This window comes from Nicotiana tomentosiformis, chromosome 3 (assembly GCF_000390325.3).
Source record: "Nicotiana tomentosiformis chromosome 3, ASM39032v3, whole genome shotgun sequence".
Taxonomy (NCBI): Eukaryota; Viridiplantae; Streptophyta; class Magnoliopsida; order Solanales; family Solanaceae; genus Nicotiana; species Nicotiana tomentosiformis.
In genome coordinates, this window is record NC_090814.1 from 16,125,390 (window position 1) to 16,197,478 (window position 72,089).

The 72,089-nt window shown below is 40.6% G+C and overlaps 3 protein-coding genes across 3 annotated transcripts; 1 reads left to right on the top strand and 2 right to left on the bottom strand.

The window, feature by feature from the left end:
* Positions 1–5,083: 5,083 nt before the first annotated feature.
* LOC138907410 (DEK domain-containing chromatin-associated protein 3-like) lies at positions 5,084–5,830 on the bottom strand. The gene is made up of 2 exons (XM_070198007.1): positions 5,701–5,830; positions 5,084–5,649 (listed from the first exon to the last, which is right to left on the bottom strand). Exons 1-2 carry the CDS (start codon positions 5,828–5,830, stop codon positions 5,084–5,086), a joined length of 696 nt encoding a protein of 231 aa, XP_070054108.1.
* Positions 5,831–18,200: 12,370 nt separating this feature from the next.
* Positions 18,201–19,193, top strand: LOC138907411 (uncharacterized). Its single transcript, XM_070198008.1, has one exon. It carries the CDS (start codon positions 18,201–18,203, stop codon positions 19,191–19,193), a length of 993 nt encoding a protein of 330 aa, XP_070054109.1.
* Positions 19,194–51,270: 32,077 nt separating this feature from the next.
* On the bottom strand, positions 51,271–54,262 carry LOC117280321 (uncharacterized). The gene is made up of 7 exons (XM_070198009.1): positions 53,813–54,262; positions 53,450–53,677; positions 53,113–53,400; positions 52,738–52,923; positions 52,442–52,561; positions 51,955–52,037; positions 51,271–51,589 (listed from the first exon to the last, which is right to left on the bottom strand). Exons 1-7 carry the CDS (start codon positions 54,260–54,262, stop codon positions 51,271–51,273), a joined length of 1,674 nt encoding a protein of 557 aa, XP_070054110.1.
* Between the last annotated feature and the right edge of the window lie 17,827 nt (positions 54,263–72,089).

Sequence of the window (72,089 nt, forward strand, 5' to 3'; positions counted from 1 at the left end):
GAATCGATAGAGTTAGGCGGTAAATTATGATACCATATCATTGCTACCTTTGACAGGGTTTCACCAGAACTTCTTTAATAATACAGATTCGATCTCATCATCTTCTAGATCGTTCTCTTTGATGGCACATGTGTAAGAGGTAACGTGATCGTTGGGGTCGGTCGTTCCATTGTATTTAGGAATTTTGGGCATGCGAAACTTCTTGGGGATCGGTTTTGGAGCCGCGCTTGGGGGGGAAGGTTTTTGCACGAATTGTTTGGAATCCAAGCCCTTTAGTATCGGTGGTTCCCCCGGGATCTGATCAAACCCTGGAGTTATAAGTTTCCACCTTTTGGTCGTTTGCTTCAATTTTCCTTTCTCCTGACTCTATTCGTTTTGTCAGTTCCTCGAGCATCTTAATAATTTTGAGATTAGTCTCCGATTCTTGTTCATTCGACCTCATTATAGCTGGCCCCGTTTTGTGGGTAACTTCTTGGGGCGGACCGGATTCGAGCCTGCTTGGTGCTTGGGTTTGGCTCTGCAACTGGGGTTTGGCTTTACAATTGGGGTTTGGCTCTGCAACTGGGCTATTGCTACTTGTTGAGCTTGCAACATTTCGAAAATCATACGTATGCTGATCCCGTCTTCTCCAACATTTTGTGTCTTTCGAACTGTAGATCGAGTTCCACTATGAATGATGTTTTCTGGGTCGGAACATTGGTTCACCTCAATGGCCACATGTGAATTCACATCGATTGGATCTACGACTCGAGTTCCAACGGGCTCGACGAGTGGCCTTTCATCCCCGAGAGTCAGGTTGTTATTCTCATCTTGAAGCCCGACTTCGTTGTTGATAGGTAGGGCCATTAATACAGAGTTCATCATTTTTAAAATTGTGTGTTTTGCAAAAATTCGTACCAAACAACCACTATTATCCTTATTCCTACAGTGGGTGCCAAACTGTTTACCCGAAAAATGGATAGAGTTGAATTTATACGAAGTTCTAAGGATACGTGATATAAATTGGTACAAATTGGTAAAATAAGTAAAAATATATCGAATATTGACTGTAAAAAGAAGTGAATACAAACCCAAATTGAATAGAAAATGATTGCTAAACAAACAGATGAAATAATATCAAGAGCCCAAAGAATGACAAAATTTGCTATAAGTTGTGTAAATCTCAATAATCTCTGAATGTGAGAGTGTATGAATGAGTATTCCAATATGCTTTTTACAAATGACAACCACTCTAATATAATGGAGGAGCCCTACTTTGGATATAATTAAAAATACATAGTGGGGATCCCATGATAGATTAATTAATTAGCTTTTTCTTAATTTCCGCCGAGATTCTCTCCCCAAATATGGCTATAACGACTCTTTTGTCCCTTGGCTCGAGCCCGAACTCGGCCATTCTTGATTGTGATCGGCCTATGTTCGCTCGACCTCTATCTAGGCTCGTTCTTGATCTCGGCCGATTGTGGTCTCGATCGGTCTCTATTCGCTCGACCTCTATTTGGGCTCGATGTCGATTTTGGCTGATCCCGACCTTGGTCGGTTTCTAGGGCTCGAACTCAGTAGCCCGACTTTACATCATAGCTCAATATTACCATGACGAACCTAGGTCCATCATGCCTCAATCTCGATTAGTCTTACGAAGGAAAAACTCGGTTTTGACCATATACAATCTGCTTGATATTTTACTTGATATTTCTGAAGACGAGAGCTCAGAGATGAGATTGACAAGAGAGAATATTAAGGCTTTCATCTAGGTAAAATAACTCCTAAAACTAAAAATTTTAAAAATTAGGCATCTTGGAAAATAAGGCAGGTTACCAGCTACAACAGATTAAAATACATTAATAGTGTAAAACTCTTGACGACGGTACAATTGTCTCCGTGTGAGGTTACGGGTTTGAGCCGTAAAAACAACTACTAATGTTTGCATTAGGATAGGCTGTCTACATCACACTCCTAAAGGTGTGAGCCTTCCCTGGACCCTGCGTGAATGCGGGATGCTTTGTCCACCGATCTGCACTCTTTATAGGATAACTGGTGTTCTTTTAAATTTTGATACGACTTATTTGTTGCTGGAACTGATACATCAGTTGTTTCGATAGAGTGGATAATGGTAGCGCTAATCAATCATCCAAACATTATGCAGAAAGCAACACAAGAAATTGATTCTGTCAATAGAAAGAGCCGACTCGTGGAAGAATCAGATATTGAAAACCTACCTTACCTTCAATCCATCTTGAAAGAAACTCTCAGACTCTATCCCATCATGCCACTGATTGTTAGAGTGTCAAATGAAGATTGTAACATTGGAGGATACCATATACCTAAAAAGCAACATTAATAGTTAACGTTTGGACAATTTATAGGGATTTAAGGTATTGGGAAAATCCACTTGAATTGTAAACTAGAAAGGTTTCTGAATGAAGACAGAAGCAGTAAAACACTATCAGTTTTTTCCATTTGGGAGCGGGAGAAGAGGTTGCCATGGAATTTCTTTAGCACTACAAGTAATTGTAATAAAGCTTGCTACCATGATTTAGTGCTTTGAATGGAAAGGTAGTGGCAAAGAATCTGGCAAAATTGACATGGTAGAGAGACCTGGAGCCATCAGTCGCATAGCTAATACTTTAATTTGTGTTCCAGTTGCTAGACATTGTCCGTTTCCAACAATGTATACTTAGTAGGGCAGACAAACATGCACCTATGTAACCAATCATCAAAGTGGAACGCCACAACCCACATTAAGGGGTCGTGGCGTTGGCACTTAAGTAGTCTAACCTACTAAGTGGACCTGTTCTACATGCTCAACTCGCATGATATACATCACAATCCAACATCAATGTTACTATATGTTATGGATTACTAAAGAACTTGGTTCTTTACCTTACTCCTTAAGCGTAAAGTAAAAATAAGCAGCAAAGTAAACACAATAATTTTTACGTGAAAAATCACCCGGCTCAAAAGGTGCAAAAACCACGACCTACTACGTAGGATTTTCAACTTCAAATTCACTAGAACAATGAGCCAAATGTATCCATTATAAATCTGTAACTCAATAATCTCCGGTACTTCTACTGCAACTATTTGATTTACAAGTTACTCTAACTTGTAAAACAAATACTCACTCCAACTCACTAATTATTTATGACACTTTGATTACAACTCGATTTTCTAAAACACATTTACTAGACTGATTCAAGAAGAACATAACACTGGTACTTGACATGAATGTAGAAAAATATAGTTCTTCAGTTGATGTGTAAAAAGATGATCCCAACAGTCCAGAAGGATAGTATTTAAATTCCCTAGACTCCCAGATCTTCCATGAGTCCTATGCATAGTCAGCTTCTCATTTGATAGGACTCCTACTGCTCCAAAGACTCCATAGGTCTTGGGACTTTTGTCTCTCACCTATGCATGCATATCTTCTTGCGCAACAACCCTTATCATGTTTAGCAGTCTTCTTCCAACAAACTCGGGCTTGGGTAACGTTGAGATAAAGTTACTATCTTGTAAAGACGTACAATCATCAATATTGAGGACCTGGTCCTTAACCCAAGGAGCTAGGTCTTAGAGCAGTTAAGCAACTACGTTGATGACCTGGTTCTTAGAACATTTCATCTGAACAAACTTTGTTAATCATCAAAATCTCATTACTCAATAAATTCTCCCTTTTTGATGATGACAACTTTGTGCATATTAGAACCAGGTAATCACCTCATATCACCATATCAAGATCAACATTTGTACAATAAGCACATCACATAGACAGACATATCAATACCAATACAACACTCCTAACTCTATCTTCCCCCTTTTTGGCATCATCAAAAAATAACAAAAAGATGTTAGACATATTAAGAAGCACAGTTAGTGAAAGATTCATGGCCATTTAGGCTACAACAGAAGCTCAAGAATTATCAAAGCAAACTGACTAAGTTGATGATCTAACTATGTGCGAAGCTTTAAAACATTATAAGAGAAGTCATTTAGTAGTGTCAAAATAAGCCCAGGGCCTTGTCTTAAACCATTAGAGCAAAATAAACTAAATATCCTGCAACTTACTCAGACTAGAACAAAATAAACAAGAACTAAAGAATCATTGGAATAACAAAATAAGCTAAAGGAATCGGGGGAAGGACCAAGTTCATGGGTAAGAGGCAGAGGGGGTCAATGCTTTCAGAAGTGTGGCAATCTGTTGGGCATGAGCTTCTCTGTCTCTTCTGAGCTCTTCCCTAAACTGTCTGGTTTCTTTTCTCAACTCATAATTATCTTCTCGAAGCTTGGCATTCTCCTCAACAACCAACTCCAATCTCTTAGTGAGCTCTGCTGCCCTGCTACTACCAGGTAGAATAGCAGAACCTATTGGTCCCTTAGCCTTGATCTCCTCATATCCACACTGCTTTAGGGTAACAATATCCAAAACATCAATTTGATTTCCAAACTTAAGCTCAGGAGAGGCAATATTGAGCTTTTCAAACAACTCAGTTAACATGAATCCATAGGGCATAGCATGCTTAGGCTTGGAAGTGTCTGCAGATCTTTCCATGTGCAGAATCATCAGGCTAGGGAGATTGATAGGTCTACCAGTGTAAAGTAGTTCCATCACAGCCATATCCAACAAGGTAGCCTCGTGTCGTCTCTCAGACCTATGCAAAATGCAGGAATTGACAAAGTGAAACAATAGCTTGTGAAAGGGTGTCATATCACTCTTATACACCTTCTGGGGAGTATCCAATTCAACCTTTTAAGAGAACTTCCTTATGACTACATATACCGTGTCCACATCATTGTCTATGGCTGGCTACTTTTTCTTCAAGTAGTTTTCAAAACCTAAAGATGGAATATTCAGAAGGATCCCAAGCTCCTCAACATCAAACTCCATCTCAAACCCCTTTACATTACTCTTGACCACTTTGCCATCAAACTGGAAGTTCACATATAACTCAACCACACCAGGAACACACACAGGAGGGAAAGCCTTGACAAACATGTATTTCCATCCATGTAGCTTAAGCTTTTAGACTAGCTGAGCCATCCCTTTCTCATTAATGTTTGCAAGAATCTTTCCATTCAGTACTTTTTAGTTCCTGAACTCAGTGAGCTTATCAACTACAACAGGCACACTCTTTCTTTCCTTTCCTCTATTGGCCCTTTTAGATGGGGTAGCAATCTTTGTAGATTTGAAAGCCTTCCTCTTTTGTGCTGATGACTTTTCTGGCAGAGCAGAATTAGATTCATCTTCTGCATCCAACTCAACAACAAGTTCCACAATTGAAACTTTCTTCCTTGGCTTCTTGGAACCTCTGGACTCCTTAATGATTTGTTCATCAACAACCTTTATTTTACTCCTTGTTAGAGGAGTCCTAGCAGGAAGAACCATTTCTTTTCTTCCATGGATAACAAACTTTGTTGCTTTCATAAGGGTCTTCTTGTTTTTCTTCCCTACTGCAGACATGGATAAATTGTCCTCATCATTGCTGACCTCCTCATCTCTAGTGAAAGGAGTTGACAAAGGCCCAATCCCTTCAGTCCTTTTCTCTCTACTTGCGTCCTCTGAAGGGGCTATGACAGTGTTCCCAATAGCCATAGAGCCTTCAGATTCCCCACCTATATTCTCATTATCTTCCTCACTCTCTTCATCATCTCCTTCACTCTCACTTCTCTTTTCTTCATCCTCACCTTAACTCTCAGAATCACCTTCTTCCTCACTATTCTTTTCTTCCTCTCCAGAATCATCCACTTGTTCATCTATCTTATCTTCTGCCTCACTCTTCTTATCCTCGCCAGAATCTCTCTCATTCTCACTCTTTTGATCATCATTATCCATACCCTAGGTCTGATGCTCCTTATGACTGGCCACTACTCCCCTTTCTTCCTCACCTTCATTATCATCCTCATCCTCAATCCAACTGAAAGATAGACCATCAGAAGCCTCCTTTTGTACTGGTTCTTTACTACCTTCCCCCCAACCATATGCATAACATAAGTGGTATCTACCCCTTTCTCCAGAGTTTCTATGTTTATTTTAATAGTAGGTTCCTCCACTCGTGGTTTATCACTTGTGGGTGGGATAGTATCTAAGGGTGCAGCATCTATAGAAGATACCAGAACATCTAACTTTGATGGAGGGAGCTTTACCTGACTTGTAGCAATTGACACTGATTCCCCCAGAACCATATCTTCCTTTATTGTGTCTACTGTAGCAGCAGCATCAAGCACCACATTATCACTTTTGACAGATTTTCTTGGAGTAGCCTTGATCTTGGTTGAGGTGTTTTTTGAAGCGGACACAAGTGCATGAGTGGTTGGTTTTGGAAGTGAAGGCCCAGTAGAAGTGGGAATGGTGGGTGTAGCAGGAACATGGGATGATGGTGTAGGTACAATGGAGGATATAGATGGAGAAGAAGCAGGTGAGGGTGCAGGTTCACTTGATGGTTTTACACTTCAGGAACATGGGATGATGGTGTAGGTACAATGGAGGATATAGATGGAGAAGAAGCAGGTGAGGGTGCAGGTTCACTTGATGGTTTTACACTTTTCTTTGATTTGGTTGGATTTGGCTTCAGTCTTGGATGATGATTTTGCTTTAGAAGAAGTTTGGCTGGATTTGGGCATGGTGATGAGAGAATGAAATCGATGAATGGAAATGGAGAATTGTTTCTTGATTCTTGCTTAGGGTTTGAGAGAAACAGTGAGGTCTGAGAAACTGATCATAAGGGGCTTTTAAAGATGTAACTCCTGATTTGATTGGAAGAGAGAGAGAGTAATCGAATTTGAGTTCTAACAGGACTCTAGTAACGATTACTTTGACTGTTAGGATTTTAGGAGTAATTAAACTCTAATTGCTCTAGGATTCCCCCTTAATCTTTCACTGGATGAAAACTAGAAGTGATGTTAATACTCATTTCTGCAATAAAGCTTCAACACTATAAGTTAGAATCGCAAAACATAGTTATCAGCTAGACTTTTCTAGGCAAGTGTGTGTGCTTAAAACAAGCACGAGACTGAATCAAATACGTTGTACTTGACTATCTACATCTAATTATATTTTTTCAAGCCAATCATTCGGGTTCAATCTAATTGGAAGTATTAATTAGACCTAGTTCCAGTATATTCCTTTCAAATGATCCCTACTTAGAGCATTAGTAAAAAAATCAGCAATTTGGTCTTCAGTTTTACAGAAACTAATTGAGATATTACCTTTTTCAACATTGTCTCTGAGAAAGTGATGTCTAATGTCAATGTTTATGGCACTAGTGTTGTCACAAAAAATAGGAACATAATCAACAAAAATATCATAGTCCCTTAGCTATTGTCTTATCCACAACAACTGAGCACAGCAAGATGCTGTTGCCACATATTCAGCTTCAGCTGTAGATAAAGCCAAGAAGTTCTGCTTTTTTGTTCCCCAACACTAGACAATAACCAAGAAACTGTGTTGTTCCTGAAGTGCTTTTCCTGTCAACATAAAAACCTACATAGTGAGCATCAACATAACTAACTAGATCAAAGCCATACCCTCTAGGATACCATAGACACAGATAAGATATCTGAGTATCCTCTTGACAACCTTCAGATGAAACTCTTTGGGATTTGCCTGAAATCTTGCATGCAATCCTGCATGCAATCCCACACTGAATACAATATCAGACCTTCTTGCTATGAGATACAATAGTGACACAATCATTCCTCAATATAGCGTATGTTCAACACTTTTCCCTTCTTCATCAAGGTCCAACTTTGTAGCAATGGCAATGGGAGTGTCTATGGACTTAGAAGATTCCATGTTGAATTTCTTCAGCAGTTCCTTGATGTATTTTTGTTGATGTATCATGGTTCCAGTAGGTGTTTGCTTGATTTGTAACCCCAAGAAGAAGTTCAATTCACCCCGTTGCACCCTATTTCACACTAATCAAAACAAGATTCAACTTGTGATTTCTCTGTTGTTGATGAAAAAGAATCGCCACCTAATATTTAAAGGTATACTAGGGTACCTACTTAATTATTAAAGGTTATATTTCTTTATTGGTCTACTAACCAGTGATATCGTGGGTAAGGGTTCTTGTTCTTCTAAGGGAAAGGTGTTAGGCACCCCCTAAAATCTACCTAAGGTAGCTCCATAGGACTTAGACTAGATTTGGAATTAATTATTTGTACTATGCCTTAACCAGTGTTCTAAGGGTAAAGCTTAACATATATTAGGACATAATTTCTACAAAGAGAAGTATGGTTTAAAGGAGATGGATTTAAAGGAAACAACAACAACAAGAACAACAACAACCCAGTATAATCCCACTAGTGGGGTCTGAGGAGGGTAGTGTGTACGCAGACCTTACCCCTACCATGAGGTAGAGAGGCTGTTTCCAATAGACCCTCGGCATCCTTCCCTCCAAGAACTCCCCACCATACTCTTGGGGTGACTCGAACTCACAGTGGATTTAAAGGAAAGTCTTTTGGAAATTAGTGTTAGTATATATAAGCTTAAAAAGAAAAGTTTGAAAGATGGAAACGTTTATGTAAGTATGAAAAGAAAATCAAGTTAAAGCCTTTTCTGTCCTAAATTATGGAAGTTCGGGTCATTCTAACGTGGTAAAAGAGTGTTATGCAAATGATTCTAAGATGTACTTTGGTTTTGAAGTAGAAAATCGATTGAAAACCATTTGTGTTAGTGCAGGAGCACCTTAGTATTTTCGAAATAGCTGATTCCTTTTGGAAAATTAAACTACGGCAATTCTGATTTTTGAAAAAAAGGATGACTGCCTTTGTTAAGCCTTTGGGCTTCAAAAATATTTAAGAAAAGAGTTAGTAAAGCATGACAAATTAATAACAACTTATGATTGGCAGATATGAAATTAATTGCTAACTAAGGCTTATTTTTAAATCCTAAGTTCTTTAGGCTTGCCTAAGTGATTCTATGAATCAAAAGATAAGGATAAAAATTCAATCCAATATATATACTTGTCACATTCATAATGAGAGATAACAAACATGAAACAACAACGAGCAATCACATAGTGTAAACTAAGGAACGACGAAATAGTAAATAAAGAGTTAAAAGGAAAGGAGTGACTCTGGGAGGTTTGGGCCTCAAAGGACAGGCCCAGCAATAGCGAATGGTGAGCGAAGGCAGGCCCCTGGACTACAGTAGAGCTGGACTTCGGCCTGAGTTCTTGAAGAACTCAGCAGGCCCAAATCATCTGTACATGCCCAAAAAATAAAAGAGAAGGTCATTAGAATAACAATATTGTATCCATATACATAAATGTCTCAATCAAAGACTAAAACAATTATTGATAGTGTTCGAATTCTTAAAGAAATCATACTAAGCAAAGATTAAAAGAAAGAAATTACTAACAGTATCGCCAAGGAAATCATGCTAATGTGGAGGTCGTGTATAGTGAATGATCCACATTGAACACCTTTCGTTTCCATTAAACCAAACCCAAAGAGAGTAATTAGTGTCAATGAATTAAAGGCTAAGGAGAGAGTTCTACTCAAGGGTGATGCCCCTTTGAATCCCCCGACACTTCAATTTCTCAAGGGTCTCAAGGCCCAGGTCAATGCTTGTGCCTGGGAGAGAAACACAACCTAGAATTAAACTCTACTCCCAAATATCTTTAACTACTAACGACTAACTCTTCCCTATAGGTTTGAATGCCAATAATGCCTTCTCAATGCAAACCAACCACTAGGACATTTCCTACCATATGAGCATACTTTCCTTAGCAGAATAACACAGAAATGGACAAATAGAACAATCCCTATACTTCGGCATTAAATAAGTGAAGCACACATATGAATAGGTTTTGAAAATCAGTCTTCTAGGAACTTATGACAGCAAGAATACCTATGCTGTTATTGCTGAAAATTGGACAACAGAAATCACATATCTCATAGAAAAATAATGGCACATAGTTTGGAATTATAACAGCTTTAGGATACATAGACTAATGCCTTAACATTTATCACAGATGAGCATGCACTTAGTCTAATGACATTACTTGAATCACTTGAGACCATTAATACAGATTCAGATAGTGACACAAGCAGGCTATTGTTTTCAACTAAATAACAGTAAAAGGTTTCCCTTGCACCATGTTCAATCCAGAATAACAAAAGAAAGACAAAGACTGAGCATATGTTTAAAACAATGTTCAAAATGGGGAGTCATGGAGGATAAACAAAGTTCATACTAAACTCCCCCACACACATAGATTTAAGTCAAGATTATGACTTCAGAAGGCATGATGAATCCCAAATATGGAAGAATCTGGTTGTAAATATCATTAGGGGTTAGGGATAGGGGAGACATCACACTTAACAAACTCAAATTAGCTACATAGGCTCGATTGAATAGCTAAACATGATGGAGTTATATTCAGATTACAGAAATAATCAATAGGGCACAACTATATCCTGACTCACAAAAGACAGACTGATCATGACAAATTTTAATGACATTCAAAGGAGAATCCATCCAGTTGGGCTGTTTACTAGCTAACAGCTAGTCATGAAGGAAAATCATTCATAATGAAGGTTCAAATGATGCTTAAGGTCTAATGAACATTCATGAAAGCATTTTTTTAGCTCTCAGGTCTCATAAGTCTTAACCTAGTGAGGCAGGGCTATCCTATGCATTCCATATACACCCTAGCTAAAACCATCTGATAACATCCCAAGTTTATAATGACAAAACCTAAAGGACATGGCATGTTAAACATGGAGACTACAGTAACAATCCTATGTATACCATGATAGAACTCAAGGATATGGAATGATGAACAAAATAACCTAAGTAGGATAGTAGAACTTAGAACGGTGCTGCATGTTAAGCATGATGACCATAACCGAATCTAAGTATAGAACTTAGAAGAACATAACATAATGAGTCATGAGAACTTATAATAAAACGTCAAGTGGAATAGAATTCAGAATACAACATGATGAGCATGAAGGTCATAACAAAGCATTAGGTGGAACAAAACTCAAAATGCAACATGAAGATTATGAAAGTTGCAACAAGACATTAACAAAACTCAGAATGTAACATGGTGATCATAACAGAACACTAGAGCAATGTATGAGGTTTTAATCAAAAAATGTGAGAAATCATCAGGTTAAACAAATTAAACACATAGGCTGTTTAATACAGAAACTGATGTCAGTAAAGTCATACAAGTGCCTGGTTAACATTAAATAAATACAACAACCTATCATAGATCATTAACAGGTCATAGTGAACAAAAATAAGGGATTAAAGGCTGAATAAACATTATAAACAAAGTAGTTAACGGGAACATAGTAGCATGTTCATGATTTTCAAATGAAGCAATTAAAAGAGAAAGGATGGAGGTGTACTGACCTCCTCTAGAACAACAAACCAAACAAGATTTTAACTTAGCCGTATGAAATTCAAACTTTCAAACTCTTGAACAGTGAAGGAACTCGGAAATAGAAGAGAATAGAAATTAATCAGAAAAGAAATCTAGGCTTCTAAATCGTTAATTCGAATAATATATTGATTCTTGTTAGGTTAGGTAGGTATGGTTGGTGATATCATTTAATTCCCCTATTTATAGTGGCCATTGAACCTTAGGGTTTCAGCAGGTTCAAGTGATGGTAGTAGAGAATGACGACTACTGGATGATGCAAGCAAATTGAGTGAAATTAGGGGAAACATAGATGGATTTTACCTGAGTGATGAGAGATTGGTTGCAGAAGATGAAGACCCATCAGATAAACTCTATAACCCAAAGATTACTGCGTTTGACCACTGGTAAATGAGTTATCATGATGAAACCTCTACAGAAGCTCCATGCATGCCCCGATTTGATGGATCATGAGAGAAATCAGATGATTTCAAGTTTCATATTTTGGTCTGTGATTTCATAATTAGGGCTTTTGAAATTTCATTAGTGAAATGGAAAGAAAACAACATTCTTCATAGCTCACAGACAAGATGAGTGGTTATGTATGTTTTATTTGGAAGAACAAGGAGGAAATCAGATTAATGGTATTTTGAGCGTAGGGTTTCAGAATTGGGCATTTCAATTTCGGTGATTGAAAGAGGAAAATAGCAGCGGGATTCACGGGTAGGGAGGCAGATTAAGCGTTTGGGGTTTGATTTGAGGATTTGGGATTAATGGGCTAGATACGGATGGGAGAAAAGAGAGAGTTTAGGGAAAGAGGGCGACATGGTCAAGGGAGAAATGATTTTAGGGTTAGGGGTTTTGGAGGCCCTCTCTAGGGATAAGGTTAGGGGAAAAGATTTGGGACGTTGATCTTTTAGATCGACGGTCCTGATAATTCTAGGTTTAAATATTTTATTGAGGAATTTTGGTGGCCATTAGATTCTTGTGATACAATGGATATGATTAAATCTGATGAGTGATTTAATTTAAAGAGAAAAATGGAGACAAATCGTGAGCCGTTGATCCAAGGAACGGACAACTTAGATCAGTTGTGCTTCTTCTGTGTGTGTCGGAGATGAGTGACGCGGCACACTGCTATTGGTTTAAAGGGAGTGGCATGGATTGCCATGGTGAATTGACGAGGTTGTTTGGATTGGATCAATTCCGTATTATGCTTGATTTTTGGGCTAAAATTAATTAAAATGGTAGCCAATTTGTATTTAATTGAGAAATTACAGTTGTAGCCTTTATTCTTTAACCTTTTTAAAAATTAATTTGATTAAACTTAAATAATTTCTAATAAAATGTAGTAAAATTATAAATATCAAATATACTGCTAATTATTGTAATTAATTATTTATAAAATACTTCTGAATTGCAACACTAATTTCGAACCTAGTAATCTAATTAATCAAAATATTTAAGAAGTAATTCGTTTAATTAATCATAAAAACCTCTATGGCATATTTAAAAATTATTTTAATAATATTAAAATAGTAAGTACAGTTGTAATTGCATATTACTAATGCTGAATGATTAATTTTAAAACTAATACTTAATTAATTTGTAAAAATAGAAATTTATTGATAAGAAATATTTTTAAAATATTTATTTTATATTATTAAGTACAAGTAAATTAATTTTAAAAGGGAAGGTCAAAATTGGTCGTCAACAGCTGGCCCTCTTTGACCAGAGACGATGAAAGAGTTTTCAGGTAAAGAAATTGAACCAAAGCAATTTTGTCCCGGCTTTAGGCATGCATTGTAGGGGCGACATATGGATTTAAGGAAGATTATGGATTGCATGACTTTTAGGGAGAAGTGAGGAAGCTTTGGGGAAGTTGGGGCCAAATTCTAGCTTTGAATTGCTTACATACATCGGGCTTAACAAGGATAAGGCCTTATCCGCTTGTCGTTCTGTGCCTAAACTTGGATCCTTGGCCCTCTTATGAGCTTGCTGTCCCTCATAGCATTGTAGTTTGGCTTTCTTCTTAGGAAAAGTTCCACGTTGCGATATTTGTTCCTGCAAAATGAGATACACACATACCCATATATTGCAATGAAGAATATATTATGATGTGACGTAAATGATGCAGGAATGATGATGCCTTGCTGCCGGTGAGCCATTATTTGGGATCGTGATGATGGGATAATTGAACTTGACTCGATTTATTAGCCGGGCTGTGTATCGTTCCACAGTTGTCGGAGCATTGAAAATTTTCTCCGCTTGTTGGGAGAAATTGAATTGTAGATTGCGTCTCCACTTGTTGGGAGAGATTTGCACAGAGAAATGTCTTCGCTTGTTGGTAGAGCTTTGCACTGAAACATAAAGTAATCTCCGCTTGGGAGTGATTGACTTAAATCGTAATCATGCCTGAAGCTGCATCAGCAAAACAGCAAAACATTCAAGGTAATAGCAATTGAGAAGAAAAGCATGCCTAAGAGATACTCTTGACTGTGAAGCTAAGTTGCGGCCATCGATTGGCAGAATGTCGGTGATGAGGTTTGCGACTAACTATTCTAGCATCCGTTGTGATAGAGCGGTGATGTAGATTGTTCCATTGGCGGAATGCACAGTTTGATATATACAAGGCTTCGATTGGCGAAGCCGACATCTGATTTGTACAGGGCACTCCAATCGATTGAGCTGATGATTTACTATATACATGACTTCAATTGGCAAAGTCGATGGCTCATTTTGTACAAGGTGCTCCGATTGGTTGAGTAGGTGGTTTGCTATGTACATGGCTTCAATTGGTGAAGCCGACGACTCGTTTTGTACAAGATGCTCTGATTGTTTGAGCAGGCGGTTTGCTATGTACAATGTGCCTTTTCTATATCAGCGGTCTGACTTCGAGGTACATGCAAAGAATTCAAAGATTAGCCTTAGCTATACCAGAAAGAGTCAAGTAAAGGAGAAAGAGAGATAATCATGGGAAGTTGCCTCAGTGTGGTCTCAACGCTTCCTTGCTTCCTATTGACCCTGCAATCAAAGAAAAATTCTTAGTGGGAGCGGGAAAGTTGGTTTGTGTCGACCACAGTGTTGGTTTGCCCCGATAACTGATATGGTTGCGCCGCAAAATTTGGTAGGTGGAACAAATTATTGTATTTTAGAAAACATTTTGAAAATACTTTGTTTTAAGACAAATGTCATCGTTACGGTTATGATATGTTACGAACAGTTCTCCTCATGCTAGCGTCTTGATAAGTAGGGATTTTGACCGCTTATTTGCTCTCTTTTACTTACGTTTTAGCTCAAAAATGCTTAAAGCTATTCCCGAGAACTAATGAAATGTGCTTTCTTGCAGGAATATTAGAAAACGAGCCAAAGAAGTAAAAATCAACTCAAAAAGGAGTACAATTGGACAAGAACCAAAACAACGCAAAGGGGCTACAGTGCGGACCATACAATACTGTGTACGGCCACAAACTCTAAAGATGCACTGATAGAATTTCTTCACAGAGTGCAGACCACACAATTATTGTGCGGCCGCAGAAGACTAGATTCAGAAACTTGTAATTTGGGAGCTTGAAGATGTGCGGACCGCACCATTATTGTGCGGCTGCAGGATGCCAAAATGCGTCTGGACTCATAGATGTGCGGTCCGCAGAGTGAAGCCCAGATCCAGTCCAAGAGCAAGAGTTTGGCCGCATTCAGAAGTGTGCGGTTCACACAATTAGAAGAAGTGCGGCCGCATATCACTTTTATACGACCGCAAAAAGTCAACCTGACCAGTGGTTCTCAAAGTGTGGACCGCACAACCTTCGTTGGGGCAATTTTGTCAGGTATTTTCAGCTGGGTATAAATAGATTTTTTTTTTATCATTTTTAGGTTAAGTTGGGTGCACCTGAACACTTAGAGTAGTTTTTATTTACTGTATTGGGTAACTTTGTACTAGTTTAGCATTTAAATATTATATTTTCTTTCCTTAATCAATTATTATGCATTTTATCTTAGTTTCTTCTTTAATTTCTTCATAATCCATGAATATCTAAACCCTTAACTAGGGTTGTGACCCAACCCTAGTATTGGTACTTAATGGGTGATTGAATTAGGGCTTATTTGTGATTGGGTATACGAATTTTAGCCTAGTTCTTGCTTGAATTTGAGAATTGATGGTTGCAAACATTGATTCATGCCTAATTGACTTAGTCTATACTTGAGTAAGTGAGACTAAGTCTAGGAAAATTTGGCTAACAAGAAGTTGGGGTGAACTTAAGAAATTGATAGCCCCAATTAAAAGGTCGAATCTAGAGATAGATACGACTTGAGTATTTATCACTTTGTTTCGTGAGATACCCATTTGGACTTGAGAAAGCTGAATTAGGCAAAATCACTCAAACTACCGAGAGGTATAGAGTAAGTAATTACGTGTGATTGCTATATTGTATCCCAATCAACCAAACATTCCCTAAAGCTATAAATCCGTTAGGTAACCAACTAGGTGGAAGTCGCAACCCTAGATCTTTTATAACTTGAAAAACAACCAAAACCAAAACATTGTCTCTTAGCTTTACAACTACAAGCATTAGCGTAAAAGTAGAAGTAGAAACAACAATTGATAATGTGGAAGTGTAATCTTAGGCACGTCATACATTCACACTAGGTATATACCTAATCCCACATCAAGCTCCCTGTGGAATCGACCCCGACTCGTGTTGGGTTTTTATTATTGCATCGACCGCCTCACAACCTAAATTAGTGGTGTGAGTTTGGGCGATATCAATTTTTGGCGCCGTTTCCAGGGAGCTAAAAATGGATTTAGCTATATATTTGGTTTTGTGTGTGACTTGTCTTCTTTTCCTTCTGGGTTACTAACCTTTTTGTGAATCGATTGTAGGTACAAAAAAATGGCTCTCAACAATGTTCCTCTCAAAAACATGCCTTTGGGGGATGTGGACATGGAAGATGACCCAATTGAAGATGTTCCTCTTGAACCTCAAGCAAATAGACGAGGCCGACCGCCTCAAGACAACATTCCCATTCCTCTCCCAAATCTACCAAGAGCGGCTCCACACCGGGTGTTGCCGAATGAAGGGTACGCAAGTGCCATAGTCCCGACCCGCATTAGGGCAGGCAACTTTCAAATCACAAATGTTATGCTTACATTGCTTGAGCAACGGGGATCTTCACAGGGGCTCCGAATCAAAATGCGTTCAAGCACTTGAAGGGATATATGGACACCTACTGGGGTAGTAAACACACCAACGTTTCCGAGGATGCTTTAAGGTTGAGACTATTTCCCTTTTCTCTATGGGGGAAAGCCTTGGACTGGTTAGAAAGATTGCCAAACCGTTCTATCCATACATGGGATGAATTGGCGGAACAATTCATTGCCAAGTTTTTTCCCCCCGGGCATATGGCTACTCTTAGAGACGAGATTCTAGCATTTAAACAAGAATCCAATGAGCCTTTGCACGAGATATGGGAGAGGTACCACACTATTGTGAAAGAGTGCCCGAATAATGACATGACCGAGGCTATGATTCAACAAACCTTCTACAGGGGAATCAATACTACCAATCAATGCGTGGTCAACCAACTTGCCGGTGGAAATTTCATGACAACACCATATGCCGAAGCTTGCGAAATCTTTAGATGAAATGGCAGATACTTCATCAGCATGGAAAAGTAGAGCAAATGTTCCTCAAGGTGATCCAAATGTGATTCACCTACACAAAGAATTTCACGATCATGGGCAAGCAATTGCCGAGTTGACCACTAAAATAAATCAATTGGATGAAGCTCTACTTCAACAAGTCCTAAGCAAGTAAATGCAATGGAAGGTGTCAATATTATTGTGAACAAGCGAAGGCAAAAGGGTCAACAAGTGCAAAATTGTGTAGAACAATTTATGCAAGATGATAGTGGGTTCGACCAAGATGAATCATATAATGAGCAAGAGGAAGAAGTGCAATATGTGAATACCTACCAAGGGCAAAGGAACAACTCTCAAGACCCGAATCAACAACAATGGCGATCTCAAGGAAATTGGAACAATCAAAACCACCAAGGCAATTGGAGTGGTGGTACCAACAATCAAGGTAATTGGAACAATAACAATAATCAAGGCAATTGGAACAATCAAGGCAACCAAGGCAATTGGGGTGGCAACAATCAAGGATATTGGTGAGGCAACAACCAAGGGGGTTGGAACGGTAACCAAGGGAATTGGGGGCCGGGCTATCAAAGGCCCCCGATGTATCAACAATCAAACAACCCGCCTCCTTATCCCTATCAAGGTTCTAGTTCTTCCAACAATGATATGAGATGGATTGAAAATATGTTCAAACAAATGATGGAGAAAAATGCCGACTCCGATGCTCAATTAGCCTCTCACAACACTTCAATCCGCAATTTTGAAGTTCAATTGGGCAAATCTCGCAAGCTTTAAACACTCGTCCTAAGGGGGCACTACCTAGTGATACAGTGGTGAACCCGAAGGGTGGGAACAAAACGGGACATGCCATGGCTGTAACAACAAGGAGTGGAAGAGGTGTAGATGCAACCACCTCAAATCAAAGAAGAATTATGGATGATGATGTAATGGTTCAAGAAGATGAGATTCCAAGAAATGTGGTTCAAGCTAACGAAGAAGTGAGAATTGATATTGATGAGAATGTGGAGGAGACCCAAGAAGAAGTGAACCCGTCTAGGTAACACGTGATTGACATATCAGAACCGGTAGTGCCAAAGTCTAAGGCACCAATGCCAAGGCCTCCTCCTCCATACCCTCAAAGGCTCGCCAAGAAAAATAGTGAGAACCAATTCAAGAAGGTTATTGACATGATGAAGAGCTTATCCATTGATATGCCATTGGTTGAGGCATTGGGACAAATGCCTGGTTATGAAAAGTTCATGAAAGATTTGGTGACAAAGAAAAGATCTATGAATTGTGAAACTATCAAGATGACACATAAAGTGAGTGCTATTGTGCACTCAATGGCTCCGACGCTTTCACAATCCCTTGCACTATTGGATGCGCCCAACTTTGCCAAAGCTCTATGTGATCTAGGGGCGAGTATCAAATTGATGCCCTACTCGGTGTTCAAAACTTTGAGAATTGGGCAACCAAGACCCATATCTATTGAGGTTACGAATGACAGATCGTACTATGAAGAATCATTAGATATTATTGATGATGTGCTGGTTCATGTTGATAAGTTCATTCTCCCGAAGGACTTTATGATTCTTGATTGCAAAGTGGACTATGAGGTGCCTATTATCTTGGGTAGACCTTTCCTTGCTATGGGGAAGACTTTTGTTGATGTGGAAGCCGGTGTGCTCACCTTTTGGGTGGGCGATGAAAAGGTAGTTTTCCATGTGTGCAAATCTATGAGGCAACCGAATAGCAACAGAGTTTGTTCGTTTGTGGATTTAGTGACCGATGTGATTGTTGATGATGTTAGTGCCATCATGAATGTTGATGACACTTTGGAGGACGTATTGCTTAATCATGATGATGATGAGAAGGATGACTATGTGGAATGTGTAAATGCATTACAAGGAATGGGGTCGTATACCTATGGACCGCGAAAATTGTCCTTAGATCTTGAGAACCGGAAGACTCCTCCAACAAAGCCCTCAATCAAGGAGCCTCCCACTTTGGAGTTAAAGCCATTGCCTTCACATCTCAAGTATGTGTTTCTTGGCCCATGTTCTTCTTTACCTATTATTATTTCCTCTTGCTTGACTAACGTGCAGGTAGATTCTACTTTGGCGGTGCTTCAAAATAGGAAGAAAGCTATAGATGGACACTGGCGGATATTCAGGGTATAAGCCCTGCCTTTTGCATGCACAAGATTATTTTGGAGGAGGATGCCAAACCCTCCATTGAACATCAAAAAAGATTAAATGAAGAAATGCAAGAGGTGGTAAATAAGGAGATCATAAAGTGGTTGGATGCCGGGGTAGTTTACCCTATTTCCGATAGCGCATGGACCTCTCCGGTGCAATATGTCCCAAAGAAAGGGGGCATGACTGTGGTCACCAATGATAAGAATGAATTTATTCCTACAAGAACGGTGACCGGATGGAGAGTGTGCATGGACTATCGGAAGTTCAACAAAGTCACTCGGAAAGATCATTTTCCGCTTCCATTTCTTGATCAAATGCTTGATAGGTTGGCCGTACGAGCTTTTTATTATTTCCTTGATGGATATTCCGGATACAATCAAATTCTCATTGCTCCTGAGGACCAAAAGAAGACTACTTTAACTTGTCCCTATGGTACTTTCGCATTCTCGCGGATGTCATTTGGGTTATGCAATGCACCAGCGACTTTTCAACGGTGTATGATGGCCATCTTCACCGACATGGTAGAGGATTTTCTTGAGGTTTTTATGGATGATTTCTCTGTGGTTAGGAATTCCTTCAATGATTTCTTGAACAACTTGGATAAGGTATTGACAAGATGTGAGGAGACAAACTTGGTTTTAAATTGGGAGAAATGTCACTTCATGGTCGAAGAAGGCATAGTCCTCGGCCACAAAATTTCAAAGCATGGTATTGAGGTTGACAAGGCCAAAATTGAGGTGATCTCCAAACTCTCTCCCCTTACATCCGTGAAGGGAGTGAAGAGCTTCTTGGGTCATGTCGGGTTCTATCGCCGATTCATCAAGGACTTTTCTAAGGTGGTGAATCTCTTGTGTAAACTTTTGGAGAAGGACGCCAAGTTCCATTTCAACGAGGATTGTATGAAGGCATTCGAATTGCTCAATTTCAAGTGATGTGGTGGTTGGAGCAGTTTTGGGGCAGCGTGTTAACAAAATCTTCCATCCGGTCTATTGTGCTAGTAAGACCATGAATGATGCCCAAGTCAACTACACAGTGACCGAAAAAGAGCTCCTTGCTATTGTTTTTGCTATGGAAAAGTTCCACCTGTACTTGATGGGTACAAAGGTGATTGTTCACACCGACCATGCGGCGCTTCGATATTTGATGAGCAAGAAAGATTCTAAAGTAAGACTAATGCGGTGGGTGCTTCTTTTGCAAGAGTTTGATCTAGAGATTCAAGACCGCAAAGGTAGTGAAAACCAAGTGACGGACCACTTGTCTCATTTGGAAGAGGATGGGAGGCCACATGATGGCCTTGAGATAAATGATTCATTTCACGACGAGCAACTCCTAGCCATTTCTATTACCGGGATGCCATGGTTCGCCGACTTTGCCAATTATCTTATGAGTGGCATTGTACCGAATGAGTTCTCTTCAAACCAAAGGAAGAAGCTAAAATGGGATTGCCTTGACTATTATTGGGATGAGCCTTACTCTTCCAGATTTGTACCGATGGTGTGATTCGACGATGTGTACCGGAGGAGGAACAAATAGAAATTCTTGAGGCTTGCCACTCTTCTCCATATGGTGGTCACCATGGTGGAGGTAGAACGGCAACAAAAGTGTTGAGTTGTGGATTCTATTGGCCTACTCTTTACAAGGACGGTAGCGATCTCGTCAAGCGTTGTTATGAATGTCAAAGGTCCGTTGGGAGTTCTAAGAAAAATGAGATGCCCCCACCACCATTTTGTAGATTGACATTTTTGATGTGTGGGGCATTGATTTCATGGGTCCGTTAGTGAGCTCTTGTGGGAACACTTACATATTGGTAGCTGTGGATTATGTGTCAAAGTGGGTTGAAGCCGTGACTTTGCCCAACAATGAAGCTCGGAGTGTGATGGCATTTTTGAAAAAGAACATCTTCACAAGGTTTGGTACTCCAAGGGACATTATTAGTGATGGGGGATCACACTTTTGCAACAAAGCTTCTGATACCTTACTTACAAAGTATTGTGTTACTCACAAAGTGTCGACCCCCTATCATCCTCAAGCAAGCGGGCAAGTTGAAGTTTCCAATTGGGAGATCAAGAGTATTTTATCAAAGACCGTGAATGCCAACTGGACGGATTGGTCAAAGAAACTTGATGATACTCTTTGGGCCTATAGGATGGCTTACAAAACACCGATTGGTATGTTTCCATATCGGTTAGTGTTCGGTAAAGCTTGTCACCTACCAGTGGAACTTGAGCACAAGGCTATGTAGGCATTGAAGAAGCTTAATCTTGAATGGGATGTCGCCGCCAACTTAAGGGTGGCACAATTGAATGAGCTTGATGAATTCCGGTTCCATGCATATTCAAGTTCGTCCTTATACAAGGACAAGATGAAGTACCTCCATGACAAGTACATCCGGAACAAGAATTTCAAAGAAGGCGATCTTGTGCTATTGTTCAATTCTCGATTGCGGATGTTTCCGGGAAAGTTGAAATCCAAGTAGAGTGGTCTATTTGAGGTTGTGAATGTGACACCCTTTGGTGCATTAGACTTGAAGAAAACGAATGATGAAGTGTTTAGAGTCAATGGTCACCAGGTGAAACATTATCTTGGCAAAGTTGATGATGGACAGGTGTTGGCGTTAATTCATTTCAAGTGATTGATGATAACCTGCGTCGTGCCGCGACGTTAAATCAGGTGCTTCTTAGGAGGCAACCCATGTGTCTTTTTCTTTTTCATTAGATAGGCTTTGTTTTGTGCTAACTAGTTTTGAAGTGTATGCAGGAAGGGATGTGCATTGCAGGGACTGTGTCATTAAAAAAAAATTGACTAAGTGTTGAAATAGTGCGGACCACACATTAATTGTGCTGACCGCATAGTTCTAAAGGCAGTAGCAGAAATCACTGTGTGGCCGCACAATTCTGTGTGCGGTCGCACAACTGGAAGACCAAAATTGCAAGTTCTCTGAAGCTGGCCAGTCAAAATTCATAGCCAATATCCGGCCGCACATAAAATTGTGCGGTCCACACAAATTCTGCAGCCGTACTCACTTTTATGCGAACCTCAAAGTTGCTTCAAGGTCCAGGTAAAGAGTGCGGTCCGCACCCAAAATTGTGCGGCCAAACTCGCCTTAGGTTTGGGGCGACTTGGTCAACCGATAAATAAAACCTCAAGGCACTATTCATAACTTTACCACTCTGAGTTCTTGAACCCTAAGCAAACACAGTGCATGATCAATTAGTTCACAATCTTCCTTCATTTCACTAGTGTAAATTCTTACCTGCATCCTTCATAACTGGTATGTTCATTACATCTTTAGATTTTGCAATTTCTTTTAGTTTTTGTTCTTTGTGGTAGAGTTATCGTTAGACCTAAAATGCCAATTGTTAGTCATGGGTGCTTAAAATCATATGGTTGGTTTCATATATGTTCATTAGGGGCTGGGTAGACCATTAATCATGTTAATTTGTGCATGCCATGTCTAAATTGTGAAAAATTGCATGAACCATAACCTTACTGTCGTAAATGTTCAAATTGTACGGCCGCACACAAATTTGTGCGGTCCGCAAAGCACTTGATTAGGGCAAATATTGTGCTTGAAAAGTGCGGACCGCACTCAAAATTGTGCGGTCTGCAGTAAAATTGTGCGGCCGCATAAAAATGTGTGCGACCGCACTTTTGAACTTCAGAAAATCAGTATCTCAGGATTGGACTTATGCGGCCGCACTCAAAATTGTGCGGTTTACACTTCAGGATGTGCGGCCGAAATCATAATTATACGGTCCACACTTCAGTATGTGCGGCCGCACTCATAATTATGCGGTCCGCACTTCAGGGGGTGCGACCACACTTCAAAATTGTGTGGTCCGCACTAGACAGTCTGCGGCTACACTCAGAATTGTGCGGTCTGCACTGTCTCCTTTGATGACTGTTGTGCTGCAATTGTTCTGCAAATATTTGAATTGTTTTGAACTCAACTGACCTATGTACCTTGTATTTCAGACAATGGTTAGATCACATGGTAGAGGCGATACATCAAAAGGGAGAGGTGAATCCTCCCGAGGCAGAGGAAAAGGCACTCGCCCTCTGCGAGTGCAATTAAAGCCTATTGCTAAAAAGCTGACCACAGTGAGAGGAAGGGCCACATAGCCCTTAGAATCCAGTTCCTATGCCCCGTCCAAGGAAGCCTCCAAGGGTCATTCAATGGAGGTCCAACCTAAGGCCCAATCCCAACCATCCCAACCCACTAGGCATTATCAATTGCGTGACGAACCTACATCTATTTCTTCTGGGGGTTCTTATGCGGGAAGCCAGGGTTCTGAGCCCTCATATACACCTACTCCTCCGGCACCAGTAGTTATTGATGTCGATGATGATAATGTCCCAGATGATGGTGGTGGTGGGGGGGGGACACTCAAGTGGGTGACCTTAAGAGGTCGAAGAAAAATGAAATATAGGAGGATCGGTTCGTGAGCTTGACAGCCTTCAACAGGTTCCGGGAATTGTGGCCCAGAGGTCGCTCACACTTGAGCGACAATTCTTAATGAAGGATTTGGATATTCATAATCCAAATGTCCTTAGACAGTTTCACGAGCGCAAGGGGTGGAAGTGTTTCACCCACAGTGTCATCGATGTAAATGAGCACTTGGTCATGGAGTTCTACACCAATGTGGCTCACATTAAGAAGGGGACAAAAGTGACAAAGGTGAGAAATTTGAAAGTCCGCTTCGATGCCTGCTCTTTGAACACTTATGTGGGATTCGAAGAAGTGGAGGTAGTCCAGTACCTAGAGAAGTTAGCTCTAGGTGATGCAGCTCGCCTTGGCTAGCTGAGATTTTGGCCGCCCGAGGACCATCACCACCATGGATTACAGCAGGAGTTCCTATCCTCCGGGCCACCCTCAATTTTGAAGCTAAAGGATGGCAAACCTTTGTGTGTAGCCGGATTGATCCGAGTTTGAATGAGAACAACCTCCTACTTCCCCGTGCAGTTCTCGTGGCTTCTATTATGGTAGGTTACCCGATCAATGTGGGTGTTATCATGTCAACCAACATCACATTGGCGGTCCGAAAAAGTGAAAAGTCCTACCCTTATCCAAACATCCTCACAGAGTATCTCAATGATGCCAAGGTGGAGCCGAGGCCATATGACACAAAAGTAAAGGCCAAGAAGCCTTTCTCATGGTACCACCTGCAGGGTGCTGACAACCCAAAGTTCAAGGGTAAGGTCACTACCACCGTCGGTCAGTCTGAGGAGCTATCGGTGGTAGGTTCCGAGGCTGCTACTAAGCCATCTACAACTTCCATGCCTTCCACATCAGCCGGGCCTTCCACCGGGATAGCTGCAATGCCACCATCTTCATCTTCTAGGCCATCAGTTGCAGTACTAGTGCCGGCCTCATCCACTTATCCTCTCACTGCACTGCGGGTCTCCCAGACTTTGGCGAGCCTCAACAACTGGATGCAGACAACCACTTCTAAGTTGTCTCACATATCCAGTACTATTGCAGCACAATCCTCTACCTCAGCAACACCACAGGTCCCTCAGTCAGTAAAGGTAACATTGAAGATGATTCTGGACAACCAGAAGATTGTTATGGATACTCTAGCGGGTCACGGGGGTGCTATTGAGGAGTTGACCGAGCAAGTGAAGAAGATGAGGAAATCCCAGGCTTCAAAGAAAGAATTGGAGAGTTTAAGAAAGGAGGTGAAGAATATAGCAACAACAAGTGATTTTCCTTTTGACCTACTGATGGAGACAGATCCATCAGTACCAGCTGACCTAGCAGCACGATCAGCAGAGGCACCACCTGGCCAGTCTGACGAGCCAGATCTCACTGCCCCCACTGCTGAGGAGATGCTTTAGATGCTCACCAACCCTGTTGTCCCTCAGCCCGGTAATGATGCGATACAGTTGGAGGAGACTGAGGGTGGTGATGCTACCAGTCACCCTGAGACTACATAGGGAGTTTTCTTTACTCTCTATCCTCTTTTGTTTTGATTTTGCTAAGCATTGAGGACAATGCTTGTTCTTATTCTGGGGGGTGGTCTATTTTGGTTCATTTTGGATGACTGTGATGACATTTGATTACTTTTGGGAAATAACTTTAATACTCTTTTTCTTTTATTTTCATTTTCTCCCTCATTATGTAAATACTCATCCCTCTTGTATATATTCTATTCCTCTCGGATTGTATATTCATTTTCCTTACTTTTAGTAGTTTATTTGATAGCTTCTTCAATTTATTTTCTTGATCGTATAGCTTCTTAGTTACTTTATTAGCTTCTTTTTGATTTGTTAGCTTCTTTTTATGTCTTAGTGAACAATAAGCCTTTGGTTTTCTTAATGCTATGGTTCTTTCCAAAGGCGGGTCTTGTGTGAACCGGGTGGCTCTTCTCAATGATGGATGGCGTGACAACCTTCTTAAGGGATCAAGTCAGTTTTTGATGATTAGGTAGAAACAAGTAGTATTAATGAATAAATAAGGGTCAAGCATACTTGACTTTGTACCAACACACTTAACTATACGCTTATGGTTAAAAACAAGTTTTTGTAAAGAAATAGCCTCAGTTAGTGACCTTATGACTCTTGTGTTGACGTAGGCAATCATCGGATGGTTTAGTTGAACCATTAGCGATTTTCAATCTTGAATGCGGTTGTTGTGGGCCCTCGAATCTATTCTCTTTATTAATCCGGTTGTGTGAGAGGTGAGGTATTTTGTTACAAGTCCAAGTACCCGTGCGAGTGGTCTAGAACTTGCACTGAATGTGTTTTTAGGCAAAATTCTAAGTTAGCATGGCTTGAGAAGTGATTGTAGGCTTTCCTTGACCCGTTTTGAAACCTTCCATGGCCCACCAATTATATCATCCTTAGTAAACCCTTTTGAGCCTAAAGACTTTTTATTCAATAACCACATTACAAGCCTTTACCCGCTTTATAGTGACTCTCTCTTGGCACCCGAACTTTCTTTAGCACTCACGTGATTCAAATGTCAAAAACATAAGTTTGGGGGAGAGACGAGGAATTTAAAGATGGTCTCAAGGCACAAAAATAGAAAAGAAATGAAGAAGAGGAAAGGCAAATAAAAAGAAAGGAAGAACTAAAGAAAAACACAAAAAGAAAGTGAATAATGTGAAAGGGTTGAAAAGATGCAAAAGAAAGTAAAAGTTCAAAACATGGATAACAAAGAAGGAAAGTATGAATAGCATGACAAAGAAAGAGTGATGTCAAGTCTCTCTAATCCTCCTAAAGGAAAAGAAAATGACTCAAAGAGTCGGCAAAGTAAGAGCCAAAAAGAGAATATGAAGTGATAAAGGGAAGATGAACCAATTCCATTTCGATATTTCCCTCCTTAGTCGAAAAGCCTTCATTACATGCCGAAAATGCCCTACGTGATTTCAAGCCGAGCGTGCTTACATTAGTGGTGATCTACATGAGGGGCAAACATATGATACTTAGAGCCGAGCTTGTGACATTCTTTTGAGAGTGATGAGCAAATCTTTCTCGAGTCATTGAATTGAATTCTTCATTCGTGAGTGAGATGAGCTTCCGAAGAGTATAAGAGGAGGAGTTTGGGATCCACAGTAACCTGCATGAAAGTGCGATCTTCTTTGATGAACAAAGTCAACCCTTGATGCTCAAGCATCACATTAGAGCCATTTTTGCTTTAACATTCAAATCATAGGCTTGTTAATGATTCATGAGTGTGCGAGTGATTGTTGGTCCCAATTGATTTGTGTTTGATTCAACTTAGGCCAGTTGAAATAGACCTTTTCTAGTGGAGGTCGAAAATTGCCTTAATTGCTTGAGGACAAGCAAAAGCTTAAGTTTGGGGGAGTTGATAATTAGGGATTTTGACCTCTTATTTGCTCTCTTTTACTTAGGTTTTAGCTCAAAAATGCTTAAAGGTATTCCCGAGAACTAATGAAATGTACTTTTTTGCAGGAATATTGGGAAACGAGCTAAAGAAGTGAAAATTAACTCATAAAGGAGTAAAATTGGAAAAGAACCAAAATAAGGAAAAAAGGGCTACAGTGCGGACCGCACAATACTGTGTGCGGCCGCAAACTCTGAAGATGCAGTGATAGAATTTCTTAACAGAGTGCGAACTGCACAATAATTATTGTGCGGTCACAGAAGACTAGATTCAAAGACTTGTAGTTTGGGAGCTTGAAGATGTGCGGACCACACCATTATTGTACGGCCGCAGGATGCCAAAATGCGGCCGGACTCATAAATGTGCGGTCCGCAGAATTAAGCCCAGATCCAGTCCAAGAGCAAGAGTGCCGTCACACTCAGAAATGTGCGGTCCGCAAAATTAGAGGAAGTGCGGCCGCATCTCACTTTTATGCGACCGCAGAAAGTAAACCTGACCAGTCAGTCCCAAAGTGCGGACCGCACACAGAATTGTGCGGCCGCACAACCAATTTTGTCAGATATTTTCAGCTGGGTATAAATAGATCTTTTTGTCATTTTTAGGTTAAGTTGGTTGCACCTGAACACTTAGAGCCGTTTTTATTTACTGTATTGGGTAACTTTGTACTTGTTTAGCATTTAAACATTAGATTTTCTTTTCTTAATCAATTGTTATGCATTTTATCTTAGTTTCTTCTTTAATTTCTTCATTTTCCATGAGTAGCTAAACCCATAGCTAGGGTTGTGACCCAACCCTAGTATGGGTACTTAATGTGTGATTGATTTAGGGATTATTTGTGATTGGGTATATGAATTTTAGCCTAGTTCTAGCTTGAATTTGAGAATTGATGGTTGCAAATATTGATTCATGCCTAATTTACTTAGTCTATACTTTAGAAAGTGAGACTAAGTCTAGGAAAACTTGGCTAACAAGAAATTGGGGTGAACTCAAGAAATTGATAGCCCCAATTAAAGGGTCGAATCTAGAAATAGTAAGACCCGACTTGAGCATTTATCACTTGTTTCGTGAGTTACCCATTTGGACTTGAGAAAGTTGAATTTGGCAAAATCACTCAAACTACCGAGAGGTATAGAGTAAGTAATTATGTGTGATTGCTATATTGTATCCCGATCAACCAAACATGCCCTAAAGCTATAAATCCGTTAGGTAACCAACTAGGCGGAAGTCACAACCCTAGATCTTTTATAACTTGAAAAACAACCAAAACCAAAACATTGTCTCTTAGCTTTACAACTACAAGTATTAGCGTAAAAGTAGAAGTAGAAACAACAATTGATAATGTGGAAGTGTAATCTTAGGCACGTCATACATTCACACTAGGTATATACCTAATCCCACATCAAGCTCCCTGTGGAATCGACCCCGACTCGTGTTGGGTTTTTATTATTGCATCGACCGCCTCACAACCTAAATTAGTGGTGTGAGTTTGGGCGATATCACGTCTCTTCTTGAAATTTTGTCCTATTGACGTTGATCCATCACAACGCTTGATGATGTGGCTGTTTGTCGTTGTGACTGCATCCTACTTAAACTAATGCAATACAAAGGTTTTCCTAATGTTATGACCGAACCCTTTCAGGTTGCATACGTATCCCAAATGGAATCAGGTCTGAACATAGTTCATGGATGATGATAAAATATGATTAAGATGACCGAGCCTTACTCAGGCAGCCTACGTATCCAAATGGAATCAGGTCAAGACGTAGTTCGATTACAAAAGATGCAAAAACGATGAGATTAAGCATGAAATGGCCGAGTCTGACTCAGACTGCATACGTATCCCACTGGAATCAGGCCAAAAAATAATACTTCTTCATCGGAAAAATGCGTAGTGAGTGGCTCGTAATCCCCATGTACCGGATTCTCTTCGAGGTGGTCGGCTAAAGCTTGCCCCTTGATAGTTTTCTAAGTTATGTACACAATGTAAAATTCGCTGAGGAGAATTTGCCATTTAGCTAGCTTTTCGGTAGGCATCGACTTCTAGAAGATGTACTTGAGTGGGTCGAGCCGAGATATCAGGTAGGTAGTATATGCTGACATGTAATGCCTTAGTTTCTGGGAGATCCAAGTCAGAGCACAACAAGTGCATTCTATCAAAGTATATTTGGCCACGCATGTCATGCACTTCTTACTTAAGTAGTAGATGGCCTACTCATTTCTCCTAGTCTCGTCATGCTGTCCCAACACATAGACGAAGACGTTATCCAAGACTGACATATATAGTAATAATGGCTTTTCGAGTTCGGGGGGAACCAAATTGGTGGATTTGAAAGATACTCCTTGATTCCGTCAAAGGCTTTTTGGCACTCTTCTATCCATTTTGTGGCAACATCCTTTTTCAGCAACTTTAAAATGGGTTCAAAGATTACCGTGGACTAGGCTATGAAGCGACTGATGTAATTTAGTCTACCCAGGAAACTCATCACATCTTTCTTACTCTTTGGAGGTGACAATTCCTGAATGGCCTTGATTTTTGACGGGTTCAGTTCTATCCCCTTCCTGCTTACAATGGATCCTAACAGATTTCCAATAGGGGCTCTGAACACGTACTTTGATGGGTTCAATTTCAAATTGTACCTCCGCATTCGAAAAATTTCCTAAAATCATCCAAGCGCTTTAAACTCTTTTGAGACTTGATGATGACGTCATCCATATACACTTTAATCTATTTATAAATCATGTCGTGAAAAAGGGTCGTCATGGCATGTAGGTGGCACCGACGTTCTTGAGACCGAACGACATGACTTTATAGCAGTAAACTCCCCAAGGTGTGGTAAAAGCTATCTTTTTTGCATCTTCCTCGTGTATTAAGATTTGGTGGTACCCAGCAAAACAATCCACAAACGACTGCAGTTTATGCTTTGCGCAATTGTCGATGAGGATGTGGATGTTTGGTAAAGGGAAGTCGTCCTTTGGACTAGCTTTGTTGAGATCTCGGTAATCCACACATATTTTGATCCTTCTATCTTTCTTGGATACTGGGACAATATTTGCCAACCAGTTGGGATAATTTGTGACTCTTACCACATTCGCCTCTATCTTCTTAGTTTCTTCCTCCTTTATCCTCAGACTCAATTTCTGCTTGACTGGCTGTATGGTAGGATCACTGGGCAGTCAATGCGAATCAATGTTAGTAATTAATCCCGACATGTCATCATATGACCATGCAAACACTACAATATATTATCGGAGGAGCTCAACTAGTTTTTCCTTCTGCTCGGCTTCTAGATGAATGCTGATTCTGGTTTCTCTCACATCTTCTTCACTTCCAAGGTTGACCACTTCTGTTTCTTTGAGGTTGGGTTTTTTCTGACTTTCCAGTTGTTCGATCTCCTGTGGGAGATTGTCTGGCATCATACTCTCGTCATACTCCTCGTAATTTGGGTCGTTGCGCTCGACGATTTTGTTACATGTCAAAATCGCAGAACGCAGGTTTTTAGCATTTTGATTACTGAAAATAAAAGATAAGTATAAATGAAGCGGTAATAAATTTGCAATATTTTAAGAAAATTATTCTTTTATTTCATCAAAAGAGGAACGCCTTAAGCGTTCAAAAAAGGCAAATAACAAAAGGGTACAGACACGGTGCAAGCCTCAATTGACCGTGCACTTTTCAAAAAGAAAACTTTTACAATTCCATACTACCAAGACTCCCAGCGAACCAAATTTGGACGGGCGGTTCAATTCCGAAGCTCTTCCCCTCATTTAGCATCCCTGATGGTCGGTGGCTTGATGTTAGTCCCTTCAAAACATTCCTCAATCATATTCATGAACAACTTTCCCAATTCGTCGGTGATATCATCTTCTTGTATTGAACTCTGGACTGGACTTGAAACATGCTCTAGTACAAAAACCTTTTTCCCGGTGCTATCGACATGAGCTTTCCCCACCGGAAGCTGATATCCTATGCCGACCCTTCTTTTCTACCCATTAGGTTTAATTGGCTGTGTGATCCCATCCGACCTAGCTCCCGAACCTGTTCCTTGTCTGTATCCATATTTTATCATCTCCCTTATAGCCATCTTGGATATATACGGTAACTGCATTCACAAGTTTTGTTTAGTTTCTTCCATTTCGGTGGTCTGCATGTTTTCCACTGCATGGAAAGCAACTCCGTCTAGCCCTTCAATGAATGGAACAACATGCCCCAAATAAGAGGAGTGACCCCACTCACCGTGGACTATGATTCTCTGATATCCCTACTCAAATTTCATGCATTGGTGTAGAGTGGATGGGACGGCCTCTACCATGTGTATTTAGGGCATTCCCAGCAACAAGTTGTAGGAAGAAGAGATATCCATGACTTGAAACAATATGGGAAATTCAACAGGTCCGATATGCAAAGCCAAATAAATTTATCTGATGACATCCTTCTGCGAACCCTCAAAGGCCCTTAACCTCACGTGGATTTCCTTGACTTCACTCAAATGAATTCCCAATTCCGGTAAAGCAGAAAGCATACAAATATTGACTCCTCACCCTCCATCGACCAGTACTCGGGACACCACTTTGTCCCCACATTTGACAGTGATATGAAGAGCTTTATTGTGACTTGTGCCTTTGACGGGAAGTTCATCTCTTCTGAAAGTGATCATATTTGCTATAACCATTTTCCCAATTATTACGGCCAGTGCCTCACTGGTGGTGTTGCTTGGCACACTTACCCCACTTAGTACTTTGAAAATGGCATCCTTATGACTGTTGAAACTCATTAGCAAGTCCATGATTGATATCTATGCTGAAGTTTTCTTCAGTTGCTCCTCCACGAAGTACTCTTTGGTCGACATTCTCATCCAGAATTTGGCGGCTTCTAGGTCCGTTATGTTCCTTCTTTGAATCTTCTCTCTTCCCAAGTTCCCTCGATTTGCATCTTCAGGAGCGTAGCATCTCCTAAACTTAGTCATACCATGGGCTACGACAGAGTCTGTCATCTTGGCCTTCCCCTTCTGCTAGTACGTCCATGGGACAATTTTGTATTCACGACTCTCTTCATCCCCTGTAGCATTGGCAGGTTGTCGCTGACAATTCTGAACTGTCACTGTATGTCTCACTTGTACGGTAATCATTAGAGCCCTTTGAGGTGGGATCCTGGCAGCTTCTGCATATCCTACTATGACAATAGTTCCCTTTAGATCATATTCTTCGTCCAATATGATCATGTTGACTACCTGGTTTTGGTGATTTGGTAGCGGATTGCGATTCACATTGGGTGGCACCAGAGTGCACTAAGTGGATCCGCTATTGATCAGTGTTTCAATCTCATTTTCAGCTTAAAATAATCTTCAGTATCATGCCCAAGCACGTTGGAATGGTACACACACCTTTTAGTTGCATCAAAATACTTGGAGGAATACATAGGAACCCTTCCTTCCACTGGATGTATCAATCTTGCTCTTCTCAATCTCTCGAACAATTGGGCCAGAGGCTCAACAATCAGGGTATAATTTCTGGGATCCCTTTCTTCAAACCTGGGACCAGGGCATGATGTATAAGCGGGTTGGTTTTGATGGGTAGTAGTTAGGACAAGATCATATGGTTGTTTTGGGTTCGGGTTGTTGTGGGCTCGAGAAGGGTTGCATTGTAGTTGAGGATGATAATATGGCTGGGTGTTATAGACTGGAGAATAGGAAGGTGGAGGTGAATGGTTTTTTGGGGAATGTGAAGTGTTTTCGTGATGTGGGTTGGGTTGATAGTAAGGGACGACTGCTGAGACCTCCTTTTTCTTCTTTTTTCTACTACCAATTGACCCTGATTGGATGGTCTTATTGGCCGCTTGCAGTGCTTCCATGGATTGTACTTTACCAGATTTTATACTTTCTTCTAAGAAATCTCCCATCTTGACCAGCTCAGGGAATTTCTGTCCCATCATTCCCATCATTGTTTCGAAGTATATCCCTGCCTGGGCTCTGATGAAATACTTAGTTAATTAACTGTCGTCCAACGGAGGTTGCGCCCTGACAGCCTCTGACCTCCACCGACGTGCATATTCTTGGAATGACTCAGATGGCCTTTTCTGTAGGTTTACCAGTGCGAACCTATCAGGAGTGATCTCTATGTTGAATCAAAAGCGATTCATTAAGTCCTACACCATATCTTGCCAAGTTCTCCAATTTTGCGGATCCTGTCGAGTATACCAAGTGAGTGCTTCTCCCCTTAGGCTCCTTATAAATAACTTCATTCTTAGCTTCTCGTTTCTCTCCACCCCGACTAACTTCACAATATGCCCTCCAATGCGCGTGGGGGTCACCGGTCCCATCGAAGATATCAAAATTTGGAGGCTTATACCCTGATGGCATATCCACATCCGAATGGATACACAGATCCTCTTAGTCCAAAGCGACTTGGAGGTTCTTCATTCATTTTCTCAAGATTTGCAGCTGCTCAGATACTGACTCCTCTCCCTTACACCTAGCTTCCCTCTCTATCTTGGCGTATTGGTGAATCGCATAAGGCACCCTTACCGTGACAGGCGCTGTAAAGGTTGGTTAAGAAATGGCATATGCAGGGGAACATATCACTTATGAGTGGCGGTATGTGCCACATGTATGTGTTGATTTGAGTGACCGGTAAATGTGACTTCGTCATGAGGAGTGGTGTGAGTTGTGTTAGTGGTGATAGATGGGTTTTGTGGTGTTTGAACGTATTATGGTACGCAGGGAGTGTGGATAGGGGGTCTGGTGGGTTTGCAGGGGTTACTGAAGGTATGACTTGGGTAGTGGGGACTGAAGTTGGGGTGTTGTTGTTTTGGCCTGATGTGGAAGGAAAATGGTCAGGAATCGAATCCAAAGAAGGAAAGCGAGGTGGTTGAGGAAGCGTTGTCATGGAAAGATGTGCTAGTTCCCTGATATGTTGTACTTCCTCCCTTAGAGACTCCATTTTCTGGGCCATCCTATCCACGTGTTCATCATTCCTGAAATCGTCCTTCTCCCCCAATCGCCCCAGGTTGTCGGCTGTGACCAGAGCATGTTCAGATGGGTTCTCTGTAGCTGATATCTTTCCCTTTGATCTTAGATTGTACGGTGGTTCCGCCAGTTTTGGGTCGACACAAACCAACTTTCCTTTAGGGGTAATAATAAATCAAAAGAAAAAATGAGAAGAAAGAAAAGAAACAAGAGTCAGTTCTTCATTTATACAAGCAAGAAATAACACAAAGCAATTAATTCACGCATTAAGGGTAGCGCATTTCCTAGAATTCGCGGGACCTCTCATTGTTAGAGGTAGGCCTAGATCGCAGATGTTTGACAAACATTTAGACTTGACACATTTAGATACGAAGCAAGTTTGTTTTCATTAATAATTTAGACTGAAATAAGCGGGAACAAAGATTACATCACTATTTCATACAATTGCATGGGCTTGAACAACTTGCCCTTTTACTGGGGATAAGGGTACAAAGTGGGAAAGAAGGGTAAATCAACGTTGAACTCCGACCCCCCGAGATCGTTTCCCATCTCCTCTTTTTCTGGTTGTTCCTCTGGATATTCCTCCGAGTCTTCTTTAAACTCCTCCCCGTCATCGTTGAACTCCGACCCTTCCTCTGGATCTTCTTCTAGCTCTGTATAAGATTCTATTTGGATGTACTCCACTACCCGATCATCATCTTCAATAGGTGGAAACATGTGATCGATGGATCATGGGACCACTTGACGGTGCATTGAGGTAGTCACAAGGTAATGTGGCAGGATCTCATGGTAGATTTGCAAAGCAGCCACTGCGTCCTCTAGCTAGGCTATACCCTCTCTGCTTGGCCCGGGCCAGCTCGTTTTCCTCGTTGATCCAGACATAATACTTAGGAGTACACCATGAGTTTTGACCCATTAGCATTGTGATCAGGTCGTTCCACTCTTTTTGGAGCCTTCTTATCCTAGGGATCAGAATCTGTCCGTTATACTCATCCTCACATAGTGTTGTCCTTGTCCATAGAGGAACAAGGTGGATCATTGATTATTAGGGATTTTAAAATATTATTTACTCTCTTTTACTTGTGTTTTAGGCTAAAAATGCTTGAAGGTATTCCCGAAAACTAATGAAATATGCTTGCTTGCAGGAATTATTCAAAATGAGCCAAAGGAATCAAAATCAACTCACAAAGGAGTCAAAAGTTGAACAAAAACCAAGGCTGGGCAAAGAGGTCTGAAGTGCGAACCGCACAAATATTGTGCACCCGCAATCAAAATTAGGTCCGTAAGAGGGAGATTCAGAGAGTGTGATTTTGGGCTAAATGAAGAACGCGGACCGCACCAAAAATGTGCGGCCGCAAAAGTTATTCTACGGCCGCAATTGAAATTTTGCGGACCGCGATGATTGAGATTCAGAGAGCTGACAACTTGAGCAAAAGAGAGAAGTGCGGACCGCACCAGAATTGTGCGGCCGCGGAAGTCCCTTGTGCGGACGCGATCAAAATTATGCGGTCCACAAGATGTAGAATTAGAGAGTTGATTTCAAGCCAAACTCAAGCAAGTGCAGACCGCATCACTTTTATGCGGCCGCATAATCTGGAGCGCGGCCGCACTTAGAATTATGCAGTCCGCAAAAGTTCAGCTCAACCCAAATCCAAAAGAGAAGAATGCGGACCGCATCAGAATTATGCGGCCGCGAAAGCAAGAGTGTGGCCGCACTCAGAATTACGCGACCGCACAACCTCCGCAGGGGCATTTTTGTTAGATATTTTCAGCTTAGTATAAATAGAACTTTTTGTCATTTTAGGGAATGTTATGTTTTATAGGAGCACCTGAGACGGCTGACTTTTCTGTTTTCGAAAATTTTGTACTAGATTCACTTCTTAACATTAGATTTTCGTTCCATAAATTAATATTGTGGATTTTATCTTTATTTCATCTTTAATTTCTGTTATTTTCATGAGCAGCTAAACCCATAACTAGGGTTGTGACCCAACCCTAGTTTGGGTATTTGATTTTAGTGCTTGAATGTGAATGTGTTAGTGATATTTAGCCTAGTTCTTGCTAGAACTCAAGAATTAATAGTTGCAAACATTGATTCATGCCTTTATGACTTAGTCTCTACTTGAGAAAAAGGGACTAAGTTTAGGAAAACTAGGCTAACAAGGAATTGGGGTGAACTCAAGAAATTGATAGCGCCAATTAAAGGGTTAAACCTAGAGATAGTAATAACCAACTTGAGCTAATATCACTTGATTTGCATGAATACTCATTTGGACTTGAGAAAGCCAAATTGGACAAAATCACTCAAATTACCGAGAGGTATATAGTGAGTACCCGGGTGTGATAGCTATATTACAATCCCAATTAATCAATCTTGCCCTAGATTTTGCTACCCGTTAGATATCCACCTAGGTAGAAGTCACTAACCTAGTCTCTTTAAACATTTGAAAAAAAACAACAAAAATATTGTCCTTAGTTTAATTATTGCAGTCTTTAGAGTAAAGTTAGAAGTAGAACACCAATCAAGTTTGTGGAGGTGAAATTGAAGCCAAAACTTGTAATTAACTTAGATATACACCTAATCCCATATTCTAACTCCCTGTGGATTCGATCCCGACCTTTGTTGGGTTTATTATTGCATCGACCGCCTCACTACTTAATTCTGGTGTGAGATTGGCCGTGATCGATATTTGGCGCAGTTGTCGAGGAGTTAAACGGATTTATCTATATATCTAGGTATTTGTGTGTTTTGTCTTTCTTTCCTTCCGAGTCACTAATTTTGTTTGTGAATTGCTTTTAGGTACAAAATGGCCCTTAACAATGAGCCCCTCAAAAATTTACAATTGGGGAGAAGGTAGATGACGATCCATCCCGAACCTTAAGTAAACATGCGAGGCCGGCTGCCTCCACCAAGAGTAGCGCACCGGGTGTTGCCGAATGAGGGCTATGCAAGTGCAATAGTCCAGCCCCAGATTAGGGCGGGCAACTTCTAAATTACCAACGTGATGCTTACACTGCTTGAGTAACGGGGTTTCTTCACCGGAGCTCCATACCAAAATGCCTACAAGCATCTCAAGGTTTTCGTCGATACTAGTTGGGGGAGCAAGAAAACAAATGTCATCGAGGATGAACTGCGGTTAAGGTTGTTTCCCTTTGCTCTACAGGGAAAGGCTTTGGACTGGATAGAGAGATTCCCCAATCATTCCATCCACACTTGGGATGAGCTGGCCGAGAAGTTCATTGCCAATTCTTCTCTCCGGGACACATGGATATACTAAGGGATGAAATTTTAGCTTTCAAACAAGATCCCAATTAGCCATTGCACGAGATTTGGGAAAGATATCGCACCATGGTCAAAGAATGCCCGAACAATGATATGACCGAGGCCATGATCCAACAGACCTTCTACAAGGGGATCAACACAACAAATTAGTGTGTGGTAAATAAACTCGCTGGGGGTAACTTCATGAACACGCCTTATTCTGAAGCTTGTGAAATCTTGGATGAGATGGCGGACACCTCTTCGGCATGGCAAAGTAGAGCCAATGTTCCTCAGGGTGTCCCAAATGTTATTCACCTACACAAGGAGCTACATGATCATGGGCAAACTATTGTGGAGTTGACAACCACCATGAATCAATTGGCCAAGGCTCAGCTTCAACAAGTTCAAGGGTCGAAATAGGTGAATACTATGGAATGGGTGAACATGATGGTAAACAAGAGACGACAACGAGGTCAACAAGTACAAAACCATCTGGAACAATTTGAGCAAAGTAATAGTGGGTATAATCAAGATGATTCATATGATGAGCAAGATGAAGAGGTTCAATATGTCAACAATTATCAAGGTCAAAGAAGCAATGCTCCAAATCAATAACAATGGAGATCACAAAGAAACTAAGGAAACTGTAACAACCAAGGCCACCAAGGAAATTGGAGTGGTGGTAACAATAATAATCAAAGAAATTAGGATAATCAAGGTAATAAAGGCAATTGGGGAGGAAATAATCAAGGTAATTAGGGTGGCAACAATTAAAGCAATTAGGGGAACAACAATAATTAAGGGGGTTGCAACAATAGCAATCAAGGAAATCAGGGGTCGGGTTTTCAGAGGCCCCCGATGTATCAACAACCAAACAACCCGCCTCCATATCCGTCGCAAGGTCCTAGTTCTTCCAATAGTGAAATGGGACGGATTGAAAACATGTTTAAGCAAATAATGGAGAAAAACGCCGACTCCGATGCCCAATTAGCCTCCCACAACACTTCTATCCGCAACTTGGAGGTTCAACTTGGACAAATTTCTCAAGCTTTAAATACTCGCCCAAAGGGGGCACTACCTAGTGATACAGTGGTGAACCCGAAAGGTGGGAATACGGGGCATGCAATGGCTGTGACAACAAGAAGTAGTAGAGTTGGAGTTGCTAGTACCTCAAACCAAAGAATACATGTAGGTGATGATGTGTTGGTGCAAGAAGATGATGATCCAAGCAATGATGTTCAAGTTAATGAAGCAACGAGGATTGATATTGATGAAAATGTGGAGGAGACGCAAGAAGAAGTGAACCCGTCTAGGGAGCACGTGACTGACATGCTAGAACCGGTAGTGCCAAAGGCTAAGGTACCAATGCCAAGGCCTCCTCCTCCATACCCTCAAATACTTGCAAAGCAAAACAATGAGAATCAATTCAAGAAATTCATTGACATGATGAAAAGTTTGTCCATAAATGTGCCGTTGGTTGAAGCCTTAGAACAAATGCTGGGATATGCCAAGTTCATGAAGGATTTTGTAACAAAGAAAAGATCAATGAACTATGAAACAATCAAAATGACACATCAAGTAAGTGCTATGGTGCACTCCATGGATCCAAAGTTGGAAGACCCTAGTGCTTTCACAATCCCGTGCACTATTGGGAGTGCCGATTTCGCCAAAGCTCTATGTGATTTGGGGGCAAGTATTAACTTGATGCCCTATTCTGTATTCAAAATGTTGCGGATTGGGAAACCAAGACCTACATCCATGAGGTTGCAAATGGTGGATCGGACAATGAAAAGGCCATTAGGGATAATTGATGATGTGTTAGTTAGGGTCGACAAGTTCATCCTTCCTGCATATTTTGTGATACTTGACTGTGAGGTTGACTACGAGGTGCCAATCATTATGGGGAGATTTTTCCTTTATACAGGGAAAGATTTGTTGATGTGGAAGCTGGAGAGCTCACCTTACGGGTGGGCGATGAAAAGGCGGTGTTCCATGTTTGTAAACCAATGAGGCAGCCAAATAGCAACAAAGTGTGTTCGTTCATGGATCTTGTGACCGAAGTAATTGTTGATGACACAAGTGCTGTGATAAATATGGAAGATACCTTGGAAACTGTGTTGTTGAATCATGATGAGGATGAGAAGGAAGGCTTTGTAGAATGTGTTAATGCTTTTCAAGAAATGAGATCATATACTTATAAGCCCCGAAAACTTTCCTTGGATCTCGAAAACCGGAAGACTCCACCAACAAAGCCCTCAATCGAGGAGCCTCCCACCCTGAAGTTAAAGCCTTTGCCTTCACACCTCAGGTATGAGTTTCTAGGCCCTTGTTCCACTTTACCTGTTATTCTTTCCTCGTGCTTAACTAACGTGCAGGTAGATGCCACCCTTGCGGTGCTTCAAAGGAGGAAGAAAGCAATAGGTTGGACATTGGCGGGTATTCGGGGTATAAGCCCCGCCTTTTGCATGCATAAAATCATTTTGGAGGAGGATGCCAAACCCTCCATGGAACATCAAAGACGATTGAATGAGGCCATGCAAGAGGTAGTAAATAAAGAGATCATCAAGTGGTTGGATGCCGGGGTAGTTTACCCCATTTTCAATAGTTTGTGGACCTCGCCGGTGCAATGTGTCCCAAAGAAAGGGGGCATGACTGTGATAACAAATGACAAAAATGAATTGATCCCCACAAGTACTGTCACCGGGTGGAGAGTGTGCATGGATTATAGAAATCTCAACAAAGTTACGCGGAAAGACCATTTTCCGCTTGCAATTCTTGATCAAATGTTGAATAGGTTAGCCGGATGTGCTTATTATTGCTTCTTGGATGGATATTCCGGATATAACCAGATTCTTATTGCACCTAAAGACCAAGAGAAGACCACCTTCACTTGTCCATATAGAACTTTCGCATTCTCGCGGATGCCATTCGGGTTATGCAATGCACTGACAATCTTTCAGCGGTGTATGATGTCCATCTTCACCGATATGGTGGAGGAGTTTCTCGAGGGTTTTATGGATGATTTCTCTATCGTGGTGGATTCTTTTGAATAGTGCTTGGATAACCTGGATAAGGTATTGTCACGTTGTGAAGAAACTAACTTGGTGCTGAATTGGGAGAAGTGTCACTTTATGGTCAAGTAGAGCATTGTCCTCGGTCACATGATTTCCAAGAATGGTATTGAGGTTGATAAAGCAAAAATTGAAGTGATATCCAAAATCCCTCCCCTACTTCTGTAAAGGGAGTGAGAAGCTTTCTAGGTCATGCGGGGTTTTACCGCCGATTCATCAAGGACTTTTCTAAGGTGGTAAACCCCTTGTGCAAACTCCTGGAGAAAGATGACAAGTTCTTTTTCAATGAAGATTGTATGAAGGCATTTTAGCTACTCAAGTATAACTTGACTACCACTCCTATTATCACCGCGCCAAATTGGAGCTGACCATTTGAGCTCATGTGTGATGCAAGCAACGTTGCGGTTGGTGCGGTATTGGGGCAACAAATTAATAAGATCTTTCATTCGGTCTACTATGCTAGCAAGACCATGAACGAGGCCCAAGTCAACTATACGGTGGCTGAGAAAGAACTCCTAGCCATTATCTTTGCTATGTAGAAGTTCTGCCCCTACATAATGAGTACAAAGGTGATTGTTCACACCAACCATGCAACATTTCGTTATTTGATGAGCAAGAAAAACTCTAAGGCAAGGTTGATGTGGTGGGTGCTTCTATTGCAAGAGTGTGATCTAGAGATTCAAGACCGAAAGGGTAGTGAGAATCAAGTGGCAGACCACTTGTACCGAACGGAGGAGGAGGGGAGGCCACATGATGGCCTTGAGATCAATGATTCATTTCCTGACCAACAACTCCTTTCCATTTCTATGACTGGGATGCCATGGTGTGCCGATGTGGCCAACTATCTTGTGAGTGGCATTATTCCGCATGAGTTCTCCTCAAACCAAAGGAAGAAGCTCCAACAAGACTTCCTGGACTACTATTGGGATGAGCCATATCTCTTCAAAATTTGCACTGATGGTGTTATCCGGAGATGTGTTCCAGAAGAAGAACAATTGGGTATTCTTGAAGCTTGCCATTCTTCGCCCTATGGTGGTCACTATGGTGGGGCGATAACTGCTACAAAGGTCCTAGCAGTGGATTCTATTGGCCTACCTTGTGCAAAGACGCTAGCGAGCTCGTTAAGCGTTATGATGATTGCCAAATGGCCAGTGGGATCTCCAAGAAAAATGAGATGCCTCTCACCACCATCATCGAGATTGATATTTTCGATGTGTGGGGCATCGACTTTATAGGTCCATTTGTGACCTCATGTGGGAAAACCTATATTCTTGTTGCTATGGATTACGTTTCCAAATAGGTTGAAGCTGTGGCTTTGCACAAAAATGAAGCACGGAGTATGGTGGCTTTCTTGAAGAAAAACATATTCACAGGGTTCGACACCACAAGGGCCATCATTAGTGATGGGGGTTCACATTTTTGCAATAAAGCCTTTGATACTTTACTCTCCAAGTATGGTGTCACTCACAAGGTGACAACCCCCTATCACCCCCAAGCAAGTGGACAGGTTAAAGTTTCCAACAGGGAGATCAAGAGTATTCTATACAAGACTGCCAATGCAAATCAGACTGATTGGTCAAGGAGACTTGACGATTCTCTTTGGGCCTATAGAACAACTTACAAGACTCCAATTGGTATGTCTCCATATCGATTGGTGTTTGGGAAAGCATGTCACCTTCAGTAGAATTAGAGCATAAGGCCATGTGGGCGTTGTAGTAATTGAACCTTGAGTGGGATGTAGCTGCCAATCTTCGGGTGGAGCACTTGAATAAACTTGATGAGTTCTGGTTCCATGCTTACTCTAGTTCGTCCGTGTATAAGAACAAGATGAAGTACCTATATGATAACTATATCCAGAACAAAGAATTCAAAGAAGGTGACCTTGTTCTTTTATTCAACTCTCGGTTGCGGATGTTTCCGGAAAAGCTTAAATCAAAGTGGAGTGGTCCTTTTGAAGTGGTACATGTGACTATTTTTGGTGCTCTTGATTTGAATAATAAGAATGGTGAGATATTTAGAGTCAATGGGCAGCAGGTGAAGCACTACCTTGGTAAGGTTGATGATGGCCACGTTGTGGCATTGCTCCATTTCAAATTAATGATGGTAACATGCGTCGTGGTGCGACGTTAAATCAGGTGCTTCTTGGGAGGCAACCCATGTATTTTTCTTTCTTTTTGATTTTCTTGTTAAATAAGGCATTGTTTTGGACTAACTGGTTGTGAAGTGTATGCAGGAATTGGGTGTGCGGTACAAAAAATTGACAAGACAAAAATTAGCCAAGTGGTAAAATTGTGCGGACCGCGCCAGAATTATGCGGACCGCACAAGCCCTTCGCGGCTGCACAATTATGTGTGCGGTCGCACAACTGAAAGATGGAAAATGCCAACTCTCTGAAGTTTGTCCTGACAAAATCCCTTAAGGATTCACGGCCGTGATCAAAATTTTGTGGACCGCACAGATTGCGCGGCCACAACCATTTTTATGCAGACTGTGTCACTGAATCAGCTGCTGAGTTAGAAAAGGTAACGAGTGCGGACCGTACCAAAATTGTGCGGTTGCACTCAGGTAAGTCGGTGGGCCAACATGGTCAGAGTATAAATAGGACTTTTTGAGACTATTAACACTTTACACACTCTAACCTCTCAAGCTAGACTAAAGCACAGTGCACTCTTTCTTATTTTCAATCTCACCTCATATTCATCAAGTGTTGATTTCCTACTACATTTCATTACTAGTATGTTGATTTGATTGAATTAATTTCATCTTTTTCATTTCTTTTCTCTTTGTTTTAGTTTTCTTCTTATCTAAGGTTAGATTCATGCCAAAAATGTCAAATTGATGCTTAATTCTTGCTTAGAAGCATGCGGGTAGTGTTTGAATACATAATGAGGGCTGGGGTTAGTAGCTTTTATTGTTTAATTGCCACAAATCATTCCTAATTAGTGAAAACCCTAGTATTAATCGTACTTCAGTGCCGCTCTAATTTGAATTTCGCGGCCGCACTCATTTTTGTGCGGTCCTCGCTAGGGTATGCGGCCGCATACAAAATTGTGCGGTCTGTGACACCCTAGGTTGAAGGCACTTATCATTGCTAAGTTTGTGCGGCCACACTCAGTTTTTTGCGGTCTGCGGTTGGTTTTTGTGACCGAACTCAATTTTGTGTGGTCCGCACAATTAAACTTCAGAGACCCAACAAATCGATTATGCGGCCGCACTCAATTTTGTGCGGTCCACGATGAGTTTTCGCGGCCGCACTCAAAAGTATACGGTCCGCGCTGAGGTAACTTCAGAGAACCAGTAGTCTGAACCTAGGATATCTGCGACCGCACTCAATTTTCTGTGGTCCACGATGGGTATTATGCGACGGCACTCATTTTTGTACGGTCCTCGATGGGCAGTCCGCGACTGCACTCAGTTTTGTACGATCCGCGCTGCCATGTTCTGAGAAGCAGTGCCTTTATTTTCAACTATAATTCAATAACACATGTTGAACCCCAATTCTAACTGACTTTCACTACTTGTGTGTTGCAGACAATGGTGTGTTCTCGTGGTCGAGGTGATACTTCCAAATGTAGGGCAGAATCCTCCCGAGGTCGGGGTAGAGGAAAACCTAACATGCCACTATCAGTCCAGAAAGTTTTGGGCAAAAAGACTATTATCAGTAGATCACCTCCGGACTCCTCAGACACCAGTGAATACCTCCCATCCCGGGAAACTTCTGAGGGAGATTCTGTACAACCACAGCCGGGGGCACAATCACAACAATTCCCCAATAGACTCCGTTTAGTCAATGAACCTACCTCCTCCTCTAGTTCTTCCGATGGCTCAGAGGGAGGTAGTCAGGCATCTGAGCCATCTTCCCCACCTGCTACAACACCTACCACAATAGCTACCCTAATCAATTTAGATGCTGATCATGAGGTCGGATGACGGGAGAGGGGTGACACAATTGTGGGAGGCCTGGCTAGATCAAGGAAGCCGATAGTGTGGGATGATAGATTTGTAAGTGAGAAGGTGTTGAGCGATAATTCATAACAAAAGACCTAAGTCAGCACAATCTGAATGTCCTAAAGCAATTTACGAAGAGAAAAAGATGGAAATGGTTCACCAACCGGTTGCAAGATGCCAATGAATACCTCATCAAGGAATTTTATGCCAATGTTTCCCACATCAAAAAGGGTACAAAGGTGACAAAGTCCGGAACTTGAAAATCCGGTTTGATGGCCACTCCCTGAACAAATATGTAGGGTTTGAGGAGGTCGAGGCAGGGCAATACTTGGAGAAGCTAGCCTTGGGTGATGCAGTTCGCCCATGGCTAGCTGACATACTTGCTATTCTGGGGACAACACCTGCATGGCTCACAGCAGGAGTTCAAATTATCAGATCCACCCTTAACTTTGAAGCAAAAGGATGGCAAACATTCGTGTGCAGCCGTCTTGACCCGTACCAGCATGAGAATGCACTTCCACTCCACCGGGCAAGCTTCCATCATAGCAGGATATCCTATTAATGTAGGAAACATGATGTCCTACAACATCTCCAATGTAGTCCAGAAAGAAGAAAGATCGTATCCCTACCCCAACTTCCTCATAGAGTATTTCCAAGATCAAGGGGTAGAGACGAGACATTTTGATGTGGAGGTGAAGGCTAAAAAGCCTTTCTCATAATACAAACTCCAAGAAGCAGACAACCCTAAATTCAAGGGTAAAGCCACTACCTCTACTGGCCAGTCTGAAGAGCCAGGAGTAGTGGACATCGGGTCAGTTGCCAAGCCCTCCACAACAGCCGGTACTTCTGCCGGAGCAGCTGCCATGCCTCCTCCTTTCTCCGGACCATCCCTCTCAGTGCCACTGTCAGTGCCCACATCTTTTACCTACCATCAGACTGCACTCCGGGTTTCAGAGACACTATCCAGTCTCAACAACTGGATATAGGCAGCTACCACAAAGCTGACTGCCATATCCAGTGCAGTGGCAGCACAATCTTCAGCCCCAACAGAGCTTCCGGTACCTCCATCAGTAGAGGACTCTTTGAAGAAGATTCTGGACAACCAGAAAAAGATTCTGGACGAATAGAAAAAGATCCGAGAGACTCTTGATAAATATGTGAGGATTATCAAGGATTTGGGGAAGCAAGTGAAAAAGATGCAGAAGAAACAGGCATCTAAGGAGTCAGTGGAGAAGTTGAGCAATGAGGTTGAGAAGATTGCTTCTGCTGGTGATATTCCATTGGAACTGCTCAAGGAGGAGACAGTCCCAACAACACATGCAGCAGTTCCCAAGGCATCAAAGGCAGCAGCCGGCCAGTCTGAGGAGCCGGCTGCCACTTCACACACTGCTGAGGAGCTGATTCAGATGCTCAGCAACCTCGTAGTCCCCCAGTCAGAGGATGTGGAGATCCAGTTAGAGGATACGGAGGGTGCTGATGAGCCCATGCATGTTGAGGACCCGATACAGACACAGACCACATAGGGAGTTTTCTCTACTCTCTACCCCTTTTTCCTTGTTCTTATTTGTTATGAGCATTGAGGACAATGCTATTTTTCATTTGGGGGGTGGTCCATTTTGATTTGATGACATTTGGTATGTAATAACCATTATACTATTTTTCTTTATCTTTATTTATATTTATTTTCACTTTTGGTATGTATATATTCATTTCCATTATGTATGCATTCGCTTTTCTTCATTTTGTACACATTCAGTCTACTTTCCATAGTTTACTTCATAACTTCTTTCGTTGTGTTTTTCCTTAGTAGCATAGCTTCTTATTTACTTTAGTAGCTTCTTTTTAAGTTGTTAGATTCTTTTTACGTTTTATGTGAACAATAAGCCTTTGGTTTTCTTAATGCCACGGTTCTTTCCAAAGGTGGATGTTGTGTGAACCGGGTGGCTCTTCCCAACGATGGATGGCATGACAACCTTCTTAAGGGATTGAGTCTGTTTTCTTTATGTTTTTGTTTATATAGTAGTAATGAATAAAAGTGTCTCAAGCAGGCTTCACTTGGTATTAACACATTTACCTTCGACCTTATGGTTAGAAACAAGTTGATTGGCAAAGAATAGCTCTAGTTGTGACCTTTAGACTCTTGTGTTGACTAAAACAATCATCGAGTGGTTTTTTTGAGCCATTTGTGATTTTTATTATTAGCTAGGGTTGTTGTGGGCCTCAACCCAGATCCAAAAGAGAAGAACGCGGACCACATCAGAATTATGCGGCCGCAAAAGAAAAAGTACAACCGCACTCAGAATTACACGCCCGCACAACCTCCGTAGGGGCATTTTTGTCAGATATTTTCAGCTTAGTATAAATAGAACTTTTTGTCATTTTAGGGAATGTTATGTTTTTTAGGAGCACCTGAGACGACTGACTTTTCTGTTTTCGAAAATTTTGTACTAGATTCACTTCTTAACATTAGATTTTCATTCCATAAATTAATATTATGGATTTTATTTTCATTTCATCTTTAATTTCTGTTATTTCCATGAGCAGCTAAACCCATAGCTAGGGTTGTGATCCAACCTTAGTATGGGTATTTAATTTTAGGGCTTGAACGTGAATGTGTTAGTGATATTTAGCCTAGTTCTTGCTAGAACTCAAGAATTAATAGTTGCAAACATTGATTCATGCCTTTATGACTTAGTCTCTACTTGAGAAAGAGGGACTAAGTTTAGGAAAACTAGGCTAACAAGGAATTGGGATGAACTCAAGAAATTGATAGCCCCAATTAAATGGTTAAACCTAGAGATAGTAATACCCAACTTGAGCTAATATCACTTGATTTGCATGAATACCCATTTGGACTTGAGAAAGCCAAATTGGGCAAAATAACTCAAACTACTAAGAAGTGTAGAGTGAGTACCCGGGTGTGATAGCTATATGACAATCCCAACTAATCAAGCTTGCCCTAGATTTTGCTACCCGTTAGATATCCACCTCGGTAGAAGTCACTACCATAGTCTCTTTAAACATTTGAAAAACAAAAACAAAAATATTGCATTAGTTTCAATTATTACAATCTTTAGAGTAAAGTTAGAAGTAGAACACCAATCAAGTTTATGGAAGTGAAATTGAAGCCAAAACTTGAAATTAACTTGAAATTCTAACTCCCTGTGGATTCGATCCCGACCTTTGTTGGGTTTATTATTGCATCGACCGCCTCGCTACTTAATTGTGGTATGAGTTTAGCCGCGATCAATCATCTCGATCTATCTGAGAACCCGCAAGGGTGAGTATGGTTGGATGTCATCAAGTCTAATCAGCTCAATGAAGTATTTCTGAGGAGTCCTTAAGATTGCTCTTCCACCTAACCATGATAGCTTCCAGTTGACTCATTCTCCACTTAGATTGGTCAGCATTTCCCTCCACACTTCTTACCCATATGGGGAGACCCAATGTCTCATCCTCTCGTTGTGGCTGTGGATCATCTTGGTGATGTCCACAAAATAGTCAATGGTGGCCTCTCGCTGGAAGAAATGTTCTGTATCCCAGATCTGAAGCAGCAAGTTATAACCCTTAAAGAAATCATACCCTCGTGCACATGCGGACAAAGCCCTCAACATCTTAGCTAGAACCATCAGCACCAAAGTAGCTTGAAGGTTGCCAGAACGGCGGGTACTAAGTTGATATTGATCCAACACCTTCTCTGCGGAAAGACCAATAATCCCAATAGTGCTAATGAGAAGTTGATAGGCCTGAGACTCTCCCACATTGCTTGATCACACTGAAACTCCCCTGAATACCACTCACACCTTTCGCAGTGTCCAAATCTATCAGACTGCATCAAGGTCATAACAGAGCATTAGTTGGAACAAAACTCAAAATGCAACTTGAAGATTATGAAAGTTGCAACAAGATATTAACAGAACTTGAAATGTAACATGATGATCATAACAAAACATTAGAGCAAGGTGTGAGGTTTTAAGCAAAACAAATGTGAGAAATCACTAGGTTAAACAACTTAAACACATAGGTTGTTTAATACAGAAAATGAAGTCAGTAAAGTCATACAACTGTCTGGTTAACATTAGACAAATACAACAGCCTATCATAGATCATTAACATGTCATAGTGAACAAAAATAAGGGATTAAAGGCTGAATAAACATTATAAACAAAGCAGTTAACATGAACACAATAGCATGCTCATGATTTTCAAATGAAGCAATTAAAAGAGAAATGATGGAGGTGTACTGACCTCCTTTTGAGCAGCAAACCAAATAGGATTTTAACTTAGCTTTATGAAAATCAAAGTTTCAAACTCTTGAGCAGTGAAGGAACTCGAAAATAGAAGAGAATAGAAATTAATCAGAAAAGAAACCTAGGCTTCTAAATCGTTGATTCATATAAGATTTTGATTCTTGTTAGGTTAGGTAGGTCTTGTTGGTGATAGCATTTACGGCCCCTATTTATAGTCACCGCTGAACCTTAGGGTTTCAGTAGGTTTAAGTGATGGTAGTGGAGAATGATGACCACTGGATGATGCAAGCAAATCGAGTGAAATCAGGCGAAACAGAGATGGATTTTACCTGAGTGATGAGAGGTTGGTTGTTGAAGATGAAGACCCATCGAATAAACTATGTAACCCAAAGGTCACTGCGTTTGACCATTGGTAAATGAGTTATTCATGATGAAACCTTTGCAGACGTTCCATGCATGCCCCTATTTGATGATTTCCAGTTTCACATTTTGGTCTATGATTTTATAATTTAGGCTTTTGAAATTTCATCGTTGAAATGGAAAGAAAACAACAAGCTTCATAGCCCAGGGACAAGATGAGTGGTTCTGTATGTTTGATTTGAAAGAACAAGGAGAAAATCAGATTAATGGTGTTTTGAGCTTAGGGTTTCAGAATTGAGCGTTCAATTCGTATGATTGAAAGAGGAAAATAGCAGCGGGATTTGCGGGTAGAGAAGCAGATTGAGTGTTTGGGGTTTGATTTGTGTGACCTTGCACAAATATTTGCAAGGATTTGGGATTGATGGGCTAGAGAAGGATGAGAGAAAAGAGAGATTTTAGGGAAAGAGGGCAGCAGGGTGAAGGGAGAAATGATTTTAGGGTTAGGGTTTGGGAGGCCATCTCTAGGGATAAGGTTAGGGGAAAATATCATGGTCGTTGATCTTTAAGATCGACAGTTCTGATAATTTTAGGTTTAAATATTTTATTAAGTAATTTTGGTGGCGTTGGATTGTTGTGATCCAACGTCTATGATTAAATCTGATGAGTGCTTTAATTTAAAGAGAAAAATGGAGACAAATCGTGAGCCTTTGATCCAAGGAACGGACGACTTAGATCCGTTGTGCTTCTTCTGTGTGTGTGTTGGAGACGGGTGATGTGGCACACTGCTATTAGGTTAAAGGGAGTGGCATGAATTGCCAAGGTGGATTGAAGAGGTTGTTTGGACAGGATCAATTCCGGATTGGGCTTGATTTTTGGGCTAAAATGGATTTACATGGTAGCCACTTCGTATTAAATTGAGGAATTGCAATTGTAGCCTTTAGTCTTTAACCTTTTTAAAAATTAATTTAATTAAACTTAAATAATTTCCAATAAAATATAGTAAAATTACAAATATCAAATATACTACTAATAATTGTAATAAATTGTTTATGAAATACTTTATTTTCGGAATTACAACACCAATTTTGAACCTAGTAATCTAATTAATCAAATATTAAAGAAGTAATTCGTTAAATCAATCATAGAAACCTCTATGGCATATTTAAAAATTATTTTAATAATATTAAAATAGTAAGTACATTTGTAATTACATATTACCAATGCTTAACGATTAATTTCAAAACTAATACTTAATTAATTTGTAAGAATAGAAATTTATTGATAAGAAATATTTTCAAAACATTTATTTCAAATTATTAAGTACAAGTAAATTAATTTTAAAAGGGAGGGTCAAAATTGGCCGTCAACACACCCATCATGCTCATTTCAAACTCATTCCCCATTATCTTAGCAAATTATTTGCACATTGCTTCATTAGTAGATCCAAAGATAATGTCATCCACATATACTTGTACAATCAGAATATTTTTGCCTTTGCTCCTTAGAAATAGTGTGTTGTCCACCTTTCCTCTTACAAATTTATTGGTTAAGAGGAATTTTGAGAGTCTTTCATACCAAATTATTGGAACATGTTTCAGTCCATACAATGCTTTGTCTAACTTGAACACATAGTCAGAAAATTCTTCACTCTCAAACCTAGGAGGTTGTTTAACAAATACTTCCTCCTTCAGATAACCGTTCAAGAATGCACTCTCTACATCTATCTGATATAGGGTGAATACCATATGTGCAACACAAATTATTAGCATCCTTATAGCTTCCATTCTAGATACAGGTGCAAATGTTACAACATAGTCAATGCCTTCTTCTTGATTGTATTCCTGAACCACAAGTATGGCCTTGTTCCTTGTGATATTTCCTTGTTCATCCAGCTTGTTTCTGAATACTCATCTAGTACCTATGACAATTCTATTCTTGGGTCGTTGTACCAAGTGCCATTCCTTGCTTCTTTCAAACTGATTTAGCTCCTCTTGCATGGTTATAATCTAATATGGATCCTTTAGAGCTTCCTTTATGTTCTTAGGTTTAATCTATGAGAGGAATGATGTAAGTGCACATAGATTTCTCAGCGATGACCTAGTTTGCACTTTAGCATTAGGATCGGAGATGATGGTCTCAAGAGGGTGTGAACTTTGATGTTTCCATGGCCTAATCTGCATTCCCAGAGATGGTTCACCCAAGGAGTGACCCAAAGGAACAATGTCAATAGGTATAACTTCATCAGTCTGGTTAGCAGTCAGAGTAGTTCTGTCTTCTTCTTATTCCTCATGATCACTCACAACTTCCTTAGGATCTCCTGATCCATCTTCAGATTGAAGTTCAGGTTCCTTAGAAGCTCATTCACCAGTGAGTCCTATATCATACTCTTCATCGTGCAGACCTTTCTCAACCAAGTTGTTAGATTCATCAAAAATAACATGAACATTCTCTTCTACGCATATATTTCTTTTATTAAAAACTTTATAGGCTTTACTATGTGGAGAGTAACCCAAGAAAATTCCCTCATCACTTTTGTCATCAAACTTACCTAGAGCTTCTTTGCCATTATTGTGCACAAAACATTTGTACCCAAATGCTCTTAGGTGAGTGATGTTGGGCTTTATCCCTCGAAGTAACTCATAGGGAGTTTTCTCAAGAATAGGTATGACCATGCATCTGTTTAGCAAATAACAAGCAATATTGACTGCCTCAGCCTAGAAGCTCTTAGGCAGTCCACCAGCAATCAACATGGTCCTTCCCATGTCTTCTAGAGATCTATTATTCCTTTCTACAACACCATTTTGTTATGGAGTTCTAGGTGCAGAGAAGTTATGATCAATGCCATGTGTGTTACAGAACTCAAGGAATTTAGAGTTTTCAAATACAGTTCCATGGTATGTTCTTATACTTAAAACATTACAGCCTAGTTTCTGTTGGATCATTTTGACAAACACACAAAAACATAAAAAGTTTCATCTTTAGATCCCAAAAATAGAGTCCATGTATACCTAGAAAAGTCATCTATAATGACAAATATATACCTCTTGTCTCCCATGCTCCTCACTCTCAATGGTCCACATAGGTCCATGTGAAGGTGTTCCAAAGATTTGGAGGTGCTGACAACCTTTTTAGATTTAAAAGGTGACCTTACATGTTTTCCTCTAACATAGGCATCACATACCTTGTCTGAGGTGACTTACCATACACATCTTCTATAGCATGAGAGAGTGACTTACCGACCTTACCGATACATGTTATCTAGCCCTTTTTCTCATTTCCAAATGACACACTCCCTCCTTGGAAGGCTGTCAGTGAGAGAAAGTTTTTCTTTTCTCCAGTCAAATATCTTGAGCATCCACTGTCTAGATACTAGTCTTGATTTTTCCCTCTCACTTTAGCATGCACCAGAAATCATAAGTTAGTCTTGGGAAAACAGACAAAATTGAGTTCCTTTTTATTTGAAAAAGGATGAATTAGATTTTTTCTTGCCCAGAAGGGAAGAGGATTAATAAATGTTTTCTTGTTAACCTTAGTCCAATTAGTTTGGACAAGAGGCTTGGAATTTAGTTCCTCTTCTTTAGCAAGAACAAAAGTGTTCTTAAATTGAGCATGAATTAAGGCAGGGCAAGTATCTCTAAAGTGTCCTACCTTTCCACAATGAGTGCACATTTTGTTATAAGAAATTCCTACATACTTTGGATCAAATTTGGGAACAAGTTTTCTATAGCTAATTCCTGATTTGTTAGTGCTGCCATTTTTATTTAGCCAATTTAATGCATCTGAGGATCTATGCCACTTGCTTAGCCTAGCTAGTTCATAATTACCCTTTTTCTAGATGTTTTTTGCAGAATTTTATTCCTACTTCCAACATCACAAAGATTATCTTTAGCCCTTTTTAATTCCTTTTCAAGATTATCTTGCAGATCACTCATCTTTCCCTTACAATGTGTATCAGATGACTTCTCATTTTTAGAAGTGAGCTCAAGAACCTGGTTCTTAAGGTCTTTGACCTGTCCTTCAAGATCAGCTTTGGTAGATTCAAGTTATTCTAGATCAGGTTTGACATATGAAAGGTTGAATATTAACTGATCATTTCCAGCTCTCATTTTGTCCATCTCACTCATCATGGTCACAATTATGGCCATTAGTTATTGTTTAGACATAGCATGAATGTTTTCTTTCAAGTTATAGATACTTACCTGATTTGTTTCATCTTCAGTCTCTGAATCACTCATGGCCATCATTCTTATCACTTCTTCGTCTGTTTGGCTTTCTTCAATTGCCATCAGCGCCACTTCAATGTTTTCATCTCCAAAATCAGCTTCCAAGGTCCTCCATATATCATGGGTAGAGATACAAGAGGACACCTTGTAGAGAATATTTCTGGGTAAACTTCTGTAGAGCAGGTTCTTTGCTTTGGCATTTTTCTGGATTAGCTGACGATCTTCATCATCATATTCCTCTTTTGTCTTGTTGCAAAAAGTTACCTTCACCGTCCATTTTGGTAGGTATGATTGGTCCATGACTGAAAATTACCCATAGGTCAAAGTCAGTGGCTTGAAGGAACGTTTCCATACGCATCTTCCATTCATCATAGTGATGTCCATCAAATAGAGAAGGTCTTCCAATGTGCATTCCAAGCTTTAGTGGAGGTTCTGTCTCCACTGTCTCATGTGCATCAATTACATCATAGAGACTTTTGGCCTCATCCTCCTTTGATTCCTCTTTATCACTTCTATTGTCCTCATATGCTGCTACAAAGGCCTAGTTCATCGCTTCAATGAATCCTTTACCTAGGATTTTTCCTTTGCTTGGACACTTTTCTCTTATTTTTTCCCGTTTCTCCTATTCAGCTCATTTTTTCCTCCATTTAATTTACCACATTAGGCAGTCTTTGACCCTGTGGTATAGCTTGCTATACTTGTAGCTCCCATCATAAGTAGCTTTGTCGATCTGCTTATGCTTACCGTTGTTCTCTCTCTTAGATGCATTTTTGGAGTTCTTCATGAACTTAGCAACCTTTGCTAGGTTAGGATCATTACTGTCAGATTCATCTTCTTCAGACCCCTTAAGGACCAAGGCCTTATCCCTCTTTGGTTCTTTCTTGCGCAGTTCTATCTTTCTCATTTCATGAGTCTTTAAGTTTCCAACCAACTCATCAAGTGAGATCTTATCCAGCTCCTTGGCTTCCTGAATAGCTGTGACTTTTGATTCCCATGAAGCCGGAAGAATTCTTAGAACTTTGCTAACCAACTCTTCTGAGGTTAAAACCTTACCAAGTGATTTCAGTTTATTTGTTATTATGATAAACCTAGTCATCATCTCCTGGACGGGCTTGGACTCCTCCATGGAGAACAACTCATAGTTTCTCATAAATAATTTTATCCTTGATCTCTTTACTTGGTTTGTTCCTTCATGAGCAATTTGGAGTGCATCCTAAATCTCCTTTGTATTGGAGCAAGCTGATATCCCGTTGTACTCATCAGGACCAAGTCCACAGATAAAGATTTTCTTAGCCTTTGCATTCTTCTCCATCATTCTGAAATCTGCTGCCACAAATTCAGAGAGGTCCTTAGGAACAGTTTCATTTTGCGCATTTTGTTTAATAGGAGTTAGTGGATCTTGGTTCACTATGGTCCATAGTTCATAATCTTCAACTGTCAGAAAATCTTCCATTATTGCTTTCCATCAACTGTAGTATTTTCCATTAAACATGGGTGGTTTGGTAATTGATTGTCCTTCGTTAATTCCAGGTGGAGCACTCATTTTGATTCCAAGATCTCTTTAGGTGTTAGCTGTGTGTGAGATAACCAGCTCTGATACCAATTGTTAGTTTGAGTGCCTTTATGGATTACTAAAGAACTTGGTTCTTTACCTTACTCTTTAAGCGTAAAGTAAAAATAAGCAACAAAGTAAACACAATAATTTTTACATGGAAAATCACCCGGCTCAAAAGGTGAAAAAACCATGACCTACGACATAGGATTTTCAACTTCAACTTCACTAGAACAATGAGCCAAATGTATCGATTACAAATTTGTAACTCAATACTCTCCAGTACTCCTATTGCATGTATTTGCAACTCGATTTCCTAAAATACATTTACTAGACTGACTGAAGAAGAACACAATACTGGTACTCAACTTGAGTGTAGAAAAATGTAGTTCTTCAGTTGATGTGTAAAAGGATGATCCCAGCAGTCCAAAAGGATAGTATTTAAATTCCCTGGACTCCCAGATCTTCTAGGAGTCCTATGCATAGTCAGCTTCTCATTTGATAGGACTCCTACTTCTCCAAGGCCTCCACAAGTCTTGGGACTCTTGTCTCCCACCTATGCATGCGTATCTCCTTAGACAACAATCCTTATCATGTTTAGCAGTTTTCATCCAACAAACTCGGGCCTGGGTAATTTTGAGATAAAATTACTATCTTGCAAGACGTACAATCATCAATCTTGAGGAGCTGGTCCTTAACTCTGAGTAGCTGGTTCTTAGAGCAGATAAGTAACTACGTTGATGACCTGGTTCTTAGAACATTTCGTCTGAACAAACTTTGTTAATCATCAAAATCTTAATACTCAACACTATCTATGCAAAATAAATACTTAAGCCAATATCTCAACATAAATGATGGAAACAAGTATCTAAAGTGAGTATATGGGAGCAAGTACTCTAGAATGTATAATACAACTAGACTGTTTCAAACTTAACAAAAAGGCACATGTGGATCAAATTAGCTCACTAGAGTGTCCAGTGAACTCTCTGCTTAAGACACGAATTATGGATCTACTCTGGTACCTCAAAACAGAGTGCTACAAAACATTGCAAGAAGTGATTTCCAGGGGCAAGCCAATGATACATATATAATCAAGGAAAACGAATAAAAATGAGCTAAACTAAAGATTCAATATTACTCACTCTGTTTCAATTTATGTGAATTTATTTGACTGTGTGTGAAATTTAACGAATAAATAAAAAATTTTAGAACTTGTGATCCTAAACAAGTCATAAAATTTGTGTGACAATAAGCTCCCGTTTGGTCATAAATTTTGGCTTCATTTTTCAAAAAAATATTAGAAACATTGTTTGTTTATGAAATATAATCATGTTTTCGGAAAAACAATTTCAAAATTTCTAAATTCCCACAAATAGGTTTATGGCAGTTTTTAGGTAAAATTTTTTCTTCTACTCACAAAACATCAACTTTACTTCAAATAAAATATATGTCAAAACATAACTTCAGCTTTCAAAAATTATTTTTCAACACAACTTCAATTTTTTTTTTTTCAAGTTTCAATCAAATCTATGTCCAAATGCTAGTTAATTCTTTTGAAACTTATGGTGTTAAACATGTCAGTGTTCTGTGTGGCTATAAAAACTTATCATTAATGAATACCACAAAGGAATCAAAGATATCACAATAGAGAAGTAATCTTACTACCTTGAACTATGAACTAGTAAAGGTTGAAAGATAAATCTCAAAGCACAAGTAACAAAGGTTCAAAAGAACTCTCAAAGTATGATATACTTAATCAATAATGAAGTGTCTCAATGAATGAGAAGAACTCCTTATTTATAGGAGTACTAAGGCACAAAAAGTCCTTAAAATTAGGTAGGGTGGTTGCTAAGGCATAAAAAGTCATTACAATTAGGTAGAGTGATTGCTAAGGAGTAAGAAAAGTCATTACAATTAGGTGGGGGGGCCAAATCCCTTTGGGGCAGATTTGGACCGCAGTACCATTGTTCAAATAGCTGAAACATTGCAATTTGCACGGTGAGTCTAATGTGAGACCAAGTATGGTAGAGGTATTATCTACATCATCCTCTACCTACGCATCATATATATAATTTTTTATGATTCTTCAAGTTCTCTTTAGAAGCTGAAAATTCCTCTATTTTTTCAGAGGACTAGGACTGAAATTTGTTGTTTTGTAAGTGGGTTGGAGGAATTAATTTTGATTAGATTAGTGTACCGTATGTAGTCTATCAATTGCATGTTACTATTACTTTACTAATAAGTAATAACTATATCCTCGGCTCTCCTTTATTTGACTCATTTACTACTTAGAGAGTTGAAAAGATTCTTCTAAATTATTAACTATTTTTACTTATAGTATTTTTTTAATTTTTTTTTTCAAATATACAAATTTTATTTTTGAAAACTCGAAGAATCTCTGTATAAATTTACATCAAAATTTAAGTACTCCAAATCATGTAAACTTTACTTTACTAATGTATAGAAGCGGCTTGGGAAACAGGTAGACAATCCTTGCTTGTCGATCAATAGGTGTAATGGGAATTTCAATTGGATATAGATAACAGAAGCTACTTTCAAATGTTGTGCTTCGCGCTTCATCTTTTGGACTTCTTGATGAGTTAGCAAAAACACAAAAAATTTTCTTTTAAGTACAATTCCTTTCCGAAAATTAATTTCCGTAGTTTGTGTTACATGCTAATTGTTGTATGAGACCAAAGTGTACAAAAGAAAAGATGAAGGGACTCGTTAGTCATTGAGAACAAAAGAGTTAGTTAGTTAGTTTGAAGGATGTTTACCCTTAAAATTGGATAACAATTAAACTTATGATGTGATTTCACTTAATACCAATACATAAATATGAAGATTAATAATAGAAATGAACTATAAAGTAAAGCAAACCAGTGTTAGAAGAGAACTCAGCCCTTAAGTTTGGATACCCTCGAACTGGTTGATGCAAGAACAATTAAAATATAACAAGCTGATGAACAATAGTATAAACGAGAAAGAGAATTATATTGCTTTGATCTCTGTGAACAATCTCTCCTACAAATGATTAGAACCCCCTTTTATATAGTAGAGGAATTCCACTTATGGTATAATTCTAATTACAGAAGGAAATTCCATGATTTAGCTGATTAATCATTTCTGATTTGATCTGTTCCGAGATTTACGCCATGATTCTCGACCAGTCACGGATATCTCGCCTTTCTGTTATTGTGTTATCCTTCGATCTTGCTCGATGTCTGTCTCATTTGGCTTCGATCGTTACTAGCCTCGATCTCAACAGGTACTTCGATTCTAAACTCGGTACCTTATCCTCGTGATTTAGTCTGTTCCGTTACGAGGCCTTCCTTCGATGCAACCTCCCGGTCTCGGTCAAATAGTAAAATCGGGTGGGCCCGGTATTAACTGTATACATATAGTCCCCTCATTTTTTGGAGTGTAATGACAAAAAACGAATTGGGCCTTCGATTTTCTACCTCGACCTGTCATGACGTTATCCTCGTGACGTAAGCGATGGGAGTGACCGAAACGTCCAGTCGGTACAGTTCCCCAAGACATTAATGAGTGTCAGTTGGTGGTCGGCCACTAGTGCCTTTGAACCGTCGCCGTGAATCCAATATATAGACCTATTTCTCATTGATTCAAACTTTACTTTTACTTCCTTCTAATCTCCAAAACTTTACATCTCTTAAGTTCTTCCCTTCTACAAATCTTCAGATTTTGCTTTTAATCATTTCTCAAAAGTCAAGTCCTATTATCTTCCTCTTCTTTAAACTGACACAAAAATGGCAAAAACATCAAAAACGGTACCATAAAAATTAGTTGCTTCATCTTCTCAACCGGCCGGTGGAAAAACGCCGGTGGAACCCCATCTTGAGGAATGCATTCCTGGGGGGTGTGCGCTAAACTCTGATTTCAAGATAATTAAAGTCTCGTTGATTCCTAGTCGATACGAGCCAATGTCGAGGTTTATATGCTCAATAACTGAGGGATACCTTAAGCAGGTAAAGAAAGATTGCAACTGGGAGGGTAAAGAGGTGGTGATCCCGACCCCCGAAGAAGACATCACCACTCATGTGGAAGGGTTTCTAAGTGTTTACACTTACGCTTTCACGCTGGCCCCCTCGACCCCGTCATTGTTGATTTTCGCCGTCAATATCAAATCACCCAAGGCCAAATCCATCCTTCCTTTTGGCGAATTGTTATTCTGCTCTGATTCTTCGTGAGCAAAGTCGAGGGGCTCCGTTTCACCCTCGATTACCTTATCATATTGTATAGCCCCCGCCTCTATTGAGGTTAATAAAACTCCAACGTCGGGCTACCAAAGTGTTGTTCTCGAGCATAGATGAGGACAAGGATCGAGGCTGGATGGGCCGGTTCGTTTGAGTGAGGAATTCCTACCTAATCCTAGTTGAGAAGATGCCATTTCATGAGAAATGGAACATGAATCGTAAGTACAGTCTCACTGTTAGCTTCCATGTATTATTTATTCCTCTGTCTTTTCTCATTGATGTTTTTTTCCATGATGCAACGGTCGCTTAGATTCCCTGTGCAATTCCCGACCTCGAGAGCTGGGTTCGCAACCTGGCCTCGACCTCTACATATGCCGAGCGCTCACGGCGTGATTTAACAAAGGGCTGATGTGAGGGCAAGAATCATGGTAAGCCCACTTTTTGTGTATTTGATGCTTTGATTAAGATGCCCTTCTTCTACTTATTCAATTCTCTCGTGTAAAGGCTTGGGCAAGGATGCGGTCATGAGGCCCCCATATGGTGAGGAAGAGACTTCGACCCTGGTTCCGAAACAGGCGAAGGATAAGAAGAGAAAAAGGACCTCATCCTCCGAGGATCCAAAAGTCTAAGAATAATTTGGTTCGTAAGCCAAAGAAAGACACAGTTGCCTTGCCTGCAGATGTGATTCAACGGCTAAGAGAGGAAGTAGAAAAATATGAAGACGATGGCTCGGAACTGGTGGCCCGATTGAAGAAAAGCATCGAGGCCCAAAAGGCCGCTGAGTCGGTGGTGGTTGAGGAGATTCCGCCTCGAGCCGGAGGGGTCTTGGAAAAGGATTCGGGAAAAGTCTCCGAGTCATCGAAGATCGAAGACGCCTCCCGCCGAGATGAGCAAAAGGTGGGTATGTTTGAAGGGGCCAGCTCCGAGGCCCTTTTCAGCGTGGAGAACGCCCCAAGTGGCTCACTTATGGCAATAGATATTGGAGACTCGCTAATTTTCCATGCGTTTTCCGAGGAGGCAATTCGGGAGGCCCAAGCTACGAAGACTCCCAAAGTAGACGGGGGCCATGGAAGGAAGGACCCCTTTCATGGTTACTTTATTGGGGTCGAGGATGCTACCGACCTGAGTGAAGTATCGAGTCTTTTCGATGAGGCTCAACAAGCCTTGAATCGGTTGAGTCTCAACTCCCTTTATCGATATCATACTTAGTTTATTTCTTCTCTTCCTGTCTAATTTCCTTTATTTTTTCCGTATAGGATTTGGCACTTCATCAGGAACAATTTTCAAAGTCCCGAGCAGAGCTGAGCCGATGTGAGGCCAACCTCCGAGGGCTCACGGAGGAGAGAAATGCCCTTAAACTTCTCAGTGGGCAAAAAGAAGAGGAGATCAAGGACCTCCGAGCCGAGTTGGCCAAGGCTCACCAAGATCAGACTGACCTGATCGAGCAGGTAATGAAAATCTTAAAAGCTCATGGTCTCGATTCGGGAACGGTGGCTAATATTTCAATCTCACAGCTGCAGCAGAAGGTCGAGAGGATCGAGCAGTTTCGTGAGTAGGTCAACATGATGAAGGCAGAGACCTTGAAATGAAAAGAAAGTATGGACCACTTTGCTGCTGAAAAAAAGGCTGCTCGAGCCCAATTTTCATCGACCGAAAGGCAGCTTCAAGGCATGAAGGAGAAGAGCTCAGCTTAGACAAAGAAAATAAAGGAGCTCGAGGCTCGGTTGGCTTCCAAACTTGCAATGGCCAAATCTGAAGACGAAAAGGCAAAGTTCGAGGCAGAGGCGATCGTGACCGTCTACCGGGCCGATGCTGAAGCCGCTCAAGTTCAAGAGAGAGAATCAGCCGAGACCTCTCAAACTCGAGCACATTGGATTGCTGAACTCGCCAAATGCCAATCTCGGAGGGAAACCCTCGAGGAGATCCACGCTCTAGGTTTCGATCTTTCCGACGAGATAATAAAGGCTAGATAGCATGAAGCTGATGCTGGAGAGCTGGCCTCTTCCGATGATGATGATGATATAGGCAGCAAAAACGGGTCCGAGAATGGGGAGAACCTCGATGGAGAAGAAACTGCCCCTGAGGAAAATTAGGAATCTTAGGCTTTTTCTTTTTTATTTTTTTGTGCGGTACCCTGATCGGTCCTTGTAAATATCTTCGTATAAATAAATGATCTTTTTTCTCTTTAAATTGTCTTTATTCTATTTCCTGCCTCGTGAAAATTTTATTTCATTCATGCCTTCATGCCTTATGGAGATTTTCCTCACAAGTTTGGGATTTTAGGCAACTAGACCGAAGTCGGACCAGCGTAGTCTTTAAAATCGAGTGAGTACTTGCTCGAAATCGAAGTAGAGTGACCCTTAGGTTTTAGTTGAGTAAGGACGATTTTTCAAACTCAAAAAATAAAATGGCCCTTAGGCTCTTAAATTAGGCCGATATGGCCTCAAAAGAATGGCTTTTCCCCTTTTCAGATTAAATATTAATCATAAAAATTTGTCATGCCTTAGAACGAGATAAATTTGTACCCATTAGGTTTTTCGAGGGTTGGTGTTATCGAAATTCTTTGGTTTGTTATGTGTTAGCACAAAATTGTCCGAGAGTTCGAACAATTCGATACCCCTTAGGGTTTTTCGAGGGTCGATATTATCGATCCCCTTAGTAATTCAGCCGAGGGTTTCCTTTTTTAACCGGTTTATGAGAATATTTGAAGGCCTATTTTATAACGTAATTCGGATGTCTCCGAACCGTATTAATTTGGATGTAGCCTTTAGTTTGGGATTTGCCTCTTAGGCTAGTTTCCCTACTATACTTCGAACTCATTTGAAGTGTCAGTTCCTGAGTAGGGTGGTTGTGGCCTATAAAATCGAGGATTGCCTTTTTAAGGTCTTACAATTTCGAGGTTTAGTAATTCGATCATGTCGATTTTTTGGACGGCAGTCCCCGAGTATAGGGTAAATTATTTGAACTTTAGTTGTAATCGACCCTTAAGCTAGTTTCCATAATAGATCATAAGTATGAAATTGTAAAGTATAAATTTCTCTAAGGCATGGAACGTATGGTAAGGAAAAATACTTCTTTCAATAGATTATACATGCGTACATGTTTTTCCATTAGGGCTCGAGTAATCTGCATTGACACGGTTCATTTGACCGTTTGGTCCTTTACAAAATTTGCTTATCGAGACCCTGTCGACACGAAGTATTTTCCTTGTAACTATCCGAGGGTGATGCCCCTCAGTATTTGAGGTTGATTGTAAATGAGCCTCGGATACTGTTGAATTGCTCTAAGTTAGCACGAATAATGGTTGCCTCGTTAAAAACCTCGTCGGAAAATACCTATTTGGGACAAAAATTGGTCTAAAGGAAAAAGAGTGCAACACGTGCTTTCAGACCTAAGGACTTTGTGTTTGAAGAATCCTTTGGTGTCTTCGATTAAACACCTGCAAATGGTTAGTATAAAATATAAACGGAAATGGAGAAGGTCATACCTTAGCAGTAATATAGTTTGAGGAGTAATATGTTCCAATTGTTTGGTAATTGTTCGCCGTTCATCTTGCCAAGTTTGTAGGATCCCTATCCGATGATATCGAGGACCTGATACGGTCCCTCCCAGTTCAGAGTTTTCCTTCATTTAAGTCTCGAGTATTGAGGGTAACCTTCCTCAGAACCAAGTCCCCGATTTTAAAGTGTCGAAGATTGGCTCTTCGATTGTAGTATCTTTCGATCCGTTGTTTCTGTGCGGCCATTCGAACAAGGGCGTCTTCCCATTTTTCATCTAGTACTTCAAGGCTTGTATTCATAGCCTCGTGATTTGACTCTTCCATTACATATCAAAATTTGACGCTAGGTTCCCCGACTTCAACCAGGATCAGAGCTTCGGCATATATTAAAGAGAACGGTGTTTCCCCCGTACTAGATTTTGACGTTGTTCGATACGCCCAAAGGACTTTTGGCAATATTTCTCTCCATTCTCCATTAGCGTCGTCCAATCTTTTCTTTAGATTTTGAATGATGGTCTTGTTTGTCGATTCGGCCAATCCGTTCCCACTAGGATGATATGGCGTCGACATGATCCTTTTTATTTTGTGATCTTCGAGAAACTTTGTCACTTTGCTGCCAACAAATTATTTTCCATTGTCGCATACGATCTAGGCAGGCATCCCGAATCGGCATATAATGTGGTCCCAAATGCAGTCTATGACTTCTTTCTCTCTAATTTTCTCGAAAGCCTGTGCTTCGACCCACTTAAAGAAATAGTCAGTCATAAACAAAATAAATTTAGCTTTACTTGGGACCGATGGTAGAGGGCCGACGATATCCATTCCCCATTTCATGGATAGCCATAGGGATAAGACTAAGTGGAGTTGCTCTCCGGGTTGGTGAATCATCGGCGCATACCTTTGACATTTGTCGCACTTTCGAACAAACTCTTTTGTTTCTTTTTCTATATCGGCCCAATAATATCCTGCTCTGATGACTTTGTAAATCAATGATTAGGCACCAGAATGATTTCCGCAGGTGCCCTCGTGGATTTCTCGTAGGACGTAGTTGGTATCTCTTGGTCCCAAACATATTGCCAATGGTCCATCGAACATCCTTCTATATAGTATTCCATCTTCGGCCAATGTGAATCATGTGGACTTCGTACGTAGAGTCCTCAATTCCTTAGGATCCGATGGAAGCTTTCTGTTCTTTTGGTACTCGATATATTTATTCCTCCAGTCCCAGGTCAGACTTGTGGAGTTGATTTCAGCATGGACTTCTTCGATTACTGACCTTGAAAGTTGTACGACAGTCCCCGAGCTAATCTCATCGTTTTCGACTGATGACCCCAAATTTGCGACGGCATCATACCTCTGCATTCGATCTTCTCGAACCTCGAAGGTTCTGTTGACTTGGTTTACCACAAGCAGGGAGTCACATTTGGCCTCGATGACCTCTGCTCCCAAACCTTTAGCTAGTTAATACAATCATGGCCTCATAATCATCCTCATTGTTAGTTAACTTGGAAGTTTTGATAGCTTGTCTAATTGTATTACCTGTGGGCGGCTTCAAAACGATGCCTAGCCCGGACCCCTTCACGTTCGAAGCGCCGTTTGTGAAGAGGGTCCACACCCCCGATGATGTACACGACTTTAATAATAGTTCCTTTTCGACCTCGGGTACGAGGGTTGGCATAAAGTCGGACACGAAGTCCGCTAAGATTTGAGACTAGATGGTCGTTCGGGGTCGATATTCGATATCGTACCCACAGATCTCGACAGCCCATTTGGCCAATCGGCCCGAAAGTTCGGGCTTATGCAAAATATTGCGAAGGGGATAAGTAGTCACCACACAGATCGACTGACACTGAAAATATAGTTTTAATTTCCTAGAGGCGCTTATTAGAGCAAGCGCTAATTTTTCTAAATGTGGGTACCGGGTCTCGGCCTCTCCTAAAGTTTGACTAACATAGTAAATAGAAAATTGCGTACCTTGATCTTCTCGAACTAGCACCCCACTTACTGCTATTTTTGAGACTTCTAAGTACAAGTAGAGTTGATCATCCTTTTTCGGAGTATGAATCAGTGGCGGGCTCGAGAGGTACCTCTTTAATTCTTCCAATGCTTGTTGGCATTTCGGGGTCCATGCAAAATTGTTCTTCTTTTTGAGCAGTGAGAAGAACCTGTGACTTCTATCTGAAGACCTCAAGATGAATCGGCCTAGGGCGGCTATGCACCCTGTTAATCTTTCTACGACCTTAATATTGTTCATGACTATGATGTATTTTATTGCCTTGATCTTATCGGGGTTGATTTTGATCCCCCTATTTGACACCATAAAGCCGAGGAACTTGCCCGAGCCGACTCCGAATGCACATTTCTCCGGGTTGAGTTTCATGTTGTATTTCCTTAGTATATCGAAGTTCTCCTGCAAATGTGTCAAATGGTGCTCTGCTCGCAGGGACTTAACTAGCATATCGTCAATATAAACCTCCATTGATTTAGCTATTTGTTTTTCAAACATTCGATTTACTAAGCATTGATAAGTGACACCAACATTTTTTAGTCCAAAACGGCATTACATTATAACAATAGGTGTCTTACTTAGTGATGAACGAAGTCTTTTCCTGATCCTCTGGGTTCATTTGTATTTGATTGTACCCGGAGTAGGCATCGAGAAAACTAAGGATATCGTGGCCGGATGTGGCATCGATCATGCGATCGATATTCCGCAAAGAAAAAGAGTATTTAGGACATGCTTTGTTTAAATCTTTATAGTCTACGCACATTCTAAGTTTATTTCCCTTTTTAGGGACTACGACTACGTTTGCTAACCATTCGGGATATTTTACCTCCCGAATGGATCTTATTTTGAGAAGTTTGGCTACCTCGTCCTTGATGAATGCATGTTTTTCATCGGACTGGGGCTTTCTCTTTTGTTTTATCGGGCGGAACTTCGGATCCAAGCTCAGTCGATGTGTAGTGATCTCCGGCGGGATCCCTATCATATCTAGGTGGGACCAAGTAAAACAATCCATACTATTGATAATAAATTTAATGAGTTTTTCCCTGAGCTCGGGGGTTAACCCCGTACCCAGGTATATCTTTCGATCGGGTAGGTTCTCGATTAGTATGACTTGCTCCAGCTCTTCGAATGTCGATTTGGTGGCGTCGGAATCCTCGAAAATTATGAAGGATTGAGGGATCCAGTAGTCATCGTCCTCGTCTGTTCCCTGCTTCTCTGACTGAATCGAGGCCGGTGGCTGTGGTTGCTATTTAGCTTCCTGTTTTCCTTTGGACTTTGATCCCTTTGTTAACGAAAGCGTCGATACCGGTATTACTTCGTCGACCGCGAACATCTCTTTGGCAGCATGTTGTTCCCCATACACCATGCTTACTCCATATGGTGTTGGGAACTTCAGTATTTGGTGAAGGGTTAAGGGGACTGCCCCCATGTTGTGAATCCAGGGTCTTCCGAGCAATACGTTGTATCTCATATCTCCCTCGATCACATGGAACTTTGTTTCTTGAATAGTTCCGGCTATATTTACTAGTAGGATGATTTCACCTTTAGTTGTATCACTCGCCATGTTGAAGCCATTGAAAGTCTGAGCTGCGGGTACAATATGATGTTGTAGGCCGAGCTGCTCCACGACCCTTGATCGAATAATGTTGGCCGAGCTTCCTGGATCAATCAAAACACATTTAACCTGAATTTTATTCATACGAATGGAGATTACCAAAGCATCATTGTGGGGTTGGGGATCCTTTTTTGCTTCCTCATCATTGAATGAAAAAGTTCCTTCTAGCATATAGTCTCGAGTCCGTTTTTCCCTGGTGATAGATACTTTAGTGCATTTGAACACGGGCCCTTGTGGAATATCGACCCCACCAACGATCATGTGAATCACGTGATGTGGTTCTTCCTCCTCGTTTTTCCTATTTGCATCCCTGTCTGTGAAATGGATTTTTGCTCGGTCGCTTAAGAATATTCGAAGGTGACCCTCGTTGAATAGGCGGGCCACCTTCTCTCTTAGTTGTCTGTAGTCTTCGGTTCTATAAACATGTGTACCATGGTATTTGCATATTTTATTGGGGTTTCTTTGGGATGGATGAGTTTGTAGGGGTCTGGGCCATCTAGTATCTTTGATTCTCCCAATGGCTGTCACAATACCTGATGCGTCGATGCTGAAGTTGTATTCTGATAATCGTGGTGCTTCTGTGGGATCAGCATGTTTATCGAAGCCACTTTTGCTCATGAGACCTCGAGAGTTTTGTCCTCGATCGTTCCTTCGATCATTTCGAATGGGATTGCGTCCTGGGCCGATGTTTCTACGATCTGCATTGTATGGTTGATACCGATCTCTGTTCGACCGGGGTTCTCTATCGATATCCTTTTGAGTTCTGCCGACGGGCCTGCTTGGATAAACTAAATCGGAAGGGGTCCCCAATTGATCATCTTCGACCCTGATCTTTGACTGGTACCGATTACGTATATCGGCCCAAGTTACCGCTAGATATTCAATTAAATTCTGTTTTAGTTGTCGTGATGCCACTGAACTTCGTTCGTTCGGACCTTGAGTAAAGGCTCGAACAGCCCAATCATCTATAACCGGTGGTAGTTCCATGCATTCCAACTGGAACCGAGATACGAATTCCCTCAACATTTTGTTGTCTTTTTGTTTCACCTTGAAAAGGTCTGTCTTCCTAGTCGCAACCTTTATTGCTCTGGCATGTGCCTTTACGAAGGATTCTGCAAGCATGACGAAGGCATCGATGGAATTAGGCAGCAAATTATGGTACCATATCATTGCTCCTTTCGACAAGGTCTCTCCAAATTTTTTTAGTAGAACATATTCAATCTCGTCGTCTTCCAAGTTATTCCCTTTTATTGCGCATGTATAAGAAGTGACATGCTCATTAGGGTCAGTGGTCCCATTGTACTTAGGAATTTCTGGCATTCGGAATTTCTTCGGAATGGGTTTCGGAGCCGCACTTGGAAGGAACGACTTCTGTACGAATTTCTTTGAATCCATACCCTTTAGAATCAGCGGAGTTCCCGGTATTTGGTCAACCCTGGAGTTTTATGTCTCTACTTTCTTGTCGTTTGCCTCGAATTTTTTTTCTCACGATTCAATTTGTTTAGTGAGCTCCTCGAGCATTTTCATAATGGCTGGGTCAGTCCCCAATTCATTGGCATTCGACCTTTCCGGCACAGGCTCGGTCCTGTGGACGACTTCTGGTTCGATCCTACTTGGTGTTCGGTGCTGATTTTGTAGTTGTGCTATAGAGGCTTGTTGAGCCTATAACATTTTGAATATCAATTGGAGGCTAACTCCACCATCTTCTTCGCCTTGCATACCTCGACCACCTGATCGAACTTCCCTGTGTACGCTACCTTCGGTATCAATGCCCAAACTTGCATTTAGGGCGACATGTGAACTAACATCGATGAGATTTACAATTAGTGCTCCCTCGAGGTCAGCTTGAGGCACCTCGATCCCTGGGGCAGCTATATTTTCATTTTCCCCGTGAAATCCGAGGTCGTCACCATGTGTAGGCGCTGCTTGTGAGTTTGACATGTTTATCCTCAAAACAAAGATTCTTACGCGAATAAGTGTAAAGCTGTGTGTGTTATTGAAATCAGTATTAAACAATCACTATTATCCTTGGCCCCACTATGGGCGCCAAACTGTTTACCCTTAAAATTGGATAACAATTAAATTTATGATGTGGTTCTATGGACACGTGATTTCACTTAATACCAATTGGTTTATGCCACTTATGCCACTTATGCCACTGGGAGGTGCAGATGTTGTCTTGGGCATACAGTGGCTTATAAAAGTAGGATACATCAAGTGGAATTTCAGGCAGCAGAAAATGGAATTCCAAATTGGGGAAAAAAAGATATCAGTGAAGGGTAGTCAACCAAGAGAGACTAAGATGGTGACTAACCAAAAAATGCAGAAGGTTCTCATTAAGTATGCTCAATTAAGCATGATGTTCACAACATTTGTGCATCCCAGTCACCAACAGAGCACCATGCAGACCATCAATATACAGTCACAACAATTGGAACTTCATGATGACTTGCAGGCACTACTAAACACCTACTCTTCTCTTTTTGAGGTCCCTACTGCCTTACCTCCTCACAAAGATCATAATCACAGGATAGTCTTGAAAGAAGGAACATCTCCAATCAATGTCAGACCTTATAGATACCCTGCCAGCCAAAAGGATAAAACAAAGAGAATGATCGATGAAATGTTGAGCTCTAGGATTATTAGACCAAGTGTAAGCCCCTACTCTTCACCTATTGAGATGGTTAAAAAGAAATATGGCAGCTGGAGACTTTGCATCGATTATCGACAATTGAATAATTACAATGTCAAGGACAAATTTTCAATACTAGTTATAGAGAAGTTACTGGATGAATTAGGGGGGTCCAAATACTTCTTTAAGTTGGATCTTAGATCTGGCTATCACTAGATAAGAATGGCTAAAAATGACATAGAAAAGGCATCATTTAGAGCACACCATGTCCACTATGCATTTTGTGGTCATGCCCTTTGGTTTAACCAATGGCCCCTCTACATTTAAAAGTATGATGAACAAGATATTCCAACCACATCTGAGGAAATTCATATTAGTCTTATTTGATGATATCCGCATCTATAACACCACTTGGTCTGAGCACTTACTACACTTGGAGCAGACTTTCAAAATCCTACAGGAGAATGTTTTGTTTGTGAAGCTAAGTAAATGTACCTTTGGGAAGACTGCAGTAGATTACCTAGGCCACATCATTACTCAAGAAGGCTTCACTGTTAATCCTAGCAAAACTAAAGCTATGAGAGATTGGCCAACACCTAAAACTGTCAAAGAACTCACGAGATTCTTGGGACTCACTGGATATTACAAGAGATTTGTTAAAGGGTATGTAGTCCTAGCTAGACCGCTAACCAACTTATTGAGAAAATATAAGTTTGACTGGTCACATGAGGCTACTGAAGCATTTGAAGGACTGAAGCTAGTTATGACTTTCACTCATGTGCTGGCCCTTCCAGACTTCACAAAGGAGTTTGTAATTGATATAGATATGTGTGGGCATGGGATTGGAGCTATATTGACGCAATTTGAAAATTCTATAGCTTATATGAGCAAGGTACTAAGTTCTAAACGTACAACACTCTCCGTATATGAGAAAGAAATGTTGGTCATTGTGATAACTATTGATAAGCGGAAACCTTACCTCATTGGAAGGCACGTTGTAATCAAAACAAATCATCAACCTCTAAAGTACTTGTTGGAACAAAGAATATCCTCTCCTAGTCAGCAAAAGTGGGTGGCAAAGCTGATAGGCTATGACTATACTATACTGTATAAAATGGGGAGGAAAATATAGGAGTCTAGTAGCTGGGGCTCAGTTATTAACTGTGGCTTAGTTATTAACTCTATCAACTGTCACTTATGATTTTCTGGATAAAGTTAAAGCTTCTTATAACAATGATGCTCACCTGAAGTTAGTGATCACTCAGTTGGAAGAACAACCATTATCTTATCTGGTATACATGTTGAGAGGTGGGGTCTTGTATAGGAAGGGCACAATTATTGTGGGTGTTGACATTACTCTTAGGTAAGACATTCTAAAAAATTTCCATGACAGTGCTATGGGGGCCTCTCTAGCATGGCTGCCACCTTACATAGGATCAACTAATTCTATTAATGGAGGAAGAGGAAATTTATGTGTTTGGATATGTCAAACAGTGTGACACTTGTCAGAAGTGCAAGGGGGAGAATGTGAACTACCCAGGTTTGCTGCAACCACTCCCTATTCCAGAGAAAATTTGGCAGGATATCAGCTTAGATTTTATAGAAGGTCTCCCTAAGTCTCATAATAAATCAGCGATTTTAGTGGTTGTTGATATGTTGAGTAAGTATGCTCATTTCATAAGCTTGGTGCACCCTTACACTGCCTCATTAGTAGCACAACTCTTTCTAAACAACATCTATAAATTGCATGGGTTGCCACAGACCTTTGTTAGTGACACATATGTCACCTTTTTGAGCAAGTTCTGGCAAGCCCTATTTGAAGCTCAAGGGGTTCAACTTCACCATTCTTCAGCTTACCATCCTCAGTCTAATGGTCAAACTGATGCAATGAACAAGTGTGTAAAATGCTACCTTAGGTGTATGTGCAATGTCATACTTAAGGAATGGGTACAATGGCTTTCCCTTGCTGAGTGATGGTACAACACCACTTTTCATTCTTCCATTAAGATGACGTTTGAAGTGGTATATGCTCAAAAACCACCCATTCGTATACCTTATGTGGCACATAGCTCACTAGTTGAGGAGGTCAACAGAAGTTTGCAGGCCAGAGAGAGCAATATCAGGCTTCTTAAACACCACTTGCAATTGGCTCAATCCAGGATGAAGGAACAAGCTAACAAGAAAAGATCTCCCAGGTCATTGAAGAAGGAGACATGGTGTTTGTCAAATTGCACCCGTATAGACAGCTTTCATTAAAGGGGCACTCGTATCACAAGTTGAGCCCCAAGTATTTTGGGTCATTAAAGGTGCTAAAGAAGGTTGGGATAGTAGCCTACTAACTAGAATTGTCAGTGCATGCCAAGATCCACAGTACGTTTCATGTATCATAGCTGAAACAACACATTGGTGACAAGCCTACAGTTCCAGATTTACCTATGGCTTTATCATCTCATGGTCATATTGTTCTAGAGTCTGAAGCCATAGTGGACTCTAGGAAATTACAAAAGGGTCCGAGGGTGCTCACACAAGTCCTAGTGAAATGGTTTGACTGTCCCATTGAAGACAATACGTGGTTGGATGTTCACACATTTATACAGCAATTTCCAGACATTATCCTTGAGGGCAAGGACTCTTGAAGGGGGAGGGGGGAGGAATTGTTACATGCTAATTGTAATATGGGACCTAAGTGTATAAAAGAAAAGATGAGGGGACCTGTTAGTCATTAAGGACAAAAGAGTTAGTTAGTTGGTTAGAAGGAATAAAAGTTGTTGGAAGTTAGTTAACGGTGGTTAGAGAATTAGCTGAATATAATATCCTTTCATATGTAATTGGGATTTATTGATTTGATTCTTATGAAATAATATCAATCTCTCTCTCTCGGTCTCTCGATTCTTCTTAATTGCTATATTGTTCAGGAGTAATTCTTCAATTCTACTCCTTAGGTTTGCAGTTTGGGGGTTCTTCATTGAACACATTACAGTTTCTTTATTTTATGATTTCATTTTTGATAGAGCACAGAATAGCGGCTAATATTACATGTTGAGTGGGTGCACTCAGGGGCGGATTCTCATTGAGGGGTATGAGTTCAAGCGCACCCATATACTCCTTAGACTATTTATATAACTGCTTTCTTTCTAGTAATAAATTGGGGAGCACTTAGGTGCAGTGTGTGCACTATTTCAAGCTAGGTTAGGGGTTACATGTATCTTTTTATTTTCTTTTTTCCTTCCTTTATTTTCTTTCTTGGCCCATTCGTATTGTGAAATTTCATATAAGTATTTTCGATGAAATTATGGATATATTTCTTTTTATGATACATATACAACTTCCAATCGTTCGATTCTCCATGTCTTGGCTCTAGTGTTGTCTCTTTAGATTGCCCAATAGTACTGGCAAAATAAGCTTTAATTTCCGCAGAAAGCTTCTATCA

Bases quoted from the DNA above. Each gene is read 5' to 3' on its own strand.
- LOC117280321 (XM_070198009.1), bottom strand. From the start codon at position 54,262: ATGGAGGAGTCCAAGCCCGTCCAGGAGATGATGACTAGGTTTATCATA. The intron at 52,038-52,441 runs GTTAACAAGAAA...AAATCTAAAAAG, and splicing joins TCCAAACTAATTGGACTAAG to GTTGTCAGCACCTCCAAATC. The intron at 51,590-51,954 runs GTATATATTTGT...TTTGCTAAACAG, and splicing joins AGGAGCATGGGAGACAAGAG to ATGCATGGTCATACCTATTC.
- LOC138907410 (XM_070198007.1), bottom strand. From the start codon at position 5,830: ATGGATAATGATGATCAAAAGAGTGAGAATGAGAGAGATTCTGGCGAG. The intron at 5,650-5,700 runs GTGATTCTGAGA...GTGAGAGTGAAG, and splicing joins AAAGAATAGTGAGGAAGAAG to GAGATGATGAAGAGAGTGAG.
- LOC138907411 (XM_070198008.1), top strand. From the start codon at position 18,201: ATGATGAAGAGCTTATCCATTGATATGCCATTGGTTGAGGCATTGGGA.